General features: G+C 41.0%; 4 protein-coding genes across 5 annotated transcripts; all 4 read right to left on the reverse strand.

Moving 5' to 3' along the window:
• Positions 1-1,082: 1,082 nt before the first annotated feature.
• On the reverse strand, positions 1,083-4,010 carry LOC115352094 (fatty acid-binding protein, liver). The gene is made up of 4 exons (XM_030039769.2): positions 3,865-4,010; positions 2,649-2,821; positions 2,258-2,347; positions 1,083-1,193 (listed from the first exon to the last, which is right to left on the reverse strand). The coding sequence occupies exons 1-4, from the start codon at positions 3,995-3,997 to the stop codon at positions 1,143-1,145; spliced, it is 447 nt and encodes a 148-aa protein (XP_029895629.1). The 5' UTR covers positions 3,998-4,010; the 3' UTR covers positions 1,083-1,142.
• A 1,939-nt stretch (positions 4,011-5,949) lies between these two features.
• MYOM3 (myomesin 3) lies at positions 5,950-35,425 on the reverse strand. Of its 2 annotated transcripts, XM_030039766.1 has the most exons (37): positions 35,204-35,425; positions 32,889-33,023; positions 32,662-32,736; positions 31,814-31,973; positions 31,405-31,562; positions 30,170-30,265; positions 29,447-29,535; positions 26,138-26,182; positions 25,782-25,922; positions 24,638-24,799; positions 24,213-24,354; positions 23,921-24,120; positions 23,543-23,596; positions 23,085-23,212; positions 22,274-22,457; positions 21,209-21,383; positions 20,461-20,582; positions 19,595-19,782; positions 19,295-19,421; positions 18,633-18,811; positions 18,442-18,556; positions 18,023-18,179; positions 17,523-17,632; positions 16,993-17,037; positions 16,724-16,860; positions 14,930-15,074; positions 13,619-13,678; positions 12,585-12,652; positions 12,184-12,294; positions 11,012-11,099; positions 9,894-9,932; positions 9,264-9,369; positions 8,289-8,452; positions 7,618-7,654; positions 7,481-7,503; positions 7,336-7,391; positions 5,950-6,617 (listed from the first exon to the last, which is right to left on the reverse strand). In XM_030039766.1, the coding sequence occupies exons 2-37, from the start codon at positions 32,993-32,995 to the stop codon at positions 6,318-6,320; spliced, it is 4,293 nt and encodes a 1,430-aa protein (XP_029895626.1). In that variant the 5' UTR covers positions 32,996-33,023; positions 35,204-35,425; the 3' UTR covers positions 5,950-6,317. The 2 variants fall into 2 exon arrangements, with proteins under 2 accessions (XP_029895626.1, XP_029895627.1); XM_030039767.1 differs by lacking the exons at positions 31,405-31,562; positions 31,814-31,973; positions 32,662-32,736; positions 32,889-33,023; positions 35,204-35,425 and adding an exon at positions 30,473-30,608.
• Positions 35,426-40,007: 4,582 nt separating this feature from the next.
• On the reverse strand, positions 40,008-48,289 carry IL22RA1 (interleukin 22 receptor subunit alpha 1). Its single transcript, XM_030040027.2, has 7 exons — positions 47,773-48,289; positions 45,444-45,576; positions 44,533-44,714; positions 43,111-43,295; positions 42,500-42,635; positions 42,128-42,249; positions 40,008-41,506 (listed from the first exon to the last, which is right to left on the reverse strand). Exons 1-7 carry the CDS (start codon positions 47,813-47,815, stop codon positions 40,478-40,480), a joined length of 1,830 nt encoding a protein of 609 aa, XP_029895887.1. The 5' UTR covers positions 47,816-48,289; the 3' UTR covers positions 40,008-40,477.
• A 3,230-nt stretch (positions 48,290-51,519) lies between these two features.
• Positions 51,520-56,833, reverse strand: IFNLR1 (interferon lambda receptor 1). Its single transcript, XM_030039997.2, has 7 exons — positions 56,574-56,833; positions 55,752-55,875; positions 55,315-55,496; positions 54,741-54,883; positions 54,041-54,197; positions 53,411-53,538; positions 51,520-53,206 (listed from the first exon to the last, which is right to left on the reverse strand). Exons 1-7 carry the CDS (start codon positions 56,629-56,631, stop codon positions 52,277-52,279), a joined length of 1,722 nt encoding a protein of 573 aa, XP_029895857.1. The 5' UTR covers positions 56,632-56,833; the 3' UTR covers positions 51,520-52,276.
• Positions 56,834-70,169: the final 13,336 nt, after the last annotated feature.

The raw sequence follows: 70,169 nt of genomic DNA on the forward strand, positions 1-70,169 counted from the left end.
AATTTAATTTAGTCTGCAAAAGTCTACTTAGCATTAGAACTGCCTGGGAAGCAAAATGAACGCAATGATGCTTGCATGGTTACACCAGTAAAACTCCCCATGAGGACAGCCTTATCCCAGAATAAGAATACGCTTCCCAGGTTGCTTATATCATATTGCAAGTCCCCTCTCACGAACTGCTCTTCTCCTAGCACAGGAAGATGTACACTCAGCACTCTTAATTGTAATAAAACACCCTCATGAGGGTTTTAAATGGCATAATGAGTCCAGCAGCTTTTTTCACAGAGGTCTTACACCCAAGACCAATTCTAACAAATCTGCTGTGACTTAAATTTAAAAGTATGAAATAGGACTGCTAATGTAATAGTAGGATCTAATCAGCAGTGAACAGAGAAATGGTTATAGGCATGGGTCCTGTGCATTTTATACTTCAGTAGAGACACATAACCTGAACATAAACAGTCTAGTTTACTTGAGCTTCACAAACATGAACTGTGACAAGCAGATATTGGGAGTATGTTGCAAATTGGAAGAATGTTTAATTCCCTTTGCTCTTGTAGTGCCTCATTTTTGTTTAATTGTACTCTCGTGTACTTCAGTTTAAGAGCAGTCATTTCTCTTATTACTCTGTAATTGTTTATGACTGCTAAATACTTCATAGCTTTTAAAATATTACTGTTTCTATTCCTGTTACAGACACATGGTGCAGATAAGCTAAACAAATGTCTAATTGTTCTTTGCTGGCTAGGTTACAGAGAAAGGGTTTTAGTAGAAGACTAAACTTTATTAGGCAAAGGAACTAAAGCTGAATATATTCACTGAGTATGTAGGAAATCAAGAAGCATTTATATCAGCTTTTGTCCACGCCCAAGGATTATTATGATAAATCATAATGTTCCAGTTAATGTCCAGGTTTGGTTGTCTGGGAGGCAGACTAATGTCACTTTGAGTATAGAAGGGATCTGTAAGTGTACTCAGGGAAAACACAGTCTTATAAGAATGGGAAGTGATGCATGTGTGAAAGGAGAGTAGAAATCATAATAATTTTCTGTACTATTTTTTCAGATAACAAAGATCACGCCTTGTGGAAACTGCACTTTATTTTAGGTATGTAAAGATGTCACAAAAAAGGTGATCTGTCTTTAAACTCTCTTGCTTCTTCTGACAAGTGTTACTCCACCAGAAGTCATAGTCTGTAGAAGACAAATACGCGTAACTTGTTTTTCATTTAGACTTTAGGAAATCTATTTATAGCTAAGTGGCTAGAAGTTTCTGTAATTCATGTATAAATCCATCTTATTCCACAAGAAAATACATTTACAGTACCTGTCTATAAATATGTCTATAACATTCATATCAAAGAAAATTTTTTTACAGAACCAGTTCTGAAGATGGAAAGTCTAAATATAAATGCCACCATCGACTACATTTTATCACTCTGTTTTAAGAGGTGTTATAGATACTACCAGAAAGATCTGCTTCCTGTAATAGAAATCCACTGTACCAAATAGTAGTGGGTTCTTTTGCCTGGTGTTTTGCTTACTTAATGTTAGAAAAGTAGTTTGAGATATTCAAAATGATCTTAGGAAACTGTATGTCCAAAACATATAACTCTAATATGGTTAGCTGTCATTCTTGTAGTAGTCTTTACCCGTAGTGGGCACTTCTTAGAAGCCTGATGAGCTTAACTCTATAGAGAAAAGCTCTTTGTCAGTACCAGACAATTTCAAAGTAACTAAAGAACTTTGAAGAATTGTAGGTGGAATGAGTGTTTTGTAAATTTTCAGGTTTGATTCAGCCTTTAATGTTATGGATAACGCTAAGGGTGGAAACACTGATATAGTAATCTAGAGGAATTTATAAGGGGTCTTTCTGCAACATGCTCAGCAGCTAAAGCCCTTCACACTTCAGTGCCTAGAATTGGCCCCAGGGTAGTAATGAATAAAAAGATTTGTTGAGCAGGATGCATTAAATGTATGAACAATGTTTAAAAGAGAGTCATCTAAGGCAGTTGGTTTTAATAAAAAACAGGAATAATAAAGGATACAAATAGTATTTTCCACTAACTGTGGTTAGATTGAAATTCTAAAATTCTGTATCTGCAGATTTAAGCACCTGTAAGGAATTCTGCAAGTAATGCAGTAATTTTGGGGCCAGGATTTGTTTAAGGTATTGAGCCTACACTAAGAGCTAGTCAACATAGAACATCTTTTCCTTCGGCATTTTTCTTAATGTGCCATTATTTTCTAACACTTACCTCCACCATTTCATTTCCTTTAATTTCTTGCTCATGAGAGAATTTGTCTGATTTGCACACAAGCTTCCCATTTACCATGTTCACAGTACACTGTTGAAGCAGATTTAAAAATTATTAAAAAATTATAAAAAATTTTAGATTTTGGAATTCAATTAGAATAAGTAGAGGACTACATAAATAGGAAATAATGATACTGATGTTTCATAACCACATCTGCTAATTTAAACTGGAGACCACAGCATTTTAATAGGAGTTTTAGAAGAAACATTTCTGTTTGTTGAAATGATAGAAGTGTGTGCTAATGGAAATGGTACAAACAAGTTTCACTCATACACAGAAACTGAAGTATAAGGATGAATAAAGAGATGCACCCATTCCTCAAATATATTACCTTTAGCTTTCTGCCATTCATAGTAGTAATGTCAGCCTCTTTTCCAAGCGTAAATGAGTTAGTTACAGATTGCATGGGTGTTTTTGATGTCACAACAAAGTCATCCCCTTTTTGTTGTATTTCAACAACAGGCTTAATATCTTTGGCGACTTTGATAAGGTCATCTGGCAATGCTGTAAAAAAGGCAAAAAAGGACTTTTTATGTTATGAAGTAGTGTGTTGATATGAAATAGTAAATTCTTTTATCTGATAAAGCTGCAAAAGATAAAAACCAATCATAGAAAGTGATGCCCAAGTTAAAAGACAAATCCTGTGTTGGATTCCTCACTTCTCTATGGGCACATTGTTCCATTCCATCTAGTCTGTATAGATTTTGGTATTATATTCATTAATCTTGTGTCAGAATATGTATTGTTTCTTTCAGTAATGGCTTGCCATGTGATGACATTTCTCCATGACGAAAACCATGTGCATATTATTTTGTTTCCCTCACCTCTTCCCAGGGAGGGTGGAGATGGGGGTTATCAGTCTAGTCAGAGCTGCAACAGTGAAAGTAGCCTCAAACTACCTTATCAGGGTGTCTGTAGCATGATCTGAGAGTATCATCTTTAGCAGTAGAGATTGGTTCAGTTATCATGCTGTTGGACTAGGCTTTTCAACTGTAACTGAATTTTATTCTACTGAATAGCTCTTATATACTCTTAAAAAGCCCATGTGAATGTTTTGTCAAGATTGTCAAGAGGGTAAGTGGATTTTTATTAATGTAGGCTCCTACTAAGTCATAACCACCAAGTCTATTCCTTACAGATTACTTAACAGTTATCACATATGTTAATCACTAGTGCTGTAGAAAGTGCCTGCACTACTAATAGCACACTGGAAATCTGTATACGTCATTGACAACTTGTTTCTAGTTGAATATATTAATAAAGTTATGTGTTAATCAAAACAAGTTGGTTTCTGGTATACTTTCATGAGGGAACTCATCTAATGTTAAGATAGGGATTTGGGAGTTATCTGTAAACTTTCTACATTGATTTGTACGATTTTCAGCTTCTTTTGATTTCCAAATCAGACATAACAGACTTACTTGGTAGGGGGTAGTTTGTCATACAAACAAAAGAAAAAAAAAAATAGAAGTACAGTAATAAAAGATGTCATGCAAATTTTGTGTTGCAATCCAAGCAAATGATTTCAAAAGTAACTAGGCACTTACCAAGGGCTTTCAGAAACTCTTCATAGTTCTCTTGAGCATAGACCTGCCAGGTTCCATTGAATGCCATTATGGATGTTATAATGCAGTTTAGGGCAGTGATGCTAGCAGGAAAGTGAGGGCCCTCCCTGGTCATTCAGATGCTATTTATGGAAAGGGAAAGGCCAGCCCAAATTGTGAGATGACTGGCTAATTATTAACTGTGAAATAACAATTATTAATCATTTATTTGTTCTTAATGATGATAACCTCTAGTTCATTCTGCTTTGTAGAAAGTCTTACCTTGACCAGCTGGTTTGGGATGTTATGTTTATTGTGGGTTACTGAACTTGGGTAATTATTCATAATTGTTGTGAAGTGTTGTATAGATTAATTTGTTTTCTTTTGTTCACAACTTCTATGTTTAATACATTTTCTGTGTCTTGGATAGAATTCTTCAAATAAAATGGCATAATTTACAATAGATGCGAGGTAATTGCTGTCTTACAGCAGGAACTTCCCAATTATCACAATATTCTCTACTGTGGGCACTTGAACCTTAAAATGGTGGGAATAAAATCCACAGATATTTCTTCCAAAATTGTGGGCCTCCAATTGCTGGAGGACAGGGAAAATCGTGTTGGAGCGGGACAGTCAGTTATGGCTTTATCCAGCAGATGTCAGTAATGTGCATCTAAATCTGTTTTAAATTCAGTTTTTGGTGGGTTTTTTCCTTCTTTTTTTCTTTTTAATAATCACGGCATACATAGAAGATTAAAGGTAAAATAAAACATGGAACATTGCTGGGAGACTGAAATGAAAGAAGTAAATAGGATGTATTATTTTTCTTCTCACCAACTGCACCAAGAATTCCTCACTCATTAAAGCTATTGAGTGATATTCCTTGCTGTCTGTGCAAGCATGACTGTTGATTTTGGAAGACATTCATTAGATTATGTGTCTTGCAATTATATTGCTTAATTCAAATAGAGCCTGTATCCCAGGGGTAGGTGACCTTTCCAAGTCAACTTTTATTACTCCATACTCGACAGTAAATCATCTATTTAAATAGAAAACCAATGCTGAACTTTTTCTTAAAAATTTACAATTTGTTTTTAGTATGTAATTTTAAAGAAAATTCACACACAAAGAGCCAATTTTGTAATTACGTTTACATATGATAATACCTAAGTACCAAGGATGAGGTATTGATATGAATAAGGCCATATTTATGTGCGGGCTGTAACACACATGGCTCTAAGAGGTACATGTTTATATTAGAGTTATTCTAGGACATGATTCATGTGTTTTACTGTAGAGTAATGTTCATGATGCCATCAGAAGGGCCTGCTTTTCTTCATTCACTGTGAGATGAATCTAGACAATTAGCTAAGCTCTCACTTTTTAATATTATTAAATTTAATAATATAAATTGTATACATTTAATTTAATTTTAAGTAATGTCTGAAATGTAATTGCCTTTGGTCAAATGATTGGCAATCCTGTAGAGGGTTGCTGTGCTTATTTACATTGACACTGGAAAAGCAGTGTCCCTCAAATAACCAGAAAAAGCACTGCTTTTGTGAGGACAGTTTATACTAGTTTGTGGAGCAAGGTAAGATGCTATTTCACTGACTAAATGCATTCAGCTGGATGATTGTATTAGGAATACAATCACTTTTTTATCTCTTACTGACACAGTTTTACTGGTAGAAGCTGTGAGTGTAGCTGTGGCTTCAGAGCAGTTGAGAAGCCACACTTTTTTCTACATCCAGAATAATCTAACATAACTAATAAACCTAAAAATCTCTTTAATTCTTAAGGATATAGGTGTCCAGTAGGATCTGAGCCCACCTCTGCAGACTTTCACTCAACCCTCTTGTGTAAATTTATTACTGCGTGTCAGTGTATATATAGAAGCTCAATGTGTTCCTCTGTAAAGAACCAAACCTTGAAAATGTCACTGCCTTGTTTTGTTCCCATATGGCTTAGGTTTGTAAAGGTGCATGCTTCAAGGCCCTGATTCAGCACAGTACTCAGGAAAATTCCTAAATTCCCATACACACACAGGCCGACTGATTTAAAGATGGATGTACTTGACAACAGTGCTGAGGTGTCACCAAGAGTATAAGTTTAATAACACACACACACAGAAGCATTTGTCAGCTACAAGATAAGCAGGAACATGTAGTGATTTAATAGGAAAAAAACTCCACTGAAAGCCTGGTTCTTATATGTGAATCCTCTGGTATTTCCCACACCGATTTACTAGGAAAGAGTTTTTCTGTAAGGTGAACATGCATGTATACACACGTGTGCACATGTGAGAATTGTTTTCTAACAACTACCAAAATAAAATACTAAAATATTACTAAAATAAAAATAGAGACATGACCCTGGATTTTAGGGCAGAGACACTGAAAGGAATCTGAAGGAGTTAAATTCCTTTTAAACTCAGTGAGACATAATTGACTAATTCATGTAGGCTTTTTCATTATAATCCCACCTGGGACTTCCTCTTCTTCCATTCCTATTGGTATGTCTCCATGCTTATAAACACTGATAGTAACCTGTCCTGTTTCAGAACCGTACTTATTCTTGACATAGATGCTGTATTTTCCTGTGTCTTCATTGCAGACTTTCTCTATGGTAATTGTGACAACTGTCCCCTTCACATCCATTTTGTAACGATCTTTAAAGACGATAACCTTCTCATTTTTGAACCAAGTGATTTCTGGATAAGGATCTCCAGATATACAGCAAGTTAAACACAGGGTCTGTTGTAAAACAGATAGCAGAAATAGATTATGAAGATATAAATAAGTAAGGAAATTCAGTTGATGAGAAATTAAGAAAAATAAAAATAAATTTTCTTAGATTTTCAATAGGTGAGATTCCAGGACTGCCCATTCCTTTTCCTGATACCCTCCAGTATAATCAGGATTAACCTGACCGAATTCACTGGGCCTGACTCATATTTGTGCTACTTTTTATAGCTTTCTTACACTGTAAAGTGACACTTAAATAGGCGCATGGTGATTTTGCAATTACTTCACAGGATTTTTATTCTGCCTGTGTACCAATAAAGGGGAATGTGACTCAGAAATGTAAGCAGCAGGTTGATATGATGGGAAAATCAGGTCCAGCGCTTAAAAGGCCTTAGTCTCATCCTATGAAATGGGAAGACAACAGAAAGAATCTGGCTGTGAAACAGACCTAGGAAGCAGTAACATCCAACACCTGCCAGAAAGAGGTTCTGTGTCACAAAGAGCACCTATATGTGCAGAAGCACGTGCATGTTTGGAAGCACCATCAACAATATAGGGGGCTGATAAAAGTATTGTGGAGGGTACGGCTTCACACCTTTGGCAATTACAGTGGCTCAGAAAAGCTCCCGGGAACATACAGGAGGGGAAAACAAGTAATTTTCTCCCCATCAGTTATTCTTCTATATCTGTGCAAGGGCCAATTATACAAACAGTTACTCAATATTACCTTGTCCTCCATGATAGTAGCAACATCTGGCAGACCTTGAACAACTCTGGCACGACCTGGGAGTGAACAAATACGACCTTTTAGTTTTCTTATCAGCATACCACTTGGCTTTGTTTTGCAGAAGGAAGGAAATTAATTTACTTACACTTTTCTGCTACTGCTGCTTCCCTGAAAGCAAGAGATAAAATTATAGTGGTTTTATTTATTAGGCATTGTATTCTCAATACAGAATATGACACTCAAAATAGATTTATCTGTGAAAATATTTAGGCAGGAACTTACTTTAGCCTTCTGTGCTCAGCCAGGGCATCTTCAAAGGCTGCAAGGAATGAAGAGGTTTTAGGGAAAGTTGCCGTTCATTTCATTTGACTTAGTAGATTTAACATAATGCATCACTGTTGGAATTACAGATATTTGTGCACATAGATATGTATAATTATCATCTAGACTGTATCTATATCTGCCTTAAGGAAATGTGACTTTATTTATATACTACTGAAATAAGTGGGATCTAGTACTCCCTTTCCAAAGAGAAGTCCAGAGGAGGAAAAAATGCCAACTTCGAACAGTTTGGAAAAGTCTTTGTAAACCTGAAGCCACATTCTCTTTTCCAAGATGCCACCTGTAAGCTCTGTTGGCCTATGGAGGAATTGGACACATCCCAGGAGCAGCTGCCCTCCCACTCCTCCTTTCCCCAGGATTGCCATACACTATGGCAGCAAGGCTCCCTAAAGGGTTCAAGCCTTTCTGCTGCGCACTTCTCTCCCCGTGTTTCATCTAACTTCTATGAGCACTTCACTTTCCTTCTGAACCCAATTTCATAGTGTGCTGTTACAGAACTGTGGCTCCAGCTCAAATAAAGGAGAGAGGAATCACTGCCCATGATCTGAAGGAATCTTGGAAAGCAGCTCAGGTATCTCATTCCTATGACGGTATTGTTTGACTCAGCTTACCTTGTCCAGACAAGTCAGTTGACAGTTTGCGAGAGTTGTTCCCATCAAATAACTCCAGGGTGTATTTTCCCTTATCTGCATCTGTTGGGTTCAGTATGTGAAGCCAGATCTGATTCATTGTGCTCCCAGCTTTCAGTCTGTCACGGCTTTCCAGTTGTTTCTCCCTAAGTAAACAAATGATACCATTTCAATAGTATTTAGTAGAGCGGTATAAATTAGAGCACTAACTTTTTTTTAGACCTACACTGCTTAGACTATGAGGGTGGGAGTCAGGACCTTACTGTTAATTTCATGGAGAGTTACGCACTCAGTCACTTTTGAAAATGTCATGGGACATCTAGCTGTGCTTTTAGGCAGTTTGCCAAAGCTCTACAAACTCTACAAAGACCTCTTAGTTCTTATTTAGGAGATTAAATAGGATTTAGATGTTGAATATTTGTAAGCATTTAGCCCTTAAACGTTAAAAATTGGCCTCCTTATATACATGCGTAGGTGGTATCTAATAAAACACCATTTCTCTATTTTGTGAAGACATTATGAGGCTAAATTAGCTAGTGTTTGGAAAGAATTTTATAATGTTTGGGAATATTTGTATTCAGAGTGGGGGAATAGAGTGGTTTAGGGAAGTACAAGTAGTAGAAATAAAGACTTTGAAAAAAACAACTTCTTTTCCTGTCTGTAACCAAGGTGGCTGTAACTGAGCAGTACCTTAAATGCATCATTAGTATTCTAGTAAAGATGATCACTTACAAATATTTCTGCAGTGCTAAGATAAAAATAACATGACTGCTTACTTTGGAATTCCCAGGCATGTTTCAGGATGCAGAGTGAATTGTGGTTTTCAGCCCTTACTCAGAGAGATCTACCATTGCCTTAAAAAGCTATGGGCTCAGGCCCAACGTGTTTAATTTTGATGATAAACAGTTACAACGAACAGTACTCCAGAAGCCTTGCAAATAACTTTCGGGGACTTACTTGTGATACCAAGTTGTTTTCATGTAGTCTGTGTAGTACTTCACATCTGTGTAGATTTTGATGCCTTCTTCAGTAGGTTGAATTTTCAGAGGTGTAGCAGAAAGAGCTAATAGTGTAATTGAAAGACTGAAATTGAGGAGGATGTTCAAGAATGCACAGTTTTACATGTTATGCAAACAAAATCCCAAGCAACCTATTAACATTTGTCTCTGGAGAATGTGGCTAGCTGAAAGTAGGATGGTATTCTACCTCTTGGAGACACTGGATCTTTTAGCAGCTGGTAGAAAAATGTCAGCATCTCTTCTAGAGGCTTGGGTCTGGAATACACATCATAGATAGGAATAGTACAACTTGGCCAAATTCACATAGCAAGTGATGTGACAAGGAGCAGGCTGCTGGCATGTAAAGGTCACAGAATTAATTTGTAACTGCAGAGGGTTTTATGTCCCTGGGTTTATTTACTGACCATCCTCCTTGACAGTTTGAAGGTGCTTCTAACACTAAGCAAGAGTAAATGGGTGGTATTGTCCTTGATCCAGAGACAGCTCCTGAGCAGTTTGCTCTGATCGTGACACCCCACCTTTCTCCCCTGCCATTATTACTGTGTCAGCTGATGAGAAAATGACATACCACTGATCCTACAAAGCTCCTTGAGAAGGTCTTCAAAGGCTGCAAAGACACAAAGATTTAAGTGTCTATAAATACAATATTTAGCAAATCACATCTGATCTACCAACTTAATTTGATTATGTTTAGAATATATTATATCTAGTAGTTAATCGTTGTCTTTTTCTGTTGCAAAGCTTACTTGGAATGGAGTTTTTGCCACTGACTCATTTATTTTTAGATGCTGGGCATTTCTTACTAAATTTAGATGCTTCTGTCTTCCTTAGCACTCAACATGTGCAACAGACTGCCTCACAGAAAGCAGATTTATGTATCAGATTTAAATGATAGATTCCAGATGTCAGGATAGGATTTAATCTTGGGAAGCAGAATCTTCTGACTGATGCTGAGATGAAGTGATTGAAACATTACTGAGCTTTTAACTGTGGTGCTTGACAGAATTTATAATGAGGTCATAGCTTGATAAATGACTATATATGTAAATGACATTAGAATGTCAGACCTGCATATTTATTTTTCAATTTCCAGAGCATGTTCAGAAAACTGAAAAGTGAAGCAGGAATCTGCAGTAACATGTAATTGTTTTTCCACCTGATGTTGTCTTTAACAACTATTCTGTCGCTGTAATTCAGGCTAGAATTTTTGTCACTGGTTGGGGATGCAGAGTGGAAATGGAATTTTGTTCTCCTGATGCTTCAGAGTACTGGCTGAACTTCCAGGAGTGAAAAGTTGTCTGTGGATTATCAAATGAAGTACAGTATGGACAGATGCAAAAAACAGCTCTGAGATCAGATACAAAGGAGACTTATTCTGTTTGTTGGGCTTGGTATAACTCTTGCAGAATGAGACTGTTTTACATAGTCCATTTTATGACTCCAATCTCACATGAAATACTTGTGATTTTTAAAATGATCAGCATATATACATATGCTAGAGTAGATCAGGAAACTCTTTAAATTTGACCAGTAACTTTTTATGCATGTTTTAATCCCTATAAAAGCATGTAGGTACTATAGTAATTAACAGTGTGGTAGAAAGTTATGAAATTTGTTTTTAAGTCCAAAATTAATCCCAGGCAGGGGTGTGAATGCATATTATTGCCTGATACAAGGTTCTCTTACCTCCTTTTGTGAGATCAAGTTGGGTGTAGTCCTCTCCTCGGTCATCTGAAACGAGTGCTTTGTATTGACCCTCATCTGCTTTGGTTATCTAGCAAATACATATGCACATATGCAATATTTATTAAAAAGAAACAAGCAACAAACCCAAAACCACCCCCCCCCCCCCCCCCCAACAGAAATTTCACAAATCATTGAAATAGGGCAGGATTTGGAAAAGGGGGAAAAGCTGAGATTTTCTTCTTCCCTCCCAATGAATTTGGCTGGACAGATCAGAAAGGAGGGCAAAAAAGGCAATTAGCCCCAGAATCTCCTTTGAAAGGTTAGAACGGGCCCTGGTTCATTATGAACGGATATGTTGTCAGTTACGGGGAGTCAGTATCTCAGCTTTTGCCTCAGTCACTGTGTAGCACCACTGGGTGCCTTTAGTGGTGTACGGTACAGGTCTGTCTGGGAATCTGTGATGATGAATGCCCACTGCTCCATAAATTTTCCTCATGTTGCTTTGCCAATGCTCTTGACTTCCAGCCTGCAGTGTTCCTGCTGGTCCTCAGACTTGTGTGAGCAGAGATTCCTGTTCACATACATTTATCTACTTGTTTTCTATAAGTGATACGGCTGTTTGAAATTAAGATGAAAAATCAAACCCAAACAAGATTCAGATTAGCCATGCAGAGATTGCACTAAAACTCTTAACTGTACTGTCAAGCTCCCTTTCTTCAGCTATATCTTCTCTGAGGCAGAGTTAAGATTACAAGGGGCATTATATCAGCTTGTCTGGCCTTCTCTATAGGTCAAGCCATAAAATTTAATTCAGTTACTTCTGTAATGAGCTCAGTAACCTTTTTTTTTTTGTTGTTACTGAAGTTCATCTCCAGAATAGGCAACCAGTCCTGATGAGAAAACCCGAAAAGCCCACACTTTCTTTTTAGCCACTCAGGACATGTTAAACTTTTAACAGCCACTCACTGTTAAAAACATCTTATTTCTAATTCAGATCTATCTAACTATAATGTTAAATGGTTTCTTCTTTTGTGCTTTTCTCAGCGTTTGTTCAATTTCTTTCATTTAGTGGACACTACCCAAAACACACATGGAATATTAATAAGATCAACCCATATTTTTTGCATTTTCATGTGATCACCAAAGCCTCTGAGTTGTTTTATGTTTTTCACCTTTTTAATACGAAGAGTTCCTATCCCAGTCTGTGGATCAAACACACCACCTGCTCGTGCTTTCTTATTGAAGAACCATTGGAAGCTGGTGTCCTTTCTCAGGTTTGTTGCCTGTTTGAAGTCAACATTTAGAAGTCAGGGTCCCGAGTGCATGTTATTTCTGAATGCCTGGATGTCCTTCTACTATGAAACATCACTTGCCTTAGAGGATTGCTCCAGAATCTTAGAAACTTCCTTCTTTATTAAAATTTCTGTCCAAAATATGCTATCTCTTAACTTTCATTGGTCTGCAGATAAGCATTTGGATGAGCACTGTTTATACCCTTCCCTTAAAATTCACATCTAAAATTTAATGCTAAAGGAATTGAGACTGTGCAGTTGCATCACATAGCTGTATGTACCTTGCAGGTAAGGAGTACTTCACAGTTCTCGGTAACCTTGCATTTCAAGTTCTCTATAAAATGTGGACCTGTAAAAGAAAATAAATGTCTTTTGCAATGCATTTCCACACCTCTCAAGTGTTCTTTACAGAAATGCCTCCATCTAGTGGTGAATTCCCGCAGTGCGGTCTGTAGGGAATGCTTCATGCTACTGAGTTTTGCATGCAATAGGCACCACAGTTTAGAGCATGTAATTATTGCTGGTTTTGTAATGTCCTTAGGTAACGTATCTTCGTTGAGGAATTCTATCTCAAAATGTAGTTAATGATGCTGCCTAACCAGTCCTTATAACTCCACTTTGCATCAAGTCAGTGTAGGAGCTGAGAGATATTTCCCAGGTGAATTGCAATAGAATAGAAAAGCCGTATACTTTCTGATTTTCTTCCTGATTCTGGGAGGGTAAACTGGAGGACAGATTACTTTATATACACTTTCATATTATACTAAGCATCTCTGAAGACAGGAGACTGGACCTATACTCTGGTGTGGTATCACAGTTGTTATTAAGTGAATACTTTTACCCCTGCTAGAAAGGGATCACCTTTCCAATTGTAGTATTTTTTCTCTGAAACTGTTTTATAAACTTCATTTTTCATGAATGTAAGATGGGGGTTAAGATGAAAGTGGAATGTATGGTTCTTTTTAAACTTATCTACAGAATCCTGTTTTCTGCAAGGAAAGTGAGTGGATCTTAATTACATGGTATATATTCAGCTTGGACAATTTTCAGAATTCAGTAATGTTCAGTGTTACCGCACTGCTGCAGAAGATCTATACTGAGGATTGTGGCTATCGTGGCTAAATTATTTTGATTTTTAAGAGCAGGGTAGGGTATCTTAAAATAAGAAATCTTATCCTAGTCTATTAATCAGCTTAAATAATACACTTAAAAAAAGATGATAAAGAAAAGTATTTTGAGTACTCATAGCTTTGCTCTGGTTTTGCCATCTTGTTGGCATAGTTCTGGCAAGTCATTAACCTTCAGCTTGTCTTACCCTGCTTTTTCTTCCATTCTCTCCGTTTTGCATCAGCCTCCTCTGCAACTTTATCAAAACCTATGAGAACAGCAATGGTCAAAGTCAACAACCCCCCCACTGTTTCTCAGTGTAACACTTTAGAAATTTCTGATCACGAAAAGTATTATCATTAGAGCTGTGATATTTGTTTATAAGACATCTCTAGTGCATGAGTTACCTCTGGTCCCCACTGAACCCTGAACAAGTTAGTGCCATCATTCTTTCATTGTACTGCTTGCTCAGACCCTAACATTTATTTTCCTTAAAACAAAAGAGTCTCTGAAAACCTGACTATTATGCATTTAGGAAATGCAATATTACTTTTGACCATACAATAATGTAGGCTAGAAACCCTGAAATTAAAATGTTTAAAAAGTAAGAAACACAAAAGAAGGCAGAGAGCATACAATTTACCTCTGTTGCAGACAACCGCATATAACTTTAGTTATCTCTACTTCCTTCATTGACAGTAAAGAAAAATGGGCACTTTTAGAGCACAATTCACCAAACTTATTTTATATCCTGAACTTAGCATGTACTGAATCACTCTGTAAAACTGCCTGTTTCTCTCCACGGGTTGTAAAGAGAATCAAGTAGACTTGACATTTTATAGACACTTTCCATTCAAAAAGTTTGGAAGCTTTAGAAGGTCACTTGAAAGCAAACTGTTTGCAGGAACTGAAAATAGAGATAGACACTCTATGGGGAAGTATTTGAATGAGAATCTTGTTACTTGCTATTTTTAAATTAAAAAAGGCTCTCTGTACTAGCATATACAAGGACCCTGTATGTTTCATGTTCAGCTTGCTTTGTTGCTTGGACTTGTCCTCGAGTACAGTTGACACTGTTTTCTTTATTGCATTCAGTTTAATGCAATTAACCAGCTGTTAAATACGCTGAATTTTCAACCTGATCCTGTCCTGTGATAAATGAATACATGTAGTAACATGTCATACAGTTTGCTGCCAAGACACAGTTTGCCATAGCAAGATAATATGTAAAACATTTGGAAAAAACCCCTAAGCATTCCACTGGATATTTTGCTTTAGCAGACCATTTTTATCATCAAGGACCCTATTTATAAGACCAAAAGCTTCAATTTATGTTGAAGAGAAATTCATATAGTTTCTTACATGATCCCTGGTCTTTAAACGTGTGCTAAAATAAATATTTGTTCTCTCCATTCCCAGTGTGCCATTATAACTGTTGGAAATACTTTAGGGCCTTAAGTGCCTAGAAAACTTTCCACTGAGCATGGCAGTCTATATTTGATCCTGAATTTCCACTTACATTCATCCAAAAGAACTAGGGTGAATTGATTTTTAGCTTTTCCATCTTGCAGCTGGGCTGTGTACGTCCCTTTATCATCATCACAGAAATTCTGGATTATCAGTTCTACGAGACCTTTTCCTTTGACAAAGTTTATTTTATGTGTCTGTGTAAAACAAAGGAAATATGATAAACTGAATAGTTTTTCCACAGCGGAACTGTTCCAAGGTCAGATCCTGGCACAGCATCTTCTACAACACTCAGACATTACAGTCCTTTTATATATGTATCCTCATATACTTCCCTCATCTTATAGGAGTAATGAAGCCAATGCACTCTGATATTCTATATTCTAGGATTCATCTATTATTTGTTTATGTACATAGGTATCGTAGAATTGCTTACAGCAGCACTTTTCTCTGGGAGAAAGTTTCTGTTAAAGCCACATAACACAATACATTCTTTCTTGTTGGATATTACAGACTTTTCAGCTTACCAGAATCTGTATGAGTTTTAGTGTAATGGAAGCGTTGCACTTAATTATACATCTGTGGCATGTAATTGCATATTTGGGCAATGATGAGTAATATTGCCACCCTCTTGACATCATGCAAGCACTACTGAACTTTTTACACATACACCCCAAAACCTGCCAGATGCTTAAACAAAAATATCATCATTATGCCTTACTGCCTTGTTTGCTCTAAGCAAATATTATCATTGCGAAGAGCTTGACAAATACTTTGTAATCATGCATAACAATGTCAGTTTTCCAGTGTAGAAAAGACAGTTCTTAGAATAGACAAAGCCCTTAATAGGTTCGCTACACATTGCTGGTTCGCTACATATGGCTTTAAAAAACCCCAACATCGCAATAACAGCTCTGAAATTCTTTGGCCTAGTCCTATCCTTTTGTTATATCTTTTCTTTTTGTTATCTTGGCATTGCTACACTGCATTTAACTGACAGGCAAATGATTTATATTGTTCTTCATTCTCAACTGTTCTCCCCTCTGGTCCTGTCATTCCAAATACTTTTAAAATGTTATAATATTAACTTGATATGGGAAGACAAGGAAGAGGCTAGAACATTTTATTTAAATGTGTCAGAAGGTTGGAGGGCACTGTAACACATGATGCAGTGTTATTTCCAGTGCCTCAGACTGAGAAATAAATCACTTTCATCTGCTCTTAGAATTCATGAGATTTATCCGTATTCAGTTCAAAGAGATAGGGTGGAAACCTTGCAGCTTTGCTTGGTAAAGCAGAAGAAAAATATCCTGTCTCATTGTGTGAGATGGTATTTCTTTAGCATCCACTGAAATGAGTCAAGTTTGCTCATCCAAGACAAAGCTCTCTGTCCTGCCCAGGTGCATTTGTAGTATCAGACGAATTACACGCGGCTGAGGTTTGTTGTCAGAAAATTCCTTTATAAAAGGGAAGTCTCTGCTGTGGCAAGATTGTCAGAGGCAGCCTCTCAGGAAGAGGGGATAACAGGAAAGCTGGATAAGGAGGGGATGTTCAGTATTACCACTGAAGGTTTTGCTGGCAATAGCACAGAGGAATATTACACTGTCTTTAACTAACAGCATCGATGCTGTAGCCTTGCTTGATACTAGGACTGGACAGCTTGAGAATCAGACAGTTTGGCTTTCTGTTTATGCACAGTGGAAACCCAAGCCCTAGAGTCTTCCAAAAACACGTATCAAAATATCTGATGGGAATTTAGAAAACTGGGAATGCACCCATTTGCTTTATCTCCCTGTTCAGCAGGGGGAAAGTAAGTCAGAATTAAAAAAACCAAACCAAAACATACTGGAGTACTCGTAAGCTCCTTGTCATTGAAGATTAAATGCAGCTCTGCATTTGGTGACAGCTTTTCAACCTCCAGCCACAGCCGTACTTCTCCTTTCTCCAGAATATCAATGTTCCATCCAGATATCAGCTTGATCACTGGAAAACAACGAGAACCATGGAGGGGAACCATGGAGGCAAACCACAGAATTTGTCTCAGCCAGGGTTATGCCAGGGTTCCCCTTTCAGAGTCTATACATATGGTAGTGGGTTCTTACTGGTTCAACTTACATGGGTTCCTGATTTCATGGCTACGTTTCAGTAACTTGTCCAGATCTGAAACGCAAAGAATAGCAAGTCATTTAGATTAGTACAACTAGCCCAAAATGAATTCATTGTATTAATTTAATTTAATTTGTTAATGAGCTTTATTTATGTCAAGAAGAAGATAATAAGTACAACACATTCGATAGCGGGGAGGACTAGAAAAGGTTGTGAAGATAATTCTTAGTTATGTCTGAATAAAATGTTGGCTGTATCAATTCAAGAAACTTCTTAAAGAAGTTTTAAATCACTGTGGCAGTGTAGCTGTGTGTGAAATCTGAACTGTAATGGAAAAATGACCTTGGAGCATGGAACCTTTTCTTAGGGGACTGTAAAAGAAACGGCCTTTGAGCCTTCAAGGAATGGGAAATATCTTTCTAATGATGCCACTATCATTATCACTTACTATTCCTCTATGAGAAACCTTCCTCTAAACATCTAATATTAGAAAATTATGGCACATTAGATTTGTGTTCTTGTCAATTATTAGTTTTTACCTTCTTTTGTTAAAGTGCAGCTGGCAGAGATATCATCATCTACATCCGTGACCTCCACTGAATATATACCCAGATCCTTTTCTGATGGGTCTTTCAGTATAAGCTTAGATCTTAGAAATAAAAATAATAATAATAAAAATTATATTTTCCTCAAAAATTATGCCTTCTGTGACAGAATGCAATACATTTGATACACCTGGAACATCAAATATAGTACTCATTGTCATTTATATATGACACTGAGGAGCAAGGCAGAAACATTAGCAATATGATGGCTGATGCTTCCCTTTTGTGACCTGAAGATTGCACTGGATGTCCCATTTCATGGACACCAGAGCTGAGAATAAGGGACAGAGATTTGCAGTTCAATAGTGTATATGTATTTTAGCTGAATATTGGAAGGAGAGGGAAACATTTGGCTTCACATTTTTCTCGGTGTTTGATGTGTTCTTTATTCGACACTCCACAATCAATTTTCTCAATGTGCATTATATACTCACTTATTGCCTTTCTCTTCAGTCTGAACTCTGTCAGCATCTGGTGGTCCTTCATAGTCCTTTGACCAGATAAATTCAGAGGAGTCATTCTTTTCAGGAGCTTCAAAAGCCATATAAATGAAACCCTCTTCATCGACCCCAAGTTCAATTTCTTTTGTGCCTGTATGAGCAAAAACCCCCCAAAAACATTCCTTACCAAAACAGATCAGGGCTTAGTTTCTGGGCATCTAACTCAAAAGAAAAAAAAAAAAATTGTACAGCTAAAGTAAATTCATTTGGGCAGTTTGATTTGCTAATCTTTATTTTGACTGAGGTTCTTTCTTGTTATGAAACATGTAGCTGATGTTTCATAAAGCAGTTTTTTACCGGAATCATCATAGTATTTACAGACTTGTACAATCTCATCACTTTTAGTTTCATACCAGGTTTGGTTTTAGCCACCACAGGATCTGAGGGCAGTGAAGGGGGTCCAATTCCAGCCTTGTTCAGTGCTCTTACTCGGAAAATATAGCATTTCCCTGTTTCCAGATCTGAAACCTGCAGGAAACAATGACAGGAATTAACGTAAGACTAAATGAGAAGCAACAGTTGGATACTAAGTGCATATACAGACCTTCATATGGGTAGTGGCTACGGACTGCTTATTTATTTGTTTCCATTCCTCTGACCCTTCTTCACACATGTCTACATAATACCCGGTAACTGGACCTGCTCCTCTGTACAACGGTGCTTCCCAGTGTAGCTTCAGGGATGAGTCTCTTACTTCAGTGCACTTCACATCATAAGGAGGGCCTGTTGAAAGAAGGGTAGGCTGTCAAACAGTAACATTAAAAAATGCAACTGGGTGCACTTTGTTTGAGTTTGAGATCAGAGAGCAGAGTTTTAAGATAATAAGTGAATAGTGGGTCCACAGGAGAGGCTTTCTATGCTAATTAACTGTAGAGGTAGGTTCTAGAAAAAAGCATACATTGGCTGGTTTAATGTTATTTGCTTTGGTGTAATATACAAAGACATTAAGATATGAGATCCAGATTCTTCACTCTCTGGAAACAATATTATTAAAAATACCTGGGTGCTGTATCTGTATAGTGCAGAAATAATACCCTACGTCTGAATCAGAACGTCCCTAGAAGTGCTTGTGTGCTTTTCTGTACTGGGAGCCACCCTTATACAGATCTGTAGTTTTCAGAAGTCCCTTGGATTCACAGAAGAGTGAGGAGATAACTAGTATACCTGGTAATATTTTTCTGCCTGTTGTTTTTACATGAGAGATACCTGGTTCTGGCATTGTCCATTCCTCACATTTGAATAAGTCACTGGGTTCAGATACTTCCCCGACACCAGCCATGTTCATTGCACGGGCACGGAATTCGTACACGTGACCTTCCTCAAGGTTGCTGACCTTTGGGTTCAGAAGTGCAAACAGATTATTAGTACAGCCCTGCATGGTTGTAGTCTTGTGAGGGTAGGAAGAGAGTTCTACACTAGAGGAAGTAAAGGAAAACCAGCTCAACCCTTGTTATAGCTACATTTCCTACTATGCTTAAAGGACAGTATTATATCTGAAATGAATACCGTGTAAACTCGTTGAGGAATTGGCTGGATATTGACTTCATGCCAATCTAGTTCGGATGTATCATGCTGATCTAGGAAATAACCCAGAATCTTTGTTCCTCCCTTGCGCTTTGGGGCTTTCCAGCCAATGGTCATGTCAGCCTTCCCACAGTTTAGAAGAACAAACCCGTGTGGTGCTGATGGACAAGCTGTGCAGCAAAGGGAGAGAGAAAAGAAAGTATTGTTCAATGCAGGTTTGGGATCTAGGGATCGGGAAAAGAGGTGTAGATATGGGATGAATTGGGCTGATGAAATCTCTCTGTGCTCGTACCAGATGTGATTCTATTTGTGTTAAGGCCTCCTGATACCACTTTTGTGGTGTAAAAGTATTTGAAAATGACCAGATTCTTATTTGGAAGTCACGGCAAAAGTCACAGACGTGTCTCAGGATGTTTCTTACATGTTGCTTTATGGTTTGTCTGACAGAAAAGATGGAAGCAGTGGGTTGCTAACATGGAGAAGATGGAGGGTTAGATACTGACTAATGTGGTTGGTAGGATTTTGTAATTGCCCTGGAGAAATTCACAATGCTGATTTCAAGATACCAGCATAATTGAGCATTTAAAATGTTCACTTGTACCAGTGCCAAATTAATACTGAAAATGTAACACACTGCTACATCAAAATGCTAATTAACTCTGTCCACCCCTGACTAGTATAACTGACGACAGAAGCTGCAGGGTACAAGAAAATCAGTTCCCTGTTGCTTTCCTTTGCTTATCTGCTCAACATTATTACCACTACATGTAATAATAGCTATGCATGATAGATACATTTTTGAGGGATTTAATTTTTGTGTGTATGTGCATGTATATGTTACTACTTACCAATAGCTGGCCTTACAACGATGGGATCTGTTTCTGGTGAGCTTTCACTTAGTCCTGCCTCATTGACAGATTTCACACAAAAAACATATTCTTTTCCAGGCTGCAGCCCAGGAACCGTAAATCTAGGAGAGCAAATTAATAAATTTGTGTTTGACTGTTCAAAGCACAGGTAAACAGTCTTTTGAATAGATAGCAATACATTTTAATAAGGCATTGTAATTCAAATCATTTGCCGTTACAAATTAAAGTGCACTGTGTCACATAAAATGGCTACCAATAAATCAGACAGTAAGTATGGATCAGATAGAGAGGTATCACACTGGTGGCAGGCATTGTTGGTAGAATAAATAGGACTTCTTAATGGACTTTTTCTGCTTGACATGTGACCCCCACAGCTAGAGAGGTATTCTAAATCCTATGTGTGAGTGACACCAACTTACTCTACTGCAAAGCAATCAAAAAAATGGAATGTGGTTCTTCTGGTGCCACAAGGTCTATCTACCTTCTGAAGATTCAGAGTCTATGAAGATACACACAGACTTTGCTGTCAGTCAGGCTTTGCATGTAAAAGTGACACTTTGAGTAATACTTAATTCTAAAAGAGGACATGGTGTTTGTGTGCGTGCAAGCCTATGTGTGTGCAGTGAAGGAAGTTCTTTTTTTATCTGAAATATGACTCTAGTCATAAACAGAAGAATCCAAGTTGGCACCCTGTCTTCTCTCAATGGAGTAGAATAGCTGAACTCACTCATTACAAGTCACGGGCTTATTATTGACAGTTTGCCATTCTTCTGTCCCAGTCTCCCGACAGTATATGTAGTAGCCAAGAGGCTCCAGACCATCCTTTAACTTATCCCACTGCAAAACAACAGATGTCCTGGTGTCTCTGAAAGCTAAAACCTGAGACGGTGGAGGCAGAGTAGCTAAAAAAAGAAAAAAAAAACACAGAGAAAAATAGGGGATTTTAAAATTTATAAATTAAAAATAAAAAAAATTAGAAGTGGGTTGGCCTGTTTGATTTATTCACCTTTTCCAGAGCACAGTTTTCAAATGAGAGCAAAATACCATGGACATTGTCCCAGTCTACAGCCTATATTTTTATGTTTGGGTTTGCCATATCTCATATTCCTCTCCCTTACAGCCCATTGATTTCTGCAGAGTTACACCTACTTAACCTTCTCTGAAGTAGAGGAGAAACGGGACTTGTATAGTAACTCTCATTAACTCCACTATGAAATGGGACCTGCTTCACTCTTGAGAAAAAAGGACAGTATGAATGAGCACTAGGGCAGCTTTAATATGGGAGAATATAAAAAAAATAAAAGAGTGAGTGCTTATCTCTCTGCGTAAGGGAAACACGGGCATGAGCCTTTGCATCTCTTACTGTTGTCAGCTCAGTCCAGGAAGAAAACAAAACAAATCAGCACTGTGAAGACTGCTGTTCTGTCTGAAGCCCTCAGAAACAGGCTGCTTCAGCAGTTTATCATTCATTCCAACGCTGGTCTGCGTAACTTCTGTCTTACACAGTGCTGGAAGCATACTTGGATTAAACATAGGCTTCAACTGTTTCTTATTTTATTAAATATAATTCCCCCATCATTGCTTGGTCAGATTTACACTGCACTGACCAACTGCAAAGTAATTAAACAAGGATTTAAGGCTTTAAGAGATTTCCTGATATCAAAGCAACTGGTGTGTAATCATATACCATGAAGTTTAAAGGAAAGGAGGGGCAGGGGAACCCACACGTTACTTTCATAGTACATCTCCTTTTCCATATAATTAGTGTAGAGCATATTAATGAAATAATTACCCAGTTTTGCTCCAGCAGTTACAGGCTCACTGGGCAGGGATGGCTCACTGATTCCATACTTGTTAGCAGATCGCACGCGGAAACAGTATGATTTTCCTTTAACAAGATCAAAGAGTGCAAATCTTGGGGAATTAACTGGCATATCCAGATTAACCATTTGCCAGGAGTTGCTGCCTACAATCAGCTGTAACGAAAAAGGTGATGATTTACAACTCATGTTGTAACTCAAGCTTAAAACCCTCCTGAGCAATAACAAAGCTGATCTTTACAGGAAAGTAGTTTAAAAAAAAAAACAGACCCAAACAAAAACCCAATCAAAAATGTAAATGATGTATTTCTTGTTGATACACCCAAACTGTTCCTTGGTAACAGAGGGCCCCTTTGCAGCAGAAATGGTACAGCAGTTGGGAAATGAGTATGTATGAAAGGAGATCAGTAGAAGATACTAATTAACCAGCAAAATGATTAGTGGGGAACGGGAAAGTGAACTATTGTGCAGTTCTTCACAGCTTTTCCACACTTAAGGGCCCATAGGGCAGGAACAGTCTTCCTGTTAAAACTCTGCTACAGTTCTCTGGTGTAAAACTTTCTTGTTTATTCTTTGTTAATCGTTACTACTTGAGTTGGTGTCAAGAGTCAGGATCATAGCTCAAGTAAACTGTGGAGCTGGAGAGAGGCTGAGCAACCAATTTTTGAGGCTGTAGTTCTCCAGTTATCGATGCAGTAAATAACCTTGCCTGTCCTACAAACCATCTGAGAAATAAATTATTCTGTTCTGACATTTCCCTTCTATGTGATATTATTTTCTTACCTTTTCCACATAATAATTCAGGGGCTCTCTGCCTCTTGGATCTGGTTCGTCCCAGGCCAAAGCCACATAATCTTCTCTGACCTCGCTTGCATGAACATTAGTGGGTGGCAAGGGAATTTTAATATGTCCTATGGGAAGTCAGAATAAGCTATGCTTTAGTTATAACTTGGCAAGGACAAAAAGTTCTTTTACAATGGATTATGTTTTCCAACTTTAAAGTAAGATTCTTCAATATAAAGGAGGAGACTTAAACCCTTTGGGGACATAGAGGCAAACCAAGATTATTATAAAAGGCTGTTCTGTTTAGGATAGTTTCTGATCCTTGTGCAGCTTACAATGATGTTTCACCATATATTTTCCTAAGTGTGTTTTCTCCAGAGTCATGTTATTACAGATCTCATTGTTGTAGAACAATCATTCCACTCTGAGAGAATGGCTCAGTATAAATTTGAACTTACCTTCCAGGTCATCCTTGAAAATTTCTATCGTCCTGCCTTCGTCATATGGAATAACTGTAATGTCAAACAGGGCAATGTTATCCACTAAGAGAAGATGCTTGGGGCTTGTCAAGAAAGACAGAGCCCAGGACTGTGTCATTTGGTTATATGCATAATTATATACATTTCATTACACATACAGTGAAATGTCGTAACTGGTATTTTGATCCTTTTCTGCTCAGAATAGTAGTACTAAGGTGGGTTCAGCAAAGGCACAGTATGGCAGTATGTTGCAATGATATTTGTGAGAATGGGGAGAATCTGGACAAACTGCATTCAGTTATATCTGCAGCCTTGCATTGTACTTAAGGAGCAAATTTTCCTGTTTCTAGTACAAACCTGTCACTCTCTTGTCCTTGCTGGGGTCATATGTTGTAACTGGATCACTGGTTTTTGATGGATGACTGATGCCCTCTTTATTGACAGCCTTTACTCGGAACTGGTATGTCTGTCCTTCAGCAAGACCCAAGACAGGGCATCTGCAGGTTTTCACAGGCTTGTCATTGCATGGGACCCAATCCTCTGACCCAGCAACACACCTGAAATGAAACACAGCCCATGGAGGTCCTTTGTGGTTTTTCCACAACATGATCATGAGCTTTTTTTGCTGAAAGATGATTAACATACAGACCTTTCAATATAGTATCCCAGGATTGGACTTCCTCCATTATCACTGGGTGCTACCCAAGAAAGAATCAAGCAGTCTTTATTTACATCATGGCATTTCAGGTTGAGTGGGGATCCAGGTGCACCAGCTGTTTCTGCTGCAGCATCTGTAGAAACACCAAGTGATAGTGGTTATGTTTTTTTCTTCTCTGTACCAAAATTTTCATTCAATAGCTTAATTTTAAGTGTCTAAGGGCCTACATCGCAGTAATACAAGTCAGATTTTCTAATACCTAAATCACTACTGAAAATAAGATTTGGACATTTTGATAATTGTATCCATGCACAAAATTGGGAGATATTTTCTTGTGTATGAGGTTGTGAATTCCTTTATGCCAAGGTATTAGGAAAGGAGCTTTTATTCTAAGTAGGATAGAATCCTGCTTATACCTTTAACAAACACATAAGTGGTCTGCTCTTTATATCCATCCAGTGAGGGGACACGGATAGTGTAGAATCCCTCATCTTCTTTGTAAGCACATGACACGGTCAGAGAAGCCTCCCGGTCTTGGTACTTTAGTTCCCGACATTCTGAGTTCTGCAGCAACTCACCTGTGAAGCATGAGAAGGGGTAAAGGAACTCCAACTGAACTGGTTGAGTGAGGAGTGACATACTTCCAAATACAGAAAAAAACACAGAGCAAGATGAGGGATCTGTAAGACACTCCTGATATTATTATTATGCCTCCGATTTATAGTCATGGACTCTGATCCTACTTCGTTGGTATGCCTCTCTGTTCCCTTTGTACACAAATGCAGAGCAAAAAGCATGGTCCTTGTCCTGAAGAGCTTGTGGTCTAAGCGAAAAAGAGTAATAAATTTGGATGAATTAGTGAGTAAAGGATACTCCTCACACCAGGTAACAGGATGCTCTGAAGACTGCCAAATATTGTGCCAGTTCTAACTGAGGATACATTACTACTCAGCATGCAGAACCTTTTGTCCAAGTGGTGCTCAAAACCAAGAAAATGGAATGGTGCATACTGTACACTTTGTGTATATTTATCAGGTCTGAGATACAAAGTCTACCCAAATTCTCCTCAAATCACTAAAACTCAGTAGGTCCTGCTATTTTCACAGCTGATTCTGGCAGAAGTGCTGGAATGGCAAGAGCAGTCTTACTGCGTTTCTTCTGCTTTCCAAAACTTAATAGCACAGAAAGATTACCAGTTTGGCTAAACACAACATCCTTGATTGCCAGCAGAACAACACAGAATATCCAAAAGTTTTTTTTTCACTAGAGAACCACTGGCTTTTCAAATGCTTGGCACTTTCACTGTATAGAACTAAGGGTCTTAAACTATTCCTACAAGCAGAAATGTCATTACCTCCAAAACGTTTTAGTGGTATCATCCTTTTACAAATGAGGAATACATACAAATTAAATAATAACATCTGTAGCTTGAGAAGAGCTGAGAGCAGCTCAAGAATCCTCAGTTCTAATTCTCTTCTGTGAACATTAGATCACTTCTATGAATTCAAATGGTATATTCATATAGGTATGTGTATATAAACTTAGCTGTTGCATACAAACCATCTCTGAACCAGGTAATGTCTCGTTGGTGTTCAAGTAAATCAGAAGAGAAGTAACAGGAGAGGGTGAAAGGCTCCTTTTCTCTTGAAAATAAGGGTTTCAGCGGAAAAGCAAAATCTGCCTCTCTGGCCATAAGGGATCCTATGAAATAAGAGTAAAAGTCAGCATGATAAAGAGAATTCCCAGAGCCTTCCTCCTTGTAGTATTTTTATTATCATATATTTAGAGTGGTTCTTAAGCCTTGCACTTTTCACGTGCAGTCAAGCTAATATGAACAGCTATAGCTCACAAAAAAAGAATCAAATCGCTTCAGGCTATAAAAATAAAATAAATAATAATAACAATTATTGACTCACTTCTGTATATTTCTGAATCAAATCCTGACTCCATTCCATAATATTCTATAAGACAAGAAGAAAATACATTTAGCAAATCTCATGCCACTGTTTATCTTCCCCTCAAAAACATACAATGATACTCAGCAAACTATGTCTTTCCCTCAAACCAGCTCTTAATGTGAACCTTCAAAGTGTCACCATGTGGTAAAACATTCATTTGGCAGCTGATGACCTTCACAAACAACTGAGGATGTGTCTGCATAGGAGATTGTTCTATACTAGTATAAGTAGTTAGACAAGTAGTTAGATTGGATATTAGGAGAAATATCTTCACCAAAAGGGTTGTCAAGCATTGGAACAGGCTGCCCAGGGAAGTGGTTGAGTCACCATCCCTGGAGGTACTTAAAAGACACATAGATGTGGGACTTAGGGACATGGTTTAGTGGTGGACTTAGCAGTGCTGGGTTAACAGTTGGACTCGATGGTCTTAAAGGTCTTTTCCAACCTAAACGATTCTATGATTCTGTGATTCTCAGTAATACTGCTTTAAATGCTCATGTGCACACAGTTACTCTTAGCTAAGGAGGGGTTTTTTTCAGTTTGGCTTCTGTCTTTTTAAGCTGCACTAGGAAAGTTATGCTCAATAAAAGCATGCATACAGGGAGCTACAACTTTTGTCATGTAAGTGTACCAATATGGTACTGTGCAAATTAGAAGCGTGGCAATCTAGGATCACCCATAACTGAAATGCTTCAATTATGTCCCTGTTTGGAGATAGAGCATGACAGCTACTCATTGCCACATACAGCATGGAAAAGGAAAGAAAAAAGTGTTGGTGTCATAAACATTACTGAAAGTGGAATTTGGCCAAACCTCTGGGTTTAACAGCATTCCCACGGGATAATGTGGCATTCTTGAAGACTACCAGTGACTGGGACTTCAAGCTTTAACCAAAAGAAAGGATATCTGTCCTGAGACACTGAGGTAATTCCTGGAGCTGAGGGAAGTGTGTCCCCTACCAAATCACTTGTTTCAACAGCTGTGGGTTCTTTGGAGGCATCATACATGAATACTGGCCCGCTTCACCTGATCTAGCCTGTGAGAACTGCTGGCATCACAGCACAAAATGGAATTATTTGGAGCTGAAATCTAAGAACTGATGCACTTAACACAGGATGAAATTGAGATACTTTCCTTTCTTATTTTTATAAGTCACAAGAAATGCACATAAAATAATGCCTATTTTTTCAATGAATGAAGCTTGGCAGTAACTGAGCTCACTCATAAGCAAAAGTTGAGGACTGAGTGTTAATAGCTGTAGAAGAAAGAAATAGAAAGCACAAGAGGTAAAGCACAGCCTCATCCCAGGTCCTGTGAGACCCATAGTGATGTCTTTAGGGAAAGTCAACTTCTGCTGTAGGAACTACAGATCCCGGAGACCCTCCCCTTGCATCAAGGGCATTCCAGACAGTGTGGGGCCAGGAGAAGAGGTGCCATCGGCCTGCCTGGGGGATGAGGAATGTTTCCAGTGGAGGCAGGATTAAGGCCTTGGTGTAGTCTCTATTTTCAGAATGTTAAATGCAAATAGCAAAGGGAAGAATCATGTTACTGGGATGGCATTAGACAGGGTCAAGGGAGAAGGAACAGTGTGGGCCTCTCACCCGCAATCACAAGGGACAATGTTTGCAAGCTGTTTGAAATGCTGATTAGACCTGATGAAGGACAGTTTAATCAGGCACTTAGAGGTGAAGAGAGCAGTCTTATCCAAGGTTTTCTGTGATAGACCACAGCCCTTATTCTATCATCATGCCTGCTCTGATCCTAAAGATTCTGGCGGGAATTGGGAGGAGTATGTGATTATTGCCATGGATTTTTTTTTTCAGACAGCTGCTTCTGCTTTATGGCAAAGGCCCAGTTCCTGAGTTCTGGACATACTATAAGAACCTTTATAGAAGAGAAGCATTGCACACCTGGTAACTTTTTCTGTATTTCTGCATTAGGGTGAAGGGAATTTAGGAATCTGGGAAGGCTGGCAAATGAATGTTTTCTGGGCTATTTTACATGTCCCTTTAGAATTGGTAAATGTGTGCTGCATATTTCCAGATATGCTGAATTTTGACACTGTTTAATTGAAGGATCTGAAAGATATCATAAACAATACAGTTCTATTACAATTCTGGAGTCACATTCTTCTGTATGCATATGTATCCCCAAATGGTATTCAGATGTGATCGGAATATGGCATGCAAAGAGTAAGTATGATAATAACATAACCCATGACAGAGCCAAGAATATATTAAAACACTAACAAGAAATATACTATCTAAACCAAAGAAACCTCTTCTGTCTGAAAAATAGTTCAAACTGGCTTTGCAGTTCAATCAGTTGAAGAAACCCATCTCTTCATGACCAGTAAGATGTCCAAAGCAAACCTGTTCCCTTCCTATTCATCTGTTACTGTTTGAATAACACCCTGGACTCTGTCAGTCCCACTGAAGCGTTTAGTTGTCTACAGTTCTGTAGGTCTATTCTGTTCAGGCTTTTTATGGTAAAATTGTTATTTTATATATATATGTGTATGTGTATATATATATATATATGAAATGTGAACAGCTAAACTATGATCCTATGAGACTGCACTGCATATTTCTTAAAGCTCAATATAATTTCCCTTTTTAAGTACTGGTAGTTTACCTCCTTCATCATATGTCTGGACTTGGCTTGTGCAGAATGTGTATCTATGGAGTCTACACCAGTTATTTTAAGAACAGCACAGACTAAAGAAAAAATCTTGTATTTGCTCTTGATAGTTACAGATTTGAGAGAGAAATATGGTATTCTATGCAATATTGCACTGAGAGATCCCTTTGAAAGCCACAGTACTTGTTAACCAATTTCTTGCTTATCTTTAGAAATGCAGCAGACTCTTTCTAAGCCTGTTATGCATTTAACTGTATGGCTGTTTCGTATCAGTCCAGAAGAAATAAGTACCTAAATTTAGTACAATTTTAACACAGTGGAAAGACAGCTGTGTCCGTATGGAATCTGAAAGATTTTGCATGAGTCCAGAAGTGACTGAGAAAGAGAAGCCATTATATCAGCTATATACATATTGGTTGGTGGTAGCTAAGGATTATTTAGCCAGCTGTGCTTTCTCCTCACTAATAACTGAGAGAAATTCTCCTCTCCTATTAACAGAGTGCTCACTTCTTTCTCTGTTTTTCCAGAGTGCTTGTATGTTCCTATGATATAATGTGTAGCATTGAAAATATTTTGAAGAATATAAAGAATTTGAAAATTAAAACCAAAGGAACATTTTCTACTTACTCCTGACAAGCACTGTAGCAAATGAGTAAGCCTCGCCGTATTGATTCTTAACTTCAACACTGTATTCAGCAGAATCTTCCATGGAGCATCTGGAAGAAAAACATTTCCCCTCCTTTTTAGCTTTCAGTTTTTCTTCATACTTCACAAGACAAATTCAAAGGGGTTCCCCTTTAATCCCAGAAGTTAGAAGTAGATACTTGCTTTTCATCAAGAACCTACTTTTCCTTTCAATTACAAGGATTTCTTATACTTAATGGTCAATTTTTTCTCTTGATACCGAGAAGCAAAACTTTTCAAGTAATGAACAAGCAAAAGCCTGGTGGAACACTTGGTTGCACTGAAGTTATGCATGTATCTTTATCCCATGTATAATTCACAGAGTTGTACTAATGTCATTCTGATTACATTGATTTGGTATGTCTGCTTGTAAAGTGCTGTTAATGTGCATGGCTTTACCTTGAATGAGAAAAGGCCATGCCTAGAAAGAGCAGCAAAGATAAATAAGGCTCTAAATTTTTTTTAAGATTTTTTTAAACCTCATGAACTGCTGTTGAGATTGCTTCCTAATGGCAAAGGTTTAGCTCAGACACTACACGCTAAAGTCAAGGAGGGTCAGATTCCAGAAGAATTATCTTTTTTTGTTTAACATACACAACTGGGAGTTTCAGGAGAGCAGGTCTTACTCAACTGAAAAAACAACTCAGACAAGTGCACATACATTACCTGCTGATGTGCAGGGTCAGCATCCCAAACTTGTTTTTTATTTTGTATTTTCCTGCTGGGGCTAGGCGAGGATCAATACGGACTCCATTTTTATACCTAGTTGAACACAAAGGAAACACGCTGCTTCGGAAAGGACGGAGAAATTGACTGGTAAAATTAACACTTTATTTTAAAATTAACCATGTCAAACACAACAGAGGCACAACAGAAAAGAGGAGTAGACACAATTCACTCTTTTACAGGTCTCCCACATCAATCCAAAACAGCCTTGCAGCTAACCTAGATCCCCTCCCATAGTCCTACGTGTGCTCCTTCCCTAGGGCTGCTTGCAGACTGCCTACAGGCAGCTTAGTGTTGGCTTGTTGCTTCCGCCTCAGTTTACGCTCCCTGCTTTGCAGCTTGTGTGAGGGAGTTCAAGCAGATGTCTCTTGCTTCTTTGTGTTCACTGGGAGTCTGTGGGAGGTTCATATTCTCTTTGCTCTTTGAATAATTCAAAGAGGTTGTTCTGGAAGGACACAGGACATCAGGAGCTCTGACAGTAGCAGAGTTAGCTGCCTACGAAGTCATTAGTAATCCAAATGTTTGCATACTTCAAACCTTCCATGGGAGGAATGGTCAATCACTTTAACAAACCAATCAAAGTACACACTGCAAATTGTTTTCTGAGGTGATCTTTCATGTATTTCTGTCCCTCTGTCATTAAAGGTAAATGCTGCAGTCAGGCCCAGTATGTAACATTTCCTCTCCTGTCGTTTGGTAAATACGCAAAGCTGAGTAAATGAAAGAGTCGGTTTGTATTTTACAAATTGTAGAAGTGAAAGCAGTTTAATGCTAAAACTTGCATGGTATTCAAGGTAGCCAAGCCTTGATGGTGTGTATGTGTGCGGTGATTTAGCGCTGGCAATAGATTCTGGTTTCCAAGACTTAAATCCCAAGTTTGCCTGCAGGATGGAGGACAGCACCACGGGAAGCAGGGAAATCTACATGAATATCAGTCCTATCGCAGAAGGAGCCCCGTAGGACTGTCCACTGCCTCCACGGCCCACTGAATACTTAATGTCTTTACTGGTCCTAACAGTGGAACCTGAGAATTGAAAGTGTTTTCTGTAATTTCTGAAGCTCTCCCTTCCTTCTTTCTAGCAGGACACAGATGTTACTCCTCTGGTTGCTTCCTGAAACGCACACAGACTGTTAGTCACGTGGGCAGCATGAGTCATTGCTGTCAACAGACATACCAAGTAACCTGCGGCGGTGGGGAAGCCAGGACTGTACATGCCAGCTTCACTTCCATCTTCTCCCAGACTGCATGTACTCTGAGGGGGATCCAGAACATAGGTGGTCGCCCAGAACGCAGCTCAATATATTCCTTCTCTGCACGTGCCTTTTCTACAGCCTACAGACAAGGATAGACTAAATAAAGGCAATAGAAGGGGATTATGTTCTAATTACACAAATTCTTTTACAAAAGGGACATGTGTGATAATGCTTCAGTGGCAGGAATACAAGGCCTTGTCCTTATTTCTAATGGTTTTGAGGTTGCCCTAATGCCTGATTAGGTTTAGTATCCTCTCCAGAATGCTAGTTAGTCTTGGCAATTTTAATCCTGTTGGCACTTCTGCAACCAATAGAGATGTCTGATCTGACCTTCCTCCGAAGGGCCCTGCGGTCAGCTCTGACACGCAGCAGTCTGCAGATCCGAATAACCTCCTCTTCCAACTTTTCCATGTCATTCCCAAACAGAATTCTCTTTTGCCCCCTCTGTTCTAGCTCTAGGATGGCAGCTTCTCTTCTTCTCTTGTAATCCCTGGAACACAGGATGATAAAAGCCAACAGAAGTTAGGATAATGCTTTTTATTTTGTTTTGGTCTTTTTTGTTGCTGTTTTATAGCACACATTTTTGGTTAAATCATAATAAGTGTTAAGGACAGAAAGTTCAGCTTGCATGCAGTAAGTATGGGTGTGAATGTCAGGCAGTTTTGCCTTATAGGAACCAGCAGTACTACCATGAGAGATAATACTTTAATGGCACAAGAAGGGGACCCACTATCTGACCACTTTTAATTCCTGGCAGGGAACTGGGAGAAGGATTAAAGGAAGGAGGGATGTTGCTAACTACTTAGGTTATTCAGCTATCACAGAAGGATGGACAGCAGGATTGCCAAGATTTTCTAGGAAAGAGAGGGAATTCTATCTGTTACCATTAATTTATTAATCTGACTCCATTTTCCATTTATTCCTATGAAATCTGGTTTCTCTTAAGCCCTTGCTTGTAAGCAGGGCAATATTACTCATTATCACATGTACCAAGGCGATACAGTTTTGTTTCCTGCATTTTAGCTGAGGGCTGGTGTTTTTCTTTTTAAAGGAAGAACCTCTTGATTGAACTTGCTCTTTTTGCTTCTGACAAAATGAGTTGGAAACTGTGACCCCTATATACAGAGGTGATGTTGCATACAATGGTTGTATTTGAGTTATAATGATTTCTGACTTACTGTGGTATTTCGGAGGTCAAGGCAAGGGCAGATGCTATCGATAAGTCTGAAAGGCTGAAAGTCTCTTCTTCCTCACTTCCAGAGACAGACGCACATAAAAGAATCCAGACAAGGTTCCATAGTTTCATAAACTCAAAGTTCAACAAATCTGTGAATGCTCAGTGCCAAGTGTAGAAAGTCCTGTCTGGACCTGATTTACTCGGCCTATCCCTAACTCTGTGGCTTACCTGGTTTTGAACTTTTTCTTTCTAGTTGTGGAGGTCATTTGCAAGCTCTGTTGCCTCTCCTCCTTTTGCTCCTCCTCTCTGTGGTGGAAGAAGGTTCGGGTTCCCATGCTGGGAAATCAAAAATGAACTTTCTTGCTGGAATAGAATAAAACATAAAGTGGCTTTTAAATAAGACTCCTTAACAGAATCTCTTTAAGTTACCATTAAGTCCTTGTTTTGCTTTGACGTTCAAGGGCTGTGAATGAAAATTCATATAATACTATCTTCTGGCATTCAAACTATGAAAGGGGTTTGTTTCGTGATGCTTCTGTGAAAAATTGAATGAGATGAAGAAATTGGTAAGTCTTTAAAGGCAGCTGAAGGTGTAACAGAACAGTAAGTAGGCAGCATTTTGTAGGTAGATTTGTTTTCCTAGGACTGATCTTTGCTTTCCTAGGACTGATCTTACGCTCTAAATCTGGTGGATATTCTTCCAGGGAGTTCCATTAGATCAGACCCCCAATATAGCATGCAGACAAATGAGGAGCATCATGAGAAGGGAGATCAGAGGGACATGGAAGATTAGGGACAAAATATGGTATGGAACATCAGATAGTGAGATACAGAGGAAAAGTTTAGAAAATAAGCAGATTTTTAGTCTGGAAACTATATTGCAGGGGTAGCTATGATGCCAAATAGCCTGTGACCTGCCACCGAGGTTGTGATCGCACCATGCTCAGCCCCTGCCTTGATGTGCCAGGGGTTAGATAAGGCAATGCTGCTGAACCAACACACAGGCTGCTGTGCAGAAATCACTTGGTGTCTGTGGTAGTTGGAGAATCCAAGTGGATTTTCTGGAACTAACCAGTTCCAGTTGCTGTTACCGAATCAGAGCACTTCTTCAGCCTGTATTCCCATCTGTGTATCCAGGCTGCTGACGAGAACAGTTACAGTTCAGTACTTTAAGAGGATAATGCTTTATCCAGTCCTTTGAGTGCATCCTGAGAAATCAGTTGTTTCTTCTTCGGTCTTGGAAAAAGATTGATAAATCATGGAGAAAACATAGTATCCTTCAAAATGTTAGCCTTAAAGGAGTTGTTCAGTAAACAGCATGATTTTGCCCAGACTGATCAGAGAAGCCTTCCCAGAGAGATCCCTCTCCTACAGGTGAAACATGGGGAGCAAACATCAGCACGCTTGGCTCCCATCCATCTCCTGCATTAGCTGCTAAACAACTAGGCTGTCGCTGCAGCCTCTTCTCTGGGAATAAGAGTGTTGCTTTTAGGCGCTGACTAATGAGTGGTCATTAAACAAAAATAAATTTTTAAAGTGTATCCCTCCTTATATCATTCTGTCCTGCAGTTGGTTCAGAAATGTACAGCACAATCCTTAAACTGTTTGGATTTTCAAGTTCTAAGAGCTTAGGTTACTTTATAAAAGCAGCTTTGGAAGCGTAGCAGTTGCTGAATAATATTTGTTCAAACATACTTGTAAGTCTTTCCCTAGCTCATGTTCCATTATCGAAACTTTCCCTTGACAAATTTTGTACCTGGATTTTAGTTTTACTGCTTTCTAATCCTAAAACGATAAAAAATACAAACCCCTCAGCTTTTACTAGTAGTACAATTTTCTGTTAATGTAAACACTTTTCTTAAAAAACAGTCTATGGAAAAGCACAGTTGTATGGAAAAGCAGAGCTGTTGTGGTAAATGCAAAATATCCCAAAATGCAAATGAAAATACAGAATTATCATAATAATACTCCCTCAGTAGACGTTAACTTTGGAAGAAACAAAGAAATGTTGGCAAGTATAAGAAAGAGAAAATAAAAGAGGCTTTTATGGAAAAAATATCTTTGTAGTTTCATAGAGTACTACTCTCTTCTGGACTACTTCAGCTGCAGAATGACTACTGGGCATCAGATATTTGTTTCCATTTTCATGAATAATTACCGATCCAGGTTAATTTTTGCTATATAATGTTTTTTATTTTTCCCTGGAAAATTTTCAGTGCTTTATAATCTAGTGTTTATTGTAAAGATATAGAGTTCTGATCTGCTAAACCTACACTTTTCAATCCAATTATATATTTTTTTCTAAACAGACCAGTAAACCAGAATAGATTCTTGTGAGAAAACATGAAGTAAACCAGTATTTTCATAACAACAACACTGGAAAAACAGTAATGACACTTTAAAGCAGATACAATCATGAACCACAGTCTATCTCTGAAGTGCAATTCAAACAAAGTGATCATACAAAGTAGCTGATGCTGCTATGAAGATCTTATAAAATCTTGCTATAAACAGTAGTTTATTTACAGATAAACCAAACTCACCCTGTGAAGACTACAGTGAGAGCGCCTGTCCTCATGAAAGAGAAAGGACAAAGGAGCGTTTCCTTCTCCCTGTTGATGGCAACTAAGAATGACTCTCCCCAAAAGAATGTTCCCCATGTTTGAGTGCCCATCCTGGAGTCTTAAATATAGCATCCTACCATGCCATCGCAATGACAATGGGGAGACCCATGCAGGGGTTACGCAGTTGGAGCTGTTTACTGCAATGGCAACTAATCACTAACCCTTTTTCAGATCGGGCAAATTATTGCCTTTGCCAAATGATATAAGGAAAGACAGGTGCCTCCAAAATTCAAGCATCAGAGTATTGGATTATACTCTGCTCATTTAGGATAGAAGCTCACAAAACTTCTAAAATGACTTATGAATATTTTAATCTCCTCCAAGAATTTCCCCTGGGTTAACATTTCCATTGCTGCATAATAGTGTGAAATCATTTACTTTGACATCTCTTTAGTGAATGCCAACTCCAGCCAAATTATGTCAGTGTATAATTAGATCAGGAGCTAGCAGCAGCTCTTATGTTTTGTTTGGCTGCAACTATTATACTTTCTTATTACAGGCAAATGAAGGCTTGCTGCCACAGTAGCAGGTAAGCTTACATATCCAGCTGCCCATGGTGGTATCTAAGAGTCTGGGGTAGGGTAAAAGAAGAGAGACTACTGTTTTTCCATTTATTTGAGATAGGCTTGCAATTTCAGCATTTGGGATAAACCCTTCCCAGCAATGTGAGAAGCAGGTGGTATTTTTTGTGGTGACGGAAGGAGAAACGAAGGTTTGAAAGTAGCAAAGCTCTGAGGCTGCAATACCAGTTTGTGAGCCAGATGTTTTCCAGCTACATTTTTTTAGTTGAGGAGTCAGCACGTCAGTAGTGGGCTTTTCATAGCCACTAGAATTCTGTGAAGAGTATATATAAGAACATAAAATTGCCATACTGGATGAAGCTGAAGGTCTGTTCAGCCCAGTGTCCTGACTCTTGAAAGTGGCCCATAGCTTTTCCTGAGCTGGACACAATGCTTTATTGTTGCTAATAGTCCTATCCCTGTTAAATTGCTTAATTCCTTTTTGAACAGTTTCTCATTCTGGCCTCCACAAGGCCTTGTGGAAATTAATTTCACCATCAAATTTTGCACAGTTTGAGTCACCCTGCCCGTATCAGTAGGATCCATTTCCAAGAACCTGTGTTTGCTTCATCATCCAAATAAAACAAAGATGAAACCCAGCAGGATCAGCACTAGAACTACAAGGACTTCTGCATGTGAACTTTATTTAGTGGCTCTGTTTCAGACATTCCTAAGAAAGCAATAAACAGGTACTACTGGGCAGGCATGACAGAATATGTTTTGGTATAAGCTGAGCTGTCAAAGTGAAGGAACGCTCTTCTTTCGTTGATTTTGAACAATTGCGTGACCACTTGAGTGCTTTCCTGAATTTTGTATTATGAGAAGTAATGAGTAATTATTGTCTGTTCTGCTTAATATTAATATTTCATTCAACTTTGTCATATCAGCCCCCTGTTGTATGTTTTAAGGAGAAGAGTCTTATGCTCTCCTCATATGGATGCTGACCACTTTTGTCACCTTTTTCTTACAAAAATATCTTATAATCATATCTCACAGCTCTCATTATCTCAGTCTGAGAAGAAAGAAGATATACATGGACATTTTAAGTCCTCTGAACCAGCAAGTGTAAGGCCACTGCTTAGCACTGTGATCCAGCTGCTGCAGTTCTGCTACATCATACCTCCCCATCACTAAGAGCAATAACGTTAGGCCAATGTGATGCCAGAGCTAAGATATAAAGTGTATTTTATCAGAGTCCCTAATACTTTCAGAGGTGCCCCTCAACTCTGCTTTATTCTGTCTCCAGGATTTGGAGCTTTTAATTTGTTCCTTGAGTAATATTTTTCTCAAAGGACTTGTTAAAAAATCATCAGTGATTTTTTATAGTCTTCAAGCAGGGCACCTTTCAATGCCAAAACAAATAACGAACAAATACCAAGGGAGAACGTGAGCCTCAGTCTGCAGCAATATGTTCATCCCTGTGCAAGGGTCCCTGGAGCTATGAGTAGGGCTGCTGGTGTGGGGAGTGGCTAAGTGACAGCTCCCAGATTTAGCTGAGAAGACAAAGAGTAATACTTCGCTATAGGGTTACAGCTGCCACCTGCTATGCTGATATCCTTGTGACAACTGGAACTGCAATGCTCACCTGTCATCGTCGTGACATCTGCCTGGGAATAAGCACGGTCTTTGTGGCAAGGCACTTCTAGTTTTTATTATCTAGAGCTATCAAAATTGTTATCTGGAAAAGTCAAGATAAATGAGGAACAGTCTGATGTTACATACAGATGGCTTGCATGGGAAGACCTTTGAAACAATGTTGAAATCCTGCTGTTTATCTGAAAATGTCCTTATACAGAATGAGAATGAGATATTAGATCCTACTGTATCTGCTGTGATGCATTTTGAAACAAACAAGGCTATCAATTTGATTATGAAAAGCAATGAAGCAGAAGGCAATAAGGTCAGCACATGTTGATGGGGGATGGATGAGCACTTTACTTGCACAGCTACAATAAAGCTCAATAGCGTCAACATCTCTCTCCAAGCTTTTCCAAAGAGAAATAGTTTTAGAAGGGATGATCTTTCTGTTAAATTTAAGAGGTGACTCAAGAGACAAGAATCGATCTCCTCCTGCTTAGTAGTATACCAGGGTCTAAAAGGTAAATATTGACTTGGCCGTGATCAGATCAGGAAGTTGAGAATATTGCTCAGTCACCTCCTTAAGACATGGCTTACAGAGTCTCTCTCTTGACTGCGTTCCCTGTTCATTACATTTGCTGCTGTTAGGGGTCGAACAGACAAGGATAGGATAGGACAATAGCTGGGTTGTAAGCCTTTGAGATCATTCCTGCCATATGCAGCCTTTGAGTGTAGTCAGAGGCAATGTAGCTTTTAAGGTATTTAAGGTGCCTGAAGAAAAGATTGACATGCCAGCTGTGGGCCACTTTGCATCTTTAGGCACCTACATACATTCTAAAAATCTGGTCCTACGCTTTCTGTGCCTCGGTTCCCATCTCTCCTCCTGGGGCACCAAGATGATACATTTATTAAGGGCTGGACATGATCAGACCCTGTGGCAGGGGGTCTGCAGAGGGACTTGAAAAGGCTTTTTAAAATAGGAAATGTTGTATTTCTTAGCAGCATCTTCATATGGTCTCCTAAGGCCCGCACTGTGCTGCCCATACCGACCCTGTGCTGAGGGTTATGTTTCACAACATGAGCCAAAATGTTGACATTGTGGCATTTGATTATTCCCTGAGTAGCATCACTGGGAATGTTGTTGACACAAGATATGCAGCCCACAGGCTACTCTGAAAAAGGTAATTGGCATCACTGGCTTGAAATGCAGCCTCTCCAGGGGGGAGTTAGTGGGGTAGAATGTTACGCCTGGGGTCTCTCACTCCTTGGAAACAACACAGCTGGGTTGCTGCGACTCCTATAACTGCAGCATTTCTGCGTGTATTGTTTTTGATGGTATAGTTTGGACACAGTACGTGAAACAGCTCAAACGACATTCCACAAAACCTTTGATACTGAATGGTATGAAGTAAAGCTAGCACAATGGAAATGTCCTTCTGGATTGCTGCCCAGACCATGCACATATTCATACCTTTCATACCCTGTGCCATGACACCTCTTCACCACATCTGGCATTTTGACCTTTTGGCCTCATTGATGCTGGAGTTAGGAGCTGAACCTTTGCGTGTAAAGTTTCTAAGACTATTCCTTTAATTCTGGGTTGAATCATCAAACCTCTTTACGTCATAAGGCTACAGTTTATTTGCAAAATCACACCAAAGCAAGTGGAATTTAGCCTTTAGCCTCAGCTTCCCTGGACTGAGAAAACACCAAAGTGTGCTCATGGTGAGAACAGCTGAGTTTTGCTTCTGGTCAGCCTTTGTCTGGCAGTGCTATTCAAGTGAGTACTTCCCTATACCATTCAAAACCTTGGTTATTCCTATAAATGGTTTCAGTTCTCATCTGAAACTGACATCATCAGACACTCACACTATTTCACCACACCAGTGGAAATCAACAGGCTAAACTATGCTTTCCTGTTAATGAAAAATAATTGCCTCCTCTGTCCCCTGAATAAATACCGTTTAGCTTGCTTTTGGTAAAGGTGCAGTGCTAGAGGAACTTGGCTCTCACTTTACATTGGTTTTGGTTCATTCCAGCCCTGGAGGTGGGTGTGCTGGTAACAGAAGCAGAGGAGGGCTCTGCAATCCTAGACTCCTCTCTATTCCTCATCGACGGCGTCAGTGAAGGTTGGAAGGAAGCAGCTCAACACCTCTGTAGTCTCTGTCGTAGATTACTGAGTGCATGAATTGAGAATAGTGTATATTGAGATTGAGGGTTGAACTGAGATTAGTGTAAATCCTCACATTCCTGCCTACGTGGAATGTGATCTTAGCTGCTTCGTCCCTGGGGATTTCAAGGGGAGAAGAGAATATGTGACTATTTCAGAGAAAGAAATGAGCAGCAGCTGAGAAATATGTCAGAACTGGGCCAAGACTGCATTAATCTGTTGCAGAGATGAAAAAGGCTTCATCTTTCTATAAGCATTAAAGGGCATAGCGGGATAGGGGACATGTAGTTTCACAGAACTGCTGCATCAGGAGCTATCACCACAGTTTCAGTGACTGCTTTAAAGGCAAAGTCCATTTCATGGAAGTAGCCTATTGTTTTGCACGAATCATATATCCAAGGGTAGAACACCAATATATATTTAATTCTTTTACTGTTTAAGTCTTTCAGGTTTGCATACATCTGCTACTGAATTTCTTCAAAGGGTGGATGTACCTTGGACCTGCATCTTTGGTGTTGGTAAAGGGCAAATACAGTTTCTGTTGTGAATTTTGCTAAATTTGCAGTAAACTGAATCTGCAATTTGAACTTGAGTCTTAACTCAGCTTTTGAAGTAGTCCAATTCATAATGAACTTGAAGAATATGCAAGAAATAAAGGCCTATTATTTAAGTGCAAAGATACAGTATTGCAGTGTAGCAAAAAGTAATTATATCAGTAAAGGTACCTATCCCCACAATAGAACAATAGTGGAAACAGTCTGACAGCTCTGTGCCATGTTAATACATCCAAGATTAGCTATGTTTATTTGCATTGCACTGTTTGCAGGGTAGGTTACTATTTCATGCAAGCAAACATAATCTGGATTTTAGTATCATTAAATCATCCTAATAAAATTCTGTGTTTTCATCCTCATCCCACAGTACTTTTAAGTCCAAATCTTTGAACAGCATAGTGAGAGGAGTGCCATTGTCCTGGTCTAAGATAGTGTCTTGGGACACAACATTATTCAGTTTTGTGCAGCTTAGCTCCTTTGTCGCTGTTAACATCTCTGTTTCTTGAGTCTCTGGGAACTGCAATTTATTTGCAGAATGTGAGAATGAATCTGGCAACATCCACCGCTCTGTGTTGTTCTCTCCAGGGAAGTTGTTACCAGTACCGACTGAGAAAAGGAGGGTTGCTGATAGAGAGGACAGCGATTCATCCTCTGGAACACAGTCTGTGTCAACTTTCACTGGAGACACTAACAGTGGCGGTTCTGCTGTCTGTTGTGTATAGCATCCTTTTTGTTCCAGCAAAGACAGTGACAGCTGGGATACATGCACTTCAGTTTCCATCCTGTCAGTCTGCAACAGCAGTTGCTGTGTTTGCCCAGGGCTCCCCTGTAAGAGAGCTGACTCTCTTGTGTCACTGCTGTTCCACAATGCCAAGTTTGGCCTCTGTTCTTTGTAATTAGAATGGCCGCAGCTCTTGCCCAGCATCTGGGTTATGAGCTTTTCACCAACAAAACTATCTGGAGAAACTTCCTTTAGCATTTGGTTTGGCTTCAAATTCTTCTTGTCAACATGGTCTGTGCCTTCAACACACACCCCATAGATCAGGGGCAGAATTTTGCTGGACGTGGCAGTGGGAACGCTTTGCTTAGCTATGTGAGGAGTGTAACCAGTAGGAGCTGCGCTTGCCAAGCAGGGTGGCTGAGTGGGCAGCCGGAATGTCGGTACATCTGCCTGTTGCTGATAGGCAGTTTCTGGTGGACAGAAAGACCATGGTCGCTCCAGTGCTCTGTCCAAATGTTGCCTGTTCTGTGGTGATTGCACTTCAGGGATGAGAAGTGAAGGTTTGGATAAATTAATGGGCTTTATAATATGCTCCACTGTCAGTGTAAGAGGCTGGAATGATGAAATCCCTCTGACGTCCTGTTGAAGTAGATAGACAAACACGAGTTACTAACAAGAAGCTGTGGCTTGGAAGGTTTGCTTTAGATTCTTTAAAATTTTCTTTGGAGAAATATCAGTAAAAGCCAGTAATAACCACCAGGGATATGCCCTGTTGACAAAAGAACTCTGTGTTTTTTCCTGGGGAGTGACCCTTCAGAGGAATACAGACATCTCTCATTATGCATCAGGGCAACTGTGCAATCCTAAAATATGAGGAAGAAAAAATCCTGCTTTAATTTTTGCAGAATTTGGCCTAAGTCCTGGAGCATGGAAATAGATTGCCCTTAAACTCATTTAGCATGCAGAAGCAATGCTTGCTATGGAAGATGAAGGATAGGTAAGAAGGCCCAGGGTTTCAAGAGGAACTAGTGATATAGGATGCCTCAGATTTTAGCTGCCTAATCTGATACCTCCTTTAAAGGGGCCCAGATTGGGGGAAGTTCGGAGCACCCGTCTTTTAACTACCAGTAGTCTGCAGTGATTGCCTAAACAATGCTCTTGTCTACTCATTCATCCTCCTCAATTAGCAATACTATTTAAGTGCATGTACATAGTCCTGAGCATTTTAAAGGTTTGCTGCAATGGCTTAAGAACACTTACCAAAGACATAGGCTGTGCACTGGGTTGTGTGACATATTTGTAGATCACATAACTAATTGTAGCAAACACCAGTCCGGCACAGAATGCAAGTGCCACGAAACAGTAGAGAAGCCATGTGCTGTCTGGTTAGTGGGGAAGAGAACAAGTGGAAAATGTAGCTTCAGAGAATTGGATTAGAAAAACTGCATGAGATTAGCTAAATGATGTTATAGGTCTAGTCCCATAGGACTAGATTTTTAAATTAGGAAAGTCAGTGTTGCTTCAATGTCTTTAGCAAGGCTATGTTATTTTATACCAGCTGAAAATTGTTCTATTTTGTGTATATCCAATATCCTAGCTGGACTTTTAAATTAGCAGAGTTAACAGCCTCACCTGCTAGTGTTTTAACCCAAAATACTTGAGATTTGCTGCTTCTCTGGAGGAGATATATATATACTGTTCCGTTATATTCAGTGTCTGGGTCCAAGTTGGAAACTTCAAATTCTTTGTTGTGCTCATTCTTTGTCCACTATTTAAAATAAAGGCAAATTCTGTATTTTAGAAAGATAAAATGCATACTTTTGCTTCAAATCAGATTGCAAAATTCAGCATAAAATTTTATTTTCCAATAAGTTGTTATAGGACTATAGTAATTCTGTATATATGGAATTCTAAATATATAATTTGCTTTCTACTGTTACTGTATTTAATTTTTGCATTTCAGTTCCTTAAGATTTGAACTAATTAAGTCGTTCTCTTTTTAGTCACCAGTGGTTTTACTTTTTGCTACTTATGCAGTACCCTTGGAAACTCCAGTTTCTTTTCCAGCATTTTAGAGGAATGCTTAAAGTTCCTCATGTCTAGTGAGAGTCAAAGGGTCTGAGACTTTCCCTTGTACATCAGAAATCTCATCCATCATGTATAAGCTCCGAGGTCCTTCTCCACCGTATGCGAAATGTGATTCACAAAAGTCAGTGGGCTAGCGGCCTGAGGTTGTGCTTTACCTTTTGGTGTGTCCGTTGGTTGAATATTGTTAAGTGATAATCAACAGCACCGAATTTGCTATAAATGTCCTCTACAGTTAGCTGGCGGTCATCCTCACCTCTCAGTGGAGTATAGGGAGGCTGTATAAGAAACTTTATGGAACGTACATAAGGAATATACTCCACTTCTGGTGCTCCAATAATAGCTAGAAAAGATAGAACAGGCGGTGTCAGCTGTTAAGATTAAAGCTGATACGTTATCGGATCATCTTATATACATCTTATACACACAACCCAGACTCACTGTAAATTATTTCTTCTGTTTATATACAAAAAGTTATTTGAGCTGTATTTCACTGAGCATAGGAAAAATCAGGCAACTGGAGATACTTGGGTTCCCTTGGGGTCCTGCCACCTTTAGCCAGTGTTTGTCCCTAGAAATTCTTGCCCCAAGCTTTTCCTTAGGACCATGTTCTCACTGCTTCCACGTTGCTTCCCTGTCCTGCAAAGGGATGTCCTCCTTCATGCGTGTGTGATGAGTGTGAAATCCCACCACAGGGCACTGCTATCTAAATTCCTATTCCCATCCTACATCAGATTTTGTGTTCAGAGTAGTTCAGCTCTTTTGTATCTACATTTATCTTCAGTGAAAGGCATGTGCTACACTGAACATTTAAACAGAGGTTTAACCCAATCTATAACACCATATTTAAAAGCAGCATTCAGTATTCCTCCAAGGCCATGTAGCTTGAAAACATCAAACTGAAAAGAATGGCTCTGGGGGATGGGATCACTTCACTGTGGGTGCTAATGCCTATGCTGCAATGAAAAGTGAATGTTTAATGGTCAAAGCAACCTGTGGCTCTTTCATAGCTTATTTTGTGCAGAGATCTGAAGGCTCTTGATAATCATTGACTGCTAATGCCACCCGAATTATTCTTGACAAATATACAGTGGGAAAATTTTAGTCATGGAGCCAATAAGGCTCCTAAAAGGCTGTGTTGTATGTCTGCAGTAGAGCTCACTTAGTGGTTGGGAACATTAAGCATCCATTGGTCTGGCTGCTTATCCTGATTTTCAGGAGTTCACATTTCATAGCTTATGTGACTGTATTACTGGCTGTCCTCAGGTTGCCCACCATGTCTCTCACTAGTTTCCTTCTGCCTCTCGTCAGCCTTAATAGCAGTTCTTCTTTCAAGGACATCTGGCTTTTCCTTTTCTCCTCTAATCCCACTTTGGTGTCGGACCTCAGGGAAGGCCCTGCCCAGTTGTTCATTTGCCTCTTTGCCCAATAACAAGCCTTCTTCAGGCCTTCACTCCCTTCCTATCAAGCACAGAGTCTTGCAATACTGAAATTAGAGGAAATGCTGTCCTAAACATCAGCAAGATATGGAATGAATCCCTATCAGCCAATATTTAATAGATTTCAGCAGCGGTACGTACTCTCTTTTCTGGGTTCAAATCTTTCTGAGTACACCCACTTGGAGGAGCAGTAGTTCTGGACAGTGGCTCTCACCCTGGCGTAGTAAAGCTCCGTGAAGTTTTCTGTTTCACGAGTGAGATTGCAGAAAGGCTGCGTGATACTCTGGCACTCACTCTTGTTAAGCCAGAATTTTTCTCCATACCTTAGGACAAAAAAAGCTTTTAGTCTGTTTGATAGAACAGATGCAATACAACCCTTCCCAGAATGATCCAAACAGGCTGTTTTGCCAAGTCTTAGTAGATTTTAAATTCGTTATTGCAATTAGCAAGTGGTGGGGAAAGGAATGGCAGAGAAACTTCCCCTGGACTACAGCCCTTAATCCATTCCCATTGACGGTTTCTGCATGGATATCGCCTTGAGGAAGTGCAGTTTATTTCAAGGTACACACAGGAGTGTCCTGCAAGTCAGTGACTCCAGGGTTCTTTGCCCAGCTCTGACACTGAGTGGTTTGCATGCAAGTTTGCTGCAGAGTTTGCAGACTTACCCAAAGGCAACAAAGCTATTGTGTAGCACTGGTCTGATTTCTCTTAGCTCTAGTGACTGAACCAGAGGAAGGCAATTGCTATTACCTGTATTTACAGGTGAGGAAACTACAGAATAGAGAGGAGGAAGTTGCTGAAGGCTAAGAGTAGCTCAGCAATGGAGTAAAGCTGGCAACCCAAAATGTAAAAGTATTTGCTTAACTGAGCACCATCTACCACTTTAAATAACGCTGTCCTTTATTGAGTTCTTGTCTAAGCAGAACCATTTCTGTAACAGTAAAACAAGCAGCAGAAACAGCAAAATCTACTTTTCTTTCTTGGCTCTTCTCTCACTGAGAACACTGGCCCTAAGAACAACAGAACTCCAAAAAGAAGCAAACTTCACATACTGTTTATATTGGACATCAAATAAAGTGCCAGGGGGAATATCTGCTTCAGTTTCCCAGGTCAGGATGTTCTCAAAGTTTGTAGAAGAAAATGCTACATGTTTCAGACATGATGACTCCTCTGTAGTCACAATGCCTAGGGGAGTAAAGAAATTAGTATTAAAATGCATATTCTGCAGTCTCAGCCCTCAGGTGAATATGGGTCCAATGTTGCTCAGCCTTTCAGTGAACAGAAATATCAGGCATGCCACTTCAGTTTGCTAGAGATGGGCTGCAAAGCAGAATTTTGAACAGAACAGGAATTCAAACCGTCCAAGCATTACCATATATGCCTTGCAGATTGTTCACTCATCCCAAAGAAATGTAAGTCAGGAATATTTACAGAAAGGCCTCAAAAACTCAAGAGTCGGAAAGAGAATCCTTGAGTTCCTTATCAGGTTTCTTTTAAAGCAGTTAAATGGCTGGAAGACCAAGGCTAGATTCATGTCTATGAATGTCTCTGCTTCTGCCCATACTCGGGGAATTAATATGCTGAGATCAGTTTCACATCATTGAAGATGTGACTGCCATTAACCTTTCGTACTCCATGTTTTATTGGATGGAGACTGCCTGTACAGAGAGACACACAAAGACGTGATGCCTGGACTCTGATCTGGGTGTGCCAGGGTGAAGGCAAACAACTCACTCAGCTCCCTGCTTTCTGAGCCCTGTGCCTCTTCCCCATAGAGCATGGATTCTGGCTTTGGTAAACAGAAATGTTACTTGCCCCTGACAAACATGCCCCTGGTCTGAGCTGCCTCTGTAGAGCAGAATACCACCATGATCCACCTGCAGCAAACTGGCTCTGAGCAAGCACTGCAGAAGAGTGTCATAGAGACCTTTGGCTTTCTCCTGTCATGAGAATACACAGTGCAAAATTTTCTCAAGGCTCATTCACAAGACCTTCTAACTTGCAGAGTAACCTTCAGAATTTATAAGCTCTGTAAATTCAAATTATAGACACATCCTCAAAGATAGATAATTTATATATTACTCAACTCTTGGTTTGTAGTATTGATAAACACCTTGAACATGCATGGGCTTCAGCCTGCACTTGCTGAAAATGAACAGTCCCATTATGATGCTGGTAAATGGACACTCAAAATCAGTGAGTCCCCCCCCTGAAAAAATGGTGTGATAAGCAAGTAAAAGTAGCACCATTTTACAGATGGGAAAACTGAGGACCAGAATGGGGGTGATTTGGACAAGATCACATTGAGCAGTTATGGTAGAGCAGGGACTAAACCACACCAGTTCCTGGATCCTCGCTCCAAGCGTTACCTCCAGCTTCCTCCATGAAGGAGAACTGTGTCAGCAGTTTAAACTAGCCTGCTGTATAGGAGGAGAAATAGGCAGAAAGGCATAGATCCAGTTCTCAGTCTTGTTGTGTATGGCATTTGGGCAGGAAAGCAACACAGAAATGGATTGCATTCTAGCCCAATATTGTCCTGACCTCATCTGCATTTCAGCACTTGCCTGTGCTCATGCAAGACTCAGAACAATCTTCCTGGCCAGGCAAAAATGCAGCAGTTGGTATACAGTGGGTGGGTTTCCCTGTCTGAGCAGCATGAAAACTGAGTCACTAATAACCAGATCATATCGGAAGTAGGAAACCTCCGTCTTCCCACATTTATCCATACTAAAACACAGTTATGCAAAGCAGCTTAACACAAGCACAGTCAAATGCGGGCAGGGAAAAACCAGGATATTTCACAGCGTGAAAGTCCCTCTGTTTTAGAAGTTTCTGAAGGCACCTTCCCTACAGTATAAGATCACAGACAAAAGAGCAGATGAATGATAAGGTTGCTTGCTGAAAAGCTGCCATTTGAAAACATAGCAAGTTTATCCTTGATTCACTCAGGAGTGAGTTTGCTACATCTGGACTAGGATTAAATGGCTTGTAGGGGTACATTATTTGTTTGTATTAAATCAGGGCTGTTCTTGTATTCATTTGTGTCTCCACTTAAGACACAGGGGGACTGATCCAAAGCCCCCTGAAGTCAGTGAATATCCTTTACTTCTGTAGCATTTGGGTTGTAACACATCAGTGGCAAACGCTTTGAAGTGAAGGAATCTTTTCTTCCTAGTAATCCTTAAAGCACTGAGCACACCAACCGTATTTTGAAAATATTAAAAGGAGAGAGCAACACAGAAGAGAGCTTTTGAACAATCTCAGAAAACAGCTCATTCTCTCGGTCTTATTTCAGGAAACATGGTTGAACTACCTCCCATACTACAGGATCAAACAGAAACAACCACGATCAGTGACAGGAAAGGAGAAGTCAGGACTTACCAACCACTGAAAATACAGCCAAGACAATCAGAAGTTGCTTCATGAATAACTATGCAAGCTGGGCTGAGAGAGCAGGCAGTTGATCCTGTGTGCAGGTGAATCACCTTTTACAAGAGTTAAATTCTTGTTTGTGAGGCCAGGCTGGATTTGTTTCTCAGTAACAGACTGCAGAGCTACTATCCCGCATGCATTTGGATCTGAGATCACCAGCTAAAGATCTGTGCGCATGTGTAAGAGAGACTGTAAGAGTGACAACAGGAGCACCTCTCCCCTTCTGCGTATGCACACCTAACTGTACAAAGGTGCACAAGCCAGAGGCTTAGAAAATCTTCAGCTTTTGAAAGAGCGCCAAATACCATTTTGCTGATAAAGAGCTTCCTGCCTGAAAGCCCTCACTGAGGTTTCTCAGTTTTGGGGCTTGCTTTTCTGGTCGGGTAACTTTGACTTGTTAAAACTCTAGAAATTAAAACTTAGTGCTGTGCACCTAGTTGGTTTTATAACCGCTGTAAGCAAGACACGTATTTCCTTAAGAAATACCTTCAAATACTTTCTTAAAATGAAAGTCAGCCAGATCACGGGTTTTTAAGCTTTTCTATTGTTCATACTGGCCTTGGATGAAAGCCAAATGACTAGCATGTAGCCCTGGTGCATAGTGGGCAGAGCGTGAGCTTCTAAGTTTGTCATAACTCTGCGCTAGCAAGTGGCTGCAGAGGTTCTCTCATTTGATGTAGAAAGGCGGTAGCCTTTCCATAGGAGGAGCACATGCTGTCCCGTGGCTTTTCTCAGAGGCCACTGTAGACCTACAGTTTATTTCTGTGGCTGCTTACAATTTAAGTCTCTGTTCTGAGTATCATGGATGCCATATGGTAAGAACTGGGAATTTGTATGAAATCTAAAAAAAAAAAGAGAGATATAGTACCTTTTCCATAGTGTTCTTAGTTTTTTAGGGTGTTCTTAGTTTTTTAGGGTGTTCTTAAGTTACATTTTCAGGCTTTTCTCAGGAGAGGGAGAGACATTTCCTTCTTTGGTCAAAAGTGAAAACTAATTGCCTATCTCCAGGAGATGCGGATTTAGAACCACCAGATGTGTATAACATCTGAAGAACTGGTACAGCTGTATGCTGCTTATTTGACCCAAGATGTCGTAAGCAGAGAAAGCTTCACACATACAGCCTGCGTTTGACGCTTAGGAAACTCCCTTAGCCACTAGCTGTTCCCTTGACACAAACTGGGTAACCTCCCTGGCTTATTTCTCTGGCTCACTTTATCCCATGGTCATATTTGTTCACAAAATGAGGAGGTCCTGTTCTCAGTCCTCAGTTTTGCCTAGGACTAACTGGACCATTGCATAAAGCTGAGGTTCCACCAAAGCAAAACCAACTGGACTGTCTTTTTGAACACTGAGAACTGTTCAAATTGTGATTGCTTCAGCCCTAGGAAAGCTGTAATAGAAATGTCTGCCATAAACCACATAGGACAACTGTGCATTAGACAAATTCCTTATAAGCAGTGCTCTTATATTGTCTAAAGCCTATTTAAAGCTCCTAAATGCTAGATTTTTTTCTTACTATTACAAGTGAGTCCCATAAGCAACATCACACCTGCAGCCAATTTAATCACAATACAAACCATGTGTGCTTCTGAAGCTGAAAGCACACTACTTTCGCTATCCACACTACTTTCATCTATCCTTGTGGCCAAAAACGTGATAGAAATTACTACCCCTTCTGCTTACCTCTTCATCTTATGGATTTTCTGTTCCTGAAGTTGTTTCTATTCCCTGCCCTGCTTCGGTATTAACAGGGCTGTATGCTTCAAACCATGCCACTGATGCATAGCTGTCATTTTGTCTTTCTCATCTCACTTGGACAATTGCAGAAGCCTCACAGGTTTATTAAAGAAGACACACCTACCCACCAGTATGGCTTACATCTAATTAAGTACAACTCTTTGTTAGGGTGTTGCCTGAATAGCCTGCTAAAGTAGTTCCATTGTTTCCTTCCCTCATGTCACTGCTGCATGCTTCTGCCCTGTGATGACCCATGATAGGGCAGAGGTGAGGGAAATTGTAGTCCACCTGAGACTTTAGTTTTGAGAATATAACTTAAAACTTTATTTCTGCCCTTATTTCTAGAGAGATGCTACCTTTTGAATAGCTCTGAATCTTTAGGTACCTGAAGATCTCCAAAAGTCTGGTTCCAAGTTTAAAATTAAACTCTTGGCTTTCAACTTCCAAAGTGTAGAGCCTGAGCCTATGTCAGAAGGTAGTTCCTAAGGACAAAAACAGACTGAGAGGTTCGTAACACGGATTTTCCATGGAACTCTGCTTATAACTTGGCACAGCTGGGGAAAGAGGCGAAAAATCATGCGTGCCAGAGATTTGTGAAGATAGTAGATTAAGGTCAAAAAGACCAAGGTGGTTATCTCCTCCGAGCTGCTGCAGGGCTCAGGCTGCAGACCCCTACTCTGTGAGGACTGCATGAAGCCTAGTAACTGCTGTTCTAGGGATGTAGGAGATTTGATTCCAGCTGTTGCACTTAGCCAGTAGATGAGCAATGTCCAGGTTTTTTGGTTGACTGGGTCATACCTCTTCCAGTGAGAGGGGAGAGCTGCTTTTCTCATTACACAGCTACAACTGTTAAGTAAGGTGTAAGATATGGACTGATTGCTCTGAAAGAGGGAGCACTGTGCTCTGGCCGTCCCTGATCCTTTTGCAGTGGAAAGCAGGTCTCAAGCCCTGGTGAAAGAAAACATGGAGGAGTGGGATGCTGCCTCCACCAGTACAGCTCACCTGGCCTGTAGCCTTTCCCCCAACTTCCATCCTGAGAAAACCCGGACAAGACAAAGAACTGATCCCAGGCCCTGTTTGCAGAGCTGTCACATGTCAAAATAATTTTGTACAGGTTGCATAACTTCAGAGCTTCCTGTAACTCAAAGCCTGGGGCTTTTTCCTTGATTGCTCAAGAAAATGGGTGGTGATTATATTTGGATGATCTATATCTTTCTAAATGAACAGGAGGGATTACAAAGCAGGATGTACCTAAGGACACTTTGCAGAGGACAGGTAAGAAAAAAAGGGAAAATTCTAGTTGATGAATCTTTTCTTCCACCTCCCCTTTTTCCTTTAATCCAGGACCTCAATTAGTACATCTTGCTTTCCTCTTTCAAAGCAGTTCCCAACACCTCCTATCACCCCCTACCTTTTTCTAATATTGTTCTCCTGATTCTCTGAAGATGTCAGCTTTAATACCCTCCATCAACACCCTTCCCTCATCTGAGACAACCCTCTCTGCAGAGAATGGCTGTTTTGTGTCTCCCTCTTTCTTTTAATGCTTCGCTTTTCTGCGTGTCCTTTTACTGGAATAAAATGGGAGAGTATGCTTTTGTGAGATGTGAAGAGCACACATTAAAAATACACTGAAAAGGTCAGTATTGCCGAGTCAAGGGAGGCCTTGTCTCTCATGTGCCTTTTGCTGGTGGACTTCTGGTTTGATTCTTTGCTCAGAGAGATGGTCACAGTCCTGGTCTTTCAGTGACCCAGAGTGACCTGGCTGGGAAGTCTCGTAGGATTCCACTCAAACCAAAGCATAGGGGGGTCCTGTTTTAAAATGTAATGTTTTTCAGAATGAGCTTCAGTCACCCTTTATAGTTCTGGGAAACATAAAAACATGCACACATGGAGTTATATATCAAAATACTATCGTGTCTGCATAAAGCAGCTTTCAGACATTCTGCACAGCAGGTGGAATTTCAGCTTCAATAAGTATATTTGTGTAAAAATAAATAAAGAAACGAACATGCTGCACATTTATCACTTTGTCTTCTTCACTCTGTTGAAACACAGAAGGTGATCTCTATACATTGAGGTGGAGATCTCTTCATCCCGCACAAAGCAAAGGTTGCTAAATGTCTCTGTAAGGTACTTCCAGTCAAGCAGGGGTGCAGTTTTGCAGTTACAGAGAAGCAAATGTAATGTTAGCAGGTCATCCTAGCTCAAAATCAACATGCAGGCACAACACTCTGCATTTTCAGAACCCAGCTGATGGTTTCACACAGGTCCAGGTTGTGTTTTTGCTGTCTCAGATGTGGTTTTGCCTTTCATAACTCACATGTAAAAGTTACCTTGCTCTGAAGTCTCAAGTGAACACAAGGCACTGCGTGTTTGCTGTGTGATATCCACATGAGGTATCACTGCATGCCTCACCCCTGGCTGGGTTTGAATAGTGTGCCTCATACCAGAGCCTTAACAGTTTATCACAGCTGTACTTGTACAGGGGGATGGTGAACGTACATTAGTTACTTAGCAGTAAAAATGCACCTTTTGTGTCCTTAAAGCCATATGCCTTGATAGGCCAGACATCAGTAGAAAAAAACTCTGTCTAGATGAATAAATACAAAAAGCACCAGTATCAGTTATTTGTCCTTGTTCTTGTTTAGGTATCCTTGCCTGGATATCTGGAACTCTCCAGCATTTTCCAGACATGCCACAGAACTGCTAGGGTACTCTAGCTCCTTCCCATGTAATGTGTGTGCTCGTAGCCTTTGAATTTAAACTTTTGATCATATTTTTCCTCCATATTTGAAGTTTCAAATGCATCACTTAGCACCGTGGATGCGGGAGGTGTCCCTTCTGTAAAATTATTGCTGTCACAGTCACTTGCAATACCTTCATCTTCTGCCACCTGTAATGTCTGAAGGGAAATGAGCAGCTCGGTGCTGGGATCCTCACTGAGCTGTGGTATCTCACCAACCTGGACATGCAGATCAACTATTGGTTTCTGGTAATACTTGGTGAAATGATGAGCCTTCCTATGCAAGTAGTGCTCATTGGCTGGACATTTGGCACAAATCCCCTCCATCATTGTTTGAAGAGGGGTCATTTCCAGGCATTCATCCCTGTCTGTATCATGCTGTCCATGTTCCCTGGGACCTGGGGATCTCACATCAGTGAAGGATATTCTTCCCAAAGAGGAACTGTGAGAAAGGGATGCCTTCTCATTTCCTTGGGATCCTGAGGTGTCCACCTCATTCTTTCTCATTGGAAAGAAAGAAAAACCCAAGGTACTTAGGTCAAGCACAGATTCACTGTCCACAGAGAGACCTCCAGATCCAGAGTCCAAGCTAGTTTCCCCCTGAGCTGTTCTGGATGGTTGACAGTTGAGATGTCTCTTCGGAAACTGAGGCATTTCAGTGTATGGGATGAAAGTACTGCTGTCTTCTTCCTCCTCCTCCTCCTCCTCCTCCTCCTCCAATGATGATGTTGATGATGATGAGAGGAAAGAAGCCATCTGTGGTAGGTTGTTTCTTGCTAAAGCTTTGTTTGTCTTCCTTTGTGACATTGGCTTCTCTGTGCAGATAAGATAGTCCCTGAAGAATTCCTTTTCACTGAACTCACAGTGAAAGGCTGGTCCAGCAGCTTTTAAATGAGATAAATCCTACCAGGGAAAAGAAACAAGATGCACAGATCAGTAAGTTAGTGATGCCTTTTAAAGAAAAGTTTGGATATAGGAAAGCTTACTTATAATGGGACTGATGAATGCAAAACTGAGAACCACAAAACTCCCCCATTCCTCCCCAGTTACCCTCCGAAAATCAGCAAGACTTTGAGTCAGGAGGGGACCCCAGCATTTGGGCCATACCAAAGCATGAGGCATCTTTTTTCTCTTAGCATCTTGTTTCAGCAAGCAGATGATGAAGGCACTCGTCAGAAAGATGGGGAGGACAAACACAGGGATCATGGCAGAAAATGGGAACTTCCATTCCACTGCTAAAAAAGAAAAAGACAAAAATAATCTCCTGCTGGTGGTATATTTTATAGTAATAATGAAGTCTTGTACTCAGCTTTTCTTTCAGAAATCATGGAAAATGTTAGGCTCAAGATCCTTATTTTACAAATGCAGAGAAAGGATAACAGACTTGGCTAAGATCAGACTCTAAGAGTCACAGCCACAAATGAATGTTGATACCAGTCAGTGCCTTACTTGGAGCAGTAAAATGAGGTTTTATTTACATATTTTTCAGGATAAATTTGAATATTCCCAAAATTTCATTGTGAGCATAACTCAAGTACAGTATTTCAGTATTTTCAGAAAATATTTAAAGGTTGGATTTTTTTAATGAAAATGTTTCTACAGAAAGCAGGAGCCTTTCACTAGAAAATCCAACCAGTCCATTTAACAGGAAGCCCATTTTTTTTGTAGAAAAGCTAATTTTGGTGGAAATCTTTGACTTGCCCTAATCCCGTTTGATGTCTCACCATCAGGTCATACCTTTGTGGTTTAATAGCACACACACTGGTTGGGAGAATTTGCTGTGCTTGAAGTCAATGCTTTGGAAGGAAGATCTGGCACTTAAACAGTAGTTGCCTCTAAGTGCAGTGGTATCGATAGTCACTGTATTCTTCCTAAAGATACCTTCGTATTTCTTCTGTTTAGAAACAAAAAGAACAGAGTTGGAAAGATGGCTCTTTCATTATTTGGGTGGTGTTTCTCTACCTTTTTAGCCCATGATTCTCTTCATTATGTTCTGTGGCTCCAGTGATTGGAAGGTGAATGGAGAGGCACTTCATGTCTTGCTTGCTGTTTGTAGCAAGCATGTCTCCTAGGGTTTATGGATTCTAGGGTGGGATTTCCAGCTGGTGCTGTGCTCTGTTCTGCCATGGCATACTGTTAGTGGTACCTCAACTAGTTGTTTTAAACCTCAGATATTGCCCTATTATACTGACTATAGGGTAGCCTCCCCACTTCCTGGGGAGCATCTTCCTGATAAAAATAGGGAACTACCAATAAAGTAAGGATGCACACACACACATCTACTTTTTCTCCCTGGCTTTGGTTTAACTCTGGTTTGGCCATTTAATTTTCTCCAGGCCCTGGATCCAGTCCCTCCCTTCCCAGAAATTCAAAGCTATTCCAATTCAAGCTGGGCATTGTTCCTCCATTTCATCTAAGAAGTGCAACTTTTACTGACCTTGTCTTCAGATCCAGCTTCCCAAAGGTTCAAGTCATACATCCATGAGAAACTCTCCACACAGGTGGCCAAAGGGAAGGAGGCATTCACATGGATTAAGTTCTCCTTGACATTCACGTTTAGCACTGGGGGAGCCAGTTCCACTGTAATTGAGTGACCAGACATAAGAATAGTGCTTGCTCGTGTCTTAGCTTCACAGAAGTAATGCTTTTCTGTGACTGATCTACACTTCTAATTGTTATCTTGTGATAGACACGAAGGAAGGAGGAAGGCAAAGGAATACCTCTTTTTTATCTAACATACCCCCACTAGTATGTGGAAAGCTTGAAGCCAGTTTGGTCACTTAGAGCACTGATGAACAAATTCTGACACTTGCTATGAAATTTATTTTCAAATTATCATGGCTCATTGTTGTTTGTGCTCACTCATAAAGCTGTCATTCATAAAGCTGCCATTCATAAAGCTGCCTGTTACTGTTTCTCTTTCTGTGGTGTGTGGTCTACTCATTTGCTCATGCCAACACTGTTGTTGGCATGTCCTTTCATCTTTAGGCTGTAACCTAACAGACACTCACCATCCAAATGGTATTCCTTGAATTGTGATTCTACCCATGGTGACTGGAATCGTCCAGAAACAGCTTTTACTCGAGCCCGGACTTTAACAAAGAAGTTTCGAAGCACACAAGTCAGATTGCAAGAAGTTCTGTGAATATTTTTGCAATGAGGAACCTTTATCCATTTCTCCATGCGTTCCTGGCTAAAAGAAGAAACAAACATACCATAATATTAAACATGCTGCCTTGTTATAGTTTATAGAGCAAGAGAAGGAAGTGTTTTGGAGGATGGGTACCGAATCTTGCTCAGAGTTTGGAGTACTCTCCAGATGGGTAAGGATTGGTTTTGGTGAAAGAATGCAGCCACGTCACTGATCGTAATGACATTGATTAATATACCTGCACAGATGTTTGCCCTGTGCCATACTTTCAATCAGACATCCTTTGTAAGTGCTTACCTTTCATACCTCACTGTGTATGTCACATCTGGTGGAGAGCCTTCTCCTGGAGTCCATGTCAAAATCATGTCAAAATCCTTTGACAGTAGTGTAACATTTTGAGGAGGGGGAAGTTGAACATGACCTGATTGAAAGGAAAAATTATGTGAATGATTTAAAATATCTTTGGGGATAGGAAATATCACCTGGTTTTGACCAAGGTGGTTTCAAAATCTGGGGCAGAGCAGCTCAGTTCATTTAAGACTGGAAATTGGCTATGGAAGCAGGTATGTCTGTGATGTAGTCGATTTTTCCTCATCTCTTATAAAACTTCTTCATCTCAACAGCTTTTAGAATTAGGACCTACATTTGTGTGAACCATCCTATTCTATAATTTGGAGTGGCCTCCCCCATGGTCTCACTGGATTTCACTGTGACCTGGTTTACAACCCCACAAACTTCAACCTGACTCCCTTGCGCTCCCACCTCCTAGCCCCTGGATGAGGCAGACACAGCTGGCTCACACTGCTCATTCAATCCCAATTCTTCAAAGCCAGATCCTACCCACAAATGCAGCGAGATGCAGCATGCAGGCTTACCCCTTGTACTTTCCTGGCACCTATTTTTTCTAGTAGATAAATGTGTATATCACTAGCCTTCAACAAGACATGTTCTATAGACAGATTTTAAATTGCCATTTCTTTACAGTGGAATATTTCACTTTATGTGAATCATTCCCATTTAAACTCCTTAAAATTTACCCGTATGTGTCTTTCCTCCTACAAGCAAAGCCACTTAGCATAGCGAAATTAAAAGTAACAAAGAAAGACAGCTGTACTGTACCTCTAGTCTGCTGCAGGAAGCACAGTGCCATCAGGACTCTGACTCTCCAGGTAGACATGCCAAAGCAGAACTTTTCCACTTGTAATATATTTCTTTTCTTGCTACCTTTTCATCATGTTATTTTCTTGTATTAAGTTGTATGAATTTCAGAGGAGGATGCAGTTCATGAACGGCACACATGCGCACAGCCTCACTTCCTGATACGGCCCAAATATAGCACTGCACATTGAACTGGGAAAGGAGCAGATGTGAGAGTGCTTCTGATGAAAGAAAAACGTAAAGATTGCAGTACTACGCCCTCCAGTGTAACATAACTGATCTCTGTCACAGGCTATGTGGAAAAGGAACGCAGTAAAACAGTGCAAGCCTTATCTTGTGAGGCACCTCATTAAAAAATTGACCTTTGGCATTTACCTATGTGGCTGTGAAATATTAATAGAGATCAAATAAGGTTTTACTGCATGAGATATCTGATAATAACCTAGCAATAATAAAAATCAGTAATCAATCAGTAGTATGTGATGTGATGTGATATGATAGTCTTGAGTTTATAAGAGATCAAGGATTTTATCTTAATTTATGTTACCAGGTTAAAAATGTCTTTCAGAAGTTAGGGAAGTACTCCACTTTACAGATGGGGGAAGTAAAGTGCAGTAATGGGACAGGGATCTGCCCCATACACAGTGTGGGCGAGTGAAAGGACAGGGATCCTTCTGATAAATTCTGTGGTTTTATTGAATGCCACTGTTGCAATTTCCTTATACCTTAGTTACCACTTATCAATTATTTGTCATCAACCCCAAAATATCAGTCAAGATCAGGACCAGTTGCCAGGACTGTGCCAACACATGGATGGTTCTTGGCCTCTGCACTGCCTAATCAATGAGGCTTTGGCATTTGCAGCTATGAAACTCTCAAGGTGTTTGTGTTTTCAGCACGTGGTACCTTTAAACCCCAGACCTCTCCTGGGGCAAAGCTCAGTTCCTAAGTTGCTCCTGTATGTTACAGCCTCACACATCTTCCTAAAGCAAAGTCACGGCGACAGCAGTTTTGTTCTGTGTGTATCAGAAACATAGCAGGAAGCATCCTGGTTCAGCCATGACCTACACTACCAAGTACAATGTGCCCAGGCGTTATGTGCTTGGAATAGCTGTGCCGTTGCATCCTGTGCACAGAGAGAGAAGGGGGAAAAATAGCTGGATCAGTTGTGCTGTTCGGTCAGCACATCTACTATCCTGCTCTTCCCATCACAATCACCTCCAGGCCTGGGCCGTGAGAAAGGAAATGGGTCAATGAAGTTACCACACATAGAGAAAAGGGGCTTTTGTGGGTCTTCCCCAGATGGAAAACTCACCAAGCCCAGCAGACAGTCTGTTGCTATACCTGTGAATGTCAGGTTCTGGGTACTAAGTGGGAAAAGAGCCGAGGGAGCTGGGTTTGTATTGGCAAAAGCTTGTATGTTTACCACAAAGGTATCAAATGTCTCATTTCCCTGAACATGGTACGATTCAAGCCGTTGGAGGAGATGCAGTTACAAGTTTCTTCAGTCACAACTTTCTCCAGAAATCTCCATTTCTTCTTACCACTGGCTTCCAGTACTACCAGTACTTTTCTTCCTTGGCTGTTTTGCTACCTCTGCTTAATTTCTCTGAAGTTTCTCTTTCTCATGCAAAAAGGATCTTTTATAAGGAAAAAAACAAAGCTAAGGGTCTGGAGGGTCCTAGGTCTATTCCCTTTAGCATCCAAATTGCAGAGCTAGTACCAACACACGGCTCTTATGCTTCCTGTAGCAGCCTGAACAAAATAGGAAGCAATTCTAGGGCCAGTAACATTAAGGTCTTGTTAAGAGCCCTCAGGCAGCTTCTCTTAAAGATGACGTGTGATATTTAGTAAGTGTTTGCAAGAGGTGAATCTTATCATCATCATTGTTTCCTGTGAAACATCTGCCCTGAAATCTGGGCTCCACTTGCCTCTGTGGCAAAACTCCCCCCGATTTTAGCATGACTGAGAACCTGTCCCAGGAAAAACAAGTGTACTGTTGGCACCAAACCGGGAGTGCGGGGGGGAGGCCTGTGCCACGAGGTGTCGCTGCCTATCAAACAAAATACATTTGTTCCTCCAAGCGACAGGCTCTCAATCAAGACCTATTTAAAAACTTGGCAAGCTTCACTAAAACTCCTTCCGCCCTCTGCATTGCCTAGCACCCTCCTGTACAGTGGCCTACGTGAGTATTTTCAATAGCATCCTCTAATGGCGGCGACTGAGTTTGCATTGTACACACCAAAGTTTTGCTCTGCTGTCTGACTAGCCTTTGTCCCTGGCCTTGGTTGCCCAGGCAGGCAATGGATCAGGTGCCAGCAGGAGCAAGACTCGATACCGGTGTGTGAAGGGCAGGAAGCACCATTGCACCCGTCGTCATGCTGGGAGCCTGCTGTGGGGTCTTTTGGCCTGTGATGACTTTATGATTGCAGGCAGGGATGCCTGCAGCTGCAGAGGGCTGGGCTTGATAACGCTCTCCATCATTGGGCAAATCACGCCACTGTGCCTACATTCTCCCACTGTTTTACTCATATGGAGCATAAATGCTTTGGGATGGGGTTGTCATTCCTTAGTACAATGCCTCAGCTGTAGGTGGGTCTTTGCATACTGCTGTAGTACCGGTGATACTTGGGGGACTCTCTCAATTTGCCACCTCTTGCCTCTCTGCGTGCAACAGATGATTCAGACCATGAGGGCAAACCCTGCAACCTTTCCTGAGTCAGACTGACTGATATCTTACTTTCTTGAGGAGGGGCACTGCAGGAAATACAGTCTTAATCTTGTGAGGAAGGCACAGTTTGGGCTGTGGTTTGATTTTATGAAATCTTTGGAGGCAATAGGCAACATAAAGTACTGTCATCCCAGCTCCTTCCTTTTGCTTTTACCTCACCCACGTAGTTGTTCTGGCAGAACTGTGTGTGCTGCATTCTGTGAGCTTGGGAGGACTACTGATCCTGTTGAGAAAACCCCCACATATAAAAAAATTTAACAGGGCATTTCTGGTACAAATGGCACCATGGGAAACCAAACCACTGTAAGTGCAGTATGCATAACATTTCTGATGTGCTCCTACATTTCTATCACCACCATATTGCGTGAAGGGCTGGCTGAATGTTGTCAGTATTTCTTAAAATGTAATATAGCCTTCTTAAATAGCCTCCACACGGAGTCTTCCGCAGTTGATTTTTGTTTCTTTCTGAAATGTTAAAAGCTTTTTTTTCCTGAAGGAAACAAGAAGATGTATTTGGAGAAGGTTTCTATTGAAACACTGGAGAGTTTCAACTCAACATTTTTGGGGAAGAAAATTTTCAATTTCTGCAGGACAAAAATCATTCTTCTCTAGCAGCTCTCATAGTCCTGGGCTAGGTGAGATTGCTCAGCCTAAGAGAATGTTGCAGGCGGGGAGAGGAGGTGGCAGTTGTCACAAACATTCTGGACACTGAAAGTCTCAGGGAATGAGTGACATTTCCCAGTAGTTCTCACTGGATGATTTGAGAAATTTCTTAAAGGAACGTGATCCAGATAAAAATTATTTTAAAAGGAGTTTTTGCCTAAGATCTTCGTAAATGAGTGACTAAGACCTTTAGTCATTCAGACTCAGCTCTTTAAATGGTCTTTTCCTTTCCTGCTATTTAATTAACTTCTGTGCTTCGCTAAGGGCGTGATGCTGCAGACAGTTCTGGCAGCACCTGCTATCTGTACTGTTCCTGCAGCTGAGCTTGCCGCCCCTGCGCTTGGTGCTGTACATGTGCTCACGGCTTACGAGGCAGCCCACACCCCACGTAGCATTCCTTGTCGTTTCTCCAGAACATAGCCCTATATCCCTCTCAACACGGATGTGTACACAGCTATTGTGCAGATACGGAGCTATTGTGCAGATACGGACTGAGGCACAGAGAAAACTAGTGACTTCCCCGTAGAAGTTTAGAGGCGCAAGCCCAAGGCTTGGCAGTTGGAAAGTAATGTCTTTGACTTACAAAGCTACGTGCAGAGCTTCCTAGCGAAGGTGCAGTCTTCACCAGTGCAAGATTGCTTTTCTTGGCTTAATGTCTTTATTTCTGGAGGTGGTGGAGCTGATGTAACTGTGGTGGCAAAAGTGTGCAGTATGGGCCTGTCTTCAGAGCTGGGCAAAGTAAAACCTGAGGGCACGAGAGGAATTTTTTCTTCAACATTTTTCGCCACCTGTTTGGAAAAGTGAATGAGCATGGCAGTGCCTGAAAAGAAAATACTCTTTAGCCCCTAACTAAACAAAAAACATAATCTGAAATTGAAAGTGAGACTTCACCCAGTTCCAAAGTTTTCCCTGGAAACCACTTGTAGTTTTTGTGGAGAACATACTGTTCTTCAAGGAAACCTATGCTTAGGGGAGGGGCACAAAATTTTTGAACAACTCAAAAGTCACCGATTTTGGAAACTTCCTGCCCTGTACTGAGTTTCTCACACCAAGAGGACAAGTTTGGACCTGAGGTGCAGGGATCGCTCTACCTCAGACAACGTTTGCCTCTTTGGCAGTCCTTCTGCCCAATTCTCCCTTCTTTCTCCCTGGCTTATGTAGGTCTGTAGGACGAGTTGTGCAGTAAAGGCAGCATTCGTACCATCCAGGAACGTGGAGTGTGGAAACAGCCACCACCCCTGTGAGTGGCTGCAGCTGTGGCTTTGGCAGCAGGATGCAAGGCACATACTCAAGAGAGGAGATATATCAAAGTGACAGCCTGAGACCATAAACACCAAGGAGCTCTAGCAGCGAGCCTGATCCTGGCTTTAGTGAACTCGTTTGGTGAACTTGAACCTTCTTGCCTGTCCCTGGAAAATCTTTTTGTTGAAGGCTTAGCGCTGACCTGGAACTGGGGGCGCTTGATCTTCTGCAGCTCAGGAGGGGAAATATTTTCCTCTTCGTGCTTAGAAACTAGCCTGATGTACAGGCTGCTGAGTGTTTGGATTTGATGGAAATTATTTTGGAATGTTTAGGAAAGCAAATATGGGGAAACGATGGGATAAGCAAAGAACAAAATGCTATTGGGAATTAAGAGGTTAAAAAATCTGCAGAGCTGGGTGATGCCAGATGGTAAAATAAAATGCAGCAGTGTCCTCTTGACCCAGACAGGCATCTGGGCAACCTGTCACCAGGAGGAAGAGAAGAGGATGGGTTTGATTTGTTTTTTAAGCTGAGTCTGAAAAGACTTAAAATGAAAAGCAAAAGCAAAAACAAAACAATAAAATGTTCCCCATCCAAGTGCTATGAATCACTTCATGTCCTTTATTTTCTCTTCTGGGGCAGGGTTTTTAAAGGAACTCAGGCCTTTGCCTGTACACAGCAACTGTAGCTGACACAGTTCCTGATTCAAGGGTCATGATTTAAAGGGTGTATGCATTTAATAGTCTGCTCCTGTGTGGTAAGGAGAATACAGTAATCCTGTAAAAACACCTGGACCCTGTAGGTCAACCTTTGTGTTAAGGATTGTACCTGTGTCATAGTTTCATTAGACCATCGTACTCTGACAGGTATTAAGGGCAGTTAGACAAGGCCTTAGGAGCTGCCTAAGGACAGCATAGCGTTTCGCAGCTGTTTCAGACCTGCACAAGCAGCATGTAGTCACAGGTCAAAGGACTCTCCTCCCTTGTAACCTTCATCATTACCGTTAATATTGCAGTCAGGCAGACTGGATGCCACTGTGACGCTGATGGAGGAGGGCTGCACAGCTGCGTGGTTGTGCTGGCAGGATATGGGAGCTCAGACTGGATGGGCCAGTGCAAGTGTGGGGAAAATGGGGGACTTCACAGGCATCTCTGTCCCTTCCAGGTTTAGGTCCTCCGCTGGTTCAGGGAGAGCTGGTAAGATGCATGCCCGTACCCAGAAGGGACAACCTTCCCCTCATCTCTTCCCCTCTATCAGTGATTCAGTCCATCCTTCCTGTGCCATCCCTTGCTGCTTTTTCATTTAGCAAGTGCAAATCTGCAGAGATTTTTTTTTTTCCTCAGCAAAGAGAAGCCCCTAGTGAGCAAGTACACAAACCCTGCACTCATTTTCCTCACAGCAAATGAATGAGGAGAAGAATCTCTTATGTCCATGTGTACAGGATGCCAAGAGGGCCTTGCTCCCTTTTGTAGCGATGGTTACTCATGCTGCAGCTCTGAGCTGACTTCATTTTTAACTTCCCTGTGACCTGCTTTTTGTGTGCAACTCTGTGGTGTGCAAACACAGTGCTGCTTTACTGAAATCCTCCTGTAGCAACCCTCCCTGGGCAGCTGGCTGCATAACATTAAAGGCAGCAACTTGCCACTTGAGCAAAGGCAGCGATTCTGTCAGCTGGCAGTTCAGCTGATTCCCCAGATTCCACATGGACCGGTACAGGAAGGGAGCAAAGTATCGCCCCTGATTTTACTTGGTTGAGTTGGGCCTGCCAGCAAGCAGAATCCTTTTCTACCACAAATAAATTAAATTAGCAGTTAAACAGATCTCACTTAAAGTCCAGACTACAACAAAGTAGGCATAGTTTGGATCCCAACCTGAAATCAGACGGACCTCTCCCTTCCATCTGTGCCTCCCTGAGCAGTGGGACAGACGTGTGGGATGGTACTGATTAGCCAATGAACTCAAGCCGATGGCCCATTTTACACTGCTTCTCTTGCTTTTCCTGAAACCTGTCCCTTCCCCTTTACAGTGCCTTTTTATTCATACTGAAAGCAGTTAGGGAGCTTGCCTGGACATGCAGTAACGGTGAAACTCCAGTGCACACAGAGTAAAACATGTGCTAGCCCACAAGGTGCAGATATAACAACACAGGAACATCCTGGGGGCACCGTGCCTCCCGAAACCCCTAGCTCTCACTGATCAGCGTGGGAAAAGTGGTGGGGACCCTGCATGTTCCAACAGAGAGAGAGACTTAATTCTAGCAACCTGTCTGTTGTACTCTCTGAGCCAAACTGTGCTCTTGGGGGTCATCCCACAGGCTTCAGAGCTTATCCCTCTTCGAGAGCATTTCCTTACTGCATGATATGATGTCACCCTGCCTGATATGAGGGGTTTCTCTCATACTCGGGACTGTGGGATGTCAGTATGCTGGCCCTGACTGTGAAACTCTCCACTGCACGGCTGCGGGATGCAGGGATCTCTACATACCCCTTTCAAGCAGGAAATAAATTTTATCTTGCGTGTATTTCACCCAATGGCACAGTGAGTGCACATGCTGGGAAGGAGGAGTATGAGATGGGGAAGCCATGTATGTTCTGTATCTTTAATTTGAACATCATCAGAAGAAGATGAGTTATCTGCAGAACTGGTATGCACGGAGTCCAGGGAGCACAGCACATCGAGAGGTGGATTTCCATGCACCTTGGCCAAGGCTGCGAGATGCTATTCCCCCGCAACCACTAGTGGCAGCAGCTTCCTGGTGGGGTGGGTAGTCTTTGTTTGAATGTTTGCAATGTTTTGCATTGCAGTATTTGGATGCCAAAGCTATACAGTGCCGTAAAAGTTAATTAGCCAGATAACTAATTAAAGACTTCTCCCTTTTATTGTTGCCAACTTGCAATTCAGAAAGGGACTTGTGTCAAAGTAAATCCAGCCACACACCCCAGTGAAAGAAGTGATAAACCATTCAAGATCCAATTAACCATTCAGGGGACTTGTGCGGGAAAATCCCGTAACTGTCTGGGGGAAAGAAACGTCCCAATCACATGCAGCGCCAGCACACTGACCCGGGTTTGAATGCCTCTCCAGAGGCCTCCAGGAATGCCTCTTGCTGTGGAGGGGAGGGTTGCAGCCTGGAACTGAGTGCGAAGGACAGGATTTATAGGTGCCAACAGACATGGTGTTGGAAGAGTCCCCATGAGGGTGACTTGGAGACCTGGTTTGATCTCCCTGATAAAGGTCCAAGATGTGGTTTTATGGGGCTCTGAGCTAATAGAGGATGCACAGGAGGCTGTAAGGACACAAGCTTGTGAAACTTGCTGGTGGGTGATCGATGGTGGCTGTGCAGCTCTCCTGCTCTCAGAGAAGGTCCTCATCTGTTGAGGGTTCTCACTGCAATGGAGGAAGATGGCGTTGCACAAGCAGACATTGATAATCTCCAAGGCTGTCACTTTTCTGTGGATCACTGCATAGGAGATTCATAACTTTTTTTGTAAAAAATTGTCAACAGCAACACATTATTTATTCATATGGGCCAACTTTGCCAGTGGTATAAAATTGTGCACATCCAGTAGCTTCAGCAGTGTCCTGACCTGACAATTGCTGGGGTCATTTTGGCCCTAGGGAGTATGCAATTAGAGGGTGGAGGGTAGAAGAGCTAAGATGAGGTTCAGACTCCTCTGATCTGGCCACCAGCCAGGAGACGTGCTGTAACTAAGTGGCACCGGGCCCAGAATTTCCAGGAGGGCTGAGCTCCCATCTGAGATCAGGAGAGGGGCCCAGATTTCCACCAGCACTTTGCACGTGCTGGGTGCGCACAGGGTCTGGGGCTCTTGTGAAATCCCAACCCGGCTGAGGGTGGCTGAGTGTTTGAAATTCCACTGAGCTGCCCGGCCCTCCCTCCCCACTGAAAAAGAGGGGAATTGAGCAATTTCATCAAGTGTTCCTAGTCTGTGGAGCTCACGTACTCTGCAGGGCAGACACACGGAGGATGATGCTGGTTTCACCCAGCAACCTGCTGCCTTGCAGAGAGGGGAGTGTTTTAAGGCTTGTAGTTTTGATGACAGGACTGCTGAGATCAGTCCACTGGCACACATTTACACCAGATGAGGATCTGGCCAGAGTCCCGATACTGGGAGAATATGCTTCCCACCCCCGCTACTATCAGGCCCAGCCCTCAGATGACAAGAATTTAATTTAAAGGCTCAATCTCTTGTCTGAACAGCTCCCTCCCTCCCCCACTCTGATGAGAGGAAAATCTTCGGAGAGGCATCCAGGCGAGTGGGAAAGCTTTGGAGAGAGCTGTCTCTTGCCCTTTAGCCATCCAGAGAGGAAGAGCTCATCTGAATGAAATGAGGATCAATCAGAGAGAGGCATGGGAAAAGTTGGGAAAAGGAGCCTCCAGTGATGTATATTCATGGGGGGGAAAACCTCCCCCAGACATGCAGAAGCTTTGATGAAAACCCTCCCAGCTGTGCTGGGCCTTTGAAGTGACACAGCAGAAGTGTATTCACGATTACCCAAGAGATAGAAGCAGATGAGTTCTCAATCAGCTGAATCCTTATATTTAGGATAGACTTTAAAGCTTACTTTTTATAACTCCTTCCAAATTTAATGAGAATCATCTGCACGGCACCCCATCGTTCTCCCCTGCTTCCTCCTCCACCCCACCCCAGATAACCTACAAAGCCAGAATCACATTCCCAGAGGGCGGGGGATGAGGTGGCCTTGGTGTTTCATGCTGCAGAGGGTAACTGGGAAGAGTCCTCAGCCATTAGCAGGAAATAAAAGGCTGATGGAAATGGGTTACTTTTTTTTTACCAAAAGGAAGGTTTCTGAGATCTCTCCTCTTAGCTTGTGTCAAAGTGTCATAGCATTTCATCAGCAGTGTGTCTCCTACTCCAGCATTTGTCTCTATCTGTTCCCCTAATCTGAGTCTTTAAAAGCTGAGTCTAAAATCTGTGCTCTGGTTCTCAAGCCAAGCAGTGTTAGAGCTGTTTTCAACTGGGAGGGCCTTTGTATGTAGGAAGACTTATGCAGGGGGTGGGAGGGATGAATCGCCAGCATAACAGTGTTCAGCATGGCATTCTGGATCACCAGCATGGACTGGTAGCACCTGCTATCCAAGGAGTTGAACCTCATCCGTTGAGTTTACATGAGCACCCAAAGCCCGTGAGAGCTGTTGAAGGTTTTTTACTCCTGGAAGATTTCTCCGTTCGTAACCACAGTGGAAAGGTCAGGTTTTGCTGAAAGCTTATTCAGAAATACACTTTCACCTGGCCTTAGCTTACCTGAGCTGGGTGACATGCTAAATAGAAAGTGCTGAAAGTTCCTCCTATGACAAACCTCAAGGAGTATCCAGTAACCCAAACCCCAGGTCATTTCTCCCTCATACTGCCCCTTCTCAGCGGGTGGCTCCCTTGCAGGTACACTTAATGGAAACAGGCAGATGCAATCAGCCAAGTCATAGATGTTTAACACACTTCAAGGTGCGTTGGCAGTTCCAGATGATCAAAGCTTCTCTTGTGATGCAGTGGCATTGCCAGGGTGTTTTCTTTTAACTCTATCAGATAAGTTGCAAGAAAGTCAGTAGTCAGTTTTGATGTTGTAAGAAACCAATTTGGGAATGGTCAGAGACAAAAAATTGCCTAAGAGTTCAGTTAACTGAGAGCATGGCCATTGCCAAGGCTGAGAGGGGACTTGCACATATTTCTGGTTCTTTTGGTACTAATGGGGCCTGGTTTCACTTTCTTCAGTGATTTTACAAGTTTGCAGCTGAACTGGAAAAGTCAAGTGTCAGTGATTTGAAATGGGAGGTCTTAATCCCTGAAATCACCCTAAAATCTCCTCTGATGACCTGGCGATGATAAGGGTGATAAGCCCCTCCACCCAAGAGGACGGGTCTTCCCAGGCTCTTGTTACTTCTCTTTAGTGCTAATGGCAGTTGGGCACATGCACCCAGCAATGAGGAAATGTCTTCACCACGTGCCTTTGTGCTCCTAGGAATGTGTTTGCATTAAAAATATATGTTTCTTATACAGATTTTTCTGTGCAAGATGGTGCAGGCTGTGTCTAGTGTTTAACTACCAGGTGAGGCAGGTGTGGTAACACTTAATATTTATAACCAAGCTTGAGGAAAACTAGTATAGGCATTAACTTCAGTCCACTGAAGTCCTAGTGTGGTTATGACAGAGCAGAGGAAGTGTGCTGAGAGTGAAGAAATGAGGCTGTTTATCCCATGAATACAAGAAAGAGGCAGTCTGGTCTAGTGGAAAGGGCATCAGCCTCAGTTTTGAGCTGAGCTCTGCTCGTGGATCTCTTGTGTGACCTTGAGCAAGAGGTGTGCCCTTTCTGAGCATGGTTTGCCTTCCCTCTTGCCTCTTGTTTCTTAAGATTAAAACCAGCTTGGGTGGGATGTGTACCACAGGAAGTGTGGTGGAGCTCTCGTGATTGCTGGCATTGCTAATAAATGAGTGAAAGTGATGGTGGCAACAAGCATGTGGCATAGTACAGCAGCTCTGAGAGCTCAGACTGCTCCTCACCTACCTCCTTGAGAAGGTCCAAACTCCTGTCCTCTTTCCTGGCTGCCACTGGTCTATCATGGATCCAGCTCACCCTAACTAGAGACCCTCCTTCCCGGCACACCTCCTCCATAGCAAGCTCTTCAAATCTGGAAGAAACAACTGTGAGTAGGCCTAATGCAGTCATTTTGCTCTGATGTCTGCAAGTCCTTTGCTTTCATTAGTAAGTGTGTAGCTCCATTTGTGGCTTCTCTCATCTCTCAGCCCATTTGCCCAGCTCTGCTCCTGCTTTGATCTGCACCGTAGGCACTACTGTGTGGCCAGGTCAGCAGGAGAGACTGCAGCTCAGTGACAAGACTCCTGTGGTGGCCCAATGAGTCAGCCAGAGGACTCAGAGTAGGACCTGGAGTTGGGATTTCCACTGATACGTTGGCACATGATGTGTGCATTATGCACTAGGCAGCGACATAATCTGTAGAGAGCAAGACATTGTTAGATGACATCTCTGTAGTTTAATATGCTAACTCAGAAAAAGCATGAGATTTTAAATATATACTTATTTTGCACTACTTTTCTATGTCCCCTTGTTTGAGAACATTTTGTATTATACTCCCATCGTGTTTTCAAGCTTTCTTTTGGCAGTGTCTTAGAAGTGTGAATTTGAAGTGAGCTACTTAAGCATCTTTAGATTCAATTAGAATTAGAGTGGTCCATACAGACTCAATTAGAATTAAAGGAGCCTTCTCTGGATTTACTGTAATTTAATTGAAAGTGATTTCAGATTAAATAACTTCATTAAGGCTATCTGATTCTGAACTGGAACATCTGCATGAGAGTTCATTGCCATTTTACTGACCTATTTTAAGTTATTACCATTCATGGACTCCATTTGATTTCCCTGAATTTTCACCACGTAGACAAGATCTAGGAGTTTCAGCATCAATCTGAAATGGGTCCACTAGACCTCCAGCATTTTTCATAGCCTTTAGCTACTTTGGAGAGGAGTGAGGAAGCAATGAGCGGAGGAGGCTATTGGCATGACCATTAGGAAATACCTCAAAACAGCAAATCTTCCTTCACAGTGAAAGTAAAGGGACAGTTCCTCTGGCCTTTATGTCCAATGAAGAGAGTGGAGCAATAGTTCAGCAGGAGTCTTGCTCAGCCTGTTTGAAGGCATGCAGGAGCTGTTGTTGCATCCTTCATGAATGGAAGTCATTCTTCCTGGCTCCTTAGGGCAGGCAGGGATTTCCTGGACCTGTCCTTTAGGAACAGCTTCTGTCCCAGCTGACTCAGGTGCTGTCTGAAGTGGCATATCAGCACGCTGGTACTGTTGCCACCAGATGTGTCCGTGCCTCATGCTGCCTGGTCCGCAAGCCATAGCAGCTTGCATTAAGCTACATGTATTCCTTGGCACCACCCAGCTGTGGGGTGAAGGTATGAAAAATGAGGAGAAGGAAAGGAGCCCAACCCACTAACAGTCTTCTCCTGGACATTCCCACCTGAAATCCTGAGCTACTGGGACCCCAGCCTGCAGAGGTTGTTCCTGTGGGACCGGACACAGCTACTCATTCCCTGCTCTTTTTTTCAACGTAGGTCCCAAGGGATCTTGTAGCAAGTGGGCCAAACCCTCTGCCCTTACAACAATGACTGCTCTCTCTTCATGATGGGCACTGCTTAGGAAGCCTTGTCTCCCCCTCATAGCATATCCCTCTTGAAAATATCTCTCTTGGGAAGGGCAAAGGCTTTGTCTGGTCTGTGGTGTGCTCATGCATGTGAAGAGCTTTGGAAAGGCATAAGACACCTTCCTCTTAGATGAGCCAACAAAAATGTCACATCTTGAGAAAATGAAATGAAATCTAATGTATCATCTATCCCGCTGGACAGGCAAATATAATCCAGGGGGAGTTTTTAAAGGGGCCTCAAATTTTCAGTGCATGGGTGAAGTTCTAACCTTTCTTGAGAGGAACTAAAGGGAAAAATCAGGACTCAGTGCTTTAATTATTTTCTGTGGTGTGTTTGTACACACAAAGACAACACTGGATCTCTGCCCTGAGCTCTGCTTAGCCCAAATACAGAAACATGGCAGTTTAAACCTGCTAATGTTTGTTCATACTCTCCAGACTGAGTTACATGACAGGAGAGTGACTGCTAACATCCAGGTGGGTTGGCCAGGGAGATAAGAGTTGTTTCAACCCCAGCAGAGTAACTTTGTCCTTTGCCAAGTGGTTCTGCAGGGAAAACTTTGTAAGACCCCTTTCTGTATTAGTTTATGGCCCAGCCCAAAGCAGCATTGTACGGAAAGCATGGGAACAGCAAGGGCTGCCTTGCTGATGCCTTATGTGTTGAGGCATTGCCACTGCAAGGCAGTGTGGATGCTGACCATTACTTAAGTACCATTATACACTG

The sequence above is a fragment of the Aquila chrysaetos genome, chromosome 16, assembly GCF_900496995.4.
Source record: "Aquila chrysaetos chrysaetos chromosome 16, bAquChr1.4, whole genome shotgun sequence".
NCBI lineage: Eukaryota > Metazoa > Chordata > Aves > Accipitriformes > Accipitridae > Aquila > Aquila chrysaetos.

What these genes read in the sequence shown, in the direction of transcription:
- LOC115352094 (XM_030039769.2), bottom strand. Translation starts at nt 3,997, where the DNA reads ATGACCAGGGAGGGCCCTCACTTTCCTGCTAGCATCACTGCCCTAAAC. An exon ending in AGAGTTTCTGAAAGCCCTTG is followed by an intron (nt 2,822 to 3,864) that starts GTAAGTGCCTAG and finishes CCTTTTTTACAG; the next exon opens with CATTGCCAGATGACCTTATC. An exon ending in TGAATGGCAGAAAGCTAAAG is followed by an intron (nt 2,348 to 2,648) that starts GTAATATATTTG and finishes CTGCTTCAACAG; the next exon opens with TGTACTGTGAACATGGTAAA.
- IFNLR1 (XM_030039997.2), bottom strand. Translation starts at nt 56,631, where the DNA reads ATGTCTACCTGGAGAGTCAGAGTCCTGATGGCACTGTGCTTCCTGCAG. An exon ending in CTTCCTGCAGCAGACTAGAG is followed by an intron (nt 55,876 to 56,573) that starts GTACAGTACAGC and finishes CCTTTCAATCAG; the next exon opens with GTCATGTTCAACTTCCCCCT. An exon ending in AAGCTGGATCTGAAGACAAG is followed by an intron (nt 54,198 to 54,740) that starts GTCAGTAAAAGT and finishes GTTTCTAAACAG; the next exon opens with AAGAAATACGAAGGTATCTT.
- MYOM3 (XM_030039766.1), bottom strand. Translation starts at nt 32,995, where the DNA reads ATGGGAACCCGAACCTTCTTCCACCACAGAGAGGAGGAGCAAAAGGAG. An exon ending in CACTTATGTGTTTGTTAAAG is followed by an intron (nt 24,355 to 24,637) that starts GTATAAGCAGGA and finishes GTGTTTCTACAG; the next exon opens with ATGCTGCAGCAGAAACAGCT. An exon ending in CTGGGATACTATATTGAAAG is followed by an intron (nt 24,121 to 24,212) that starts GTCTGTATGTTA and finishes GTTTCATTTCAG; the next exon opens with GTGTGTTGCTGGGTCAGAGG.
- IL22RA1 (XM_030040027.2), bottom strand. Translation starts at nt 47,815, where the DNA reads ATGAAGCAACTTCTGATTGTCTTGGCTGTATTTTCAGTGGTTG. An exon ending in TTGGGTTAAAACACTAGCAG is followed by an intron (nt 42,250 to 42,499) that starts GTGAGGCTGTTA and finishes CCCACTAACCAG; the next exon opens with ACAGCACATGGCTTCTCTAC. An exon ending in GTGCACAGCCTATGTCTTTG is followed by an intron (nt 41,507 to 42,127) that starts GTAAGTGTTCTT and finishes CTACTTCAACAG; the next exon opens with GACGTCAGAGGGATTTCATC.